Source organism: Pseudopodoces humilis, chromosome 12 (assembly GCF_049639895.1).
Source record: "Pseudopodoces humilis isolate 2021_Gansu_Grassland_sample_001 chromosome 12, ASM4963989v1, whole genome shotgun sequence".
Classification (NCBI taxonomy): Eukaryota; Metazoa; Chordata; class Aves; order Passeriformes; family Paridae; genus Pseudopodoces; species Pseudopodoces humilis.
The window spans coordinates 9283763-9355851 of record NC_142211.1 but is presented as its reverse complement, the minus strand read 5'-3'; the positions used below and the strand labels follow the sequence as shown (position 1 = coordinate 9355851).

Genomic DNA, 72089 nt, shown 5'->3' with positions numbered 1-72089 from the left:
GGAAAATGCCGCTGCTCAGGCTGGGCTCCCGGTAGTTTAAGGGTGCAAGCTCCCGGTGCTCACCTGAGTCCCCAGTCCAGAGCAGGTTCGATTCGTTTCAAAAAAGGGAAAGAAAACAGTCCAGGAAGACCTCTCTGCTCCGGCTAGTTGGAAAGCCAAGGCGATCTGTGCCTTGTTGTTTGTCTGTGCTGTAGTCAAAACTCCCGATGCGGGGGGAGCAAGTACAGTCTCTGATAACAGACTCGGTGCTTCTTTTCCACTCACTTTTACTCTGAGATGGAATTTTAAGAATACAAAACCTGTGTCTGGGTTAGGTGGACGAATGGGGATACAAGTTAACATCATAATCAACCCAGGACAGGGGGGTTGGAGGCAGTTCGGCACGGCCCGCTCCTGGCGCAGGGGGGAACCGGGGCGGCGGTAAAAGCACAGCCTGCGAAGCCACAGCACCGTCCTGCTCTACCGCCAGGGAACAACCCGGGCTCACAGGAGGGGAATCCGGCAGTAGGGGGCCGGCTGAACCCGCCCCCATGCCCCACGAATCCAGCGCGCGGGGGGCAGTGCTCGGAACTGCCCCTAACAGTGGTTCCTCAGGGGTGAAAGGTCCAAGAAGCGGTGCCGGCCGCTCCTGCACTGGAACAGCGTGCGCGGCTGCCAGCACGGAGCCCGGGCCCTGCCCGTCCCCCACCGCGGAGCAGGGCACGGCCCAGCCGCAGCAGGGACATGGGACCGACCAGGCATCCCCCAGGGCCGGCGCCGCCCCCCGTTCAAGCACCCCCCCATCGGTCTGCACCAGGAGGGCACACGAAGGAGGCAACCCCGCCCCGGGCTTACACCGCCGGGGCGCCGGCCGGGGCGGGCACACGCCCACCGGTCCTGCGGCACCCCCGTTCAACCCGCCGGGAGCCCCGGCGATCCCGGGAGGAGCCAACCTCGGGACCCGACCTCAGAACACCGCCGCACCTTCACCAGATCCCCAGCAGCCGGAGCACCCGGGGCTCATAACCGACCAGCAGAGACTCGATCAGGGAATCGCCTAAAGCGTCCCAAGCCAACTGCGAAAAAACCGCTTCAACCACAGGGAAAAACCCCTCAATTTTCCCATACTCACACAGTCGCTGAAAGTCAGCATATGAAACATCAATCCCTCTCTGATCAGACACTGCACGCCATATTTCCAATACCAGGCCCTCCGTAAGAGAAAGCCCAAAACCATCCATAGCCACAGGCTAGACAGTACCCTGTAACACACGTGCAAGACACGTCGGGGTCACCAGATGTTGCCGCTGAAGATGAATAGATCACATGGACACAGGTCGAGGTGTGGTGAAAGAAAGAGCAGAGTTTATTTTTCCTCCCAGGATTTATAGGCTTCTTACCACGGCCAGGGATTGGATGGTCAGGATAACACCTTCTCACTGCACTGGCCATGAGAGATGCCCATCACAAGACGTGTAACAGAAAGAATGTACACATCTCTATGTTTACAGTTACTCTCCTGGGAAAGTCCTTAGAAAACCATGTCAGCAAGCTCAGAAGCTGAGTTTTCAGGGCGACAATTCTCAAAAGTTATTACTGCATCAAATTTTGCCAATAAATCTCATCCTAAAAGTGGAATTGGACACTCAGGCATATATAAAAATTCACGTGTTAAAACTTTATTTCCAAAACGCAAATCCAGAAGTCACAAGAATGGCTGGGTTTCCTCCTTCTCTGTGGCCCCAACTATTGTTGTTTTGTCCTCAGTTTGCCCTTTCAGGTTATTTAATAAAGAATATGTAGCCCCTGTATCCTCCAAGAATTTTACTTCTTTTTCTCCTAATTGTATAGTTACTAAAGGTTCCTGTACTGACTTCTGTTCTGATTCTAGTCAGCTGCTGTACTCTCCCAATACCATAGCCTTGGCAACATCTTCCTGCTGGAACTGATTGCCCTTGGTTAAACCGGTTATTCAGGTTATTTGGGCATTCTTTTTTTTCAATGCCCCTCCTGTTTCCAATACGCACATTGGTTTAACCTTAATCTTGGCAAAACGGATCCCCCTTGTCCTCTGCCAAGTCCACCCCTCCCCAGTCCACGACCACCTCTGCCGTGTCCTCTGAAACCTGGATTCTCTCTTCCTTGTATCACTGCCGAAAGATTTTGCTATTGTTTTTTACTAGCTTCTTTTTCCTGTTATGTTGTAGTGCATCTAAAAATCTTGGTATCTCCCAAGGGTAAAACTCACCTCTGGTTTGTGTAATGTTAGTTCCTACCTGAAAACCTTCTTTCCCTTCCCCCTTCCCATTGGCTGTGACCTCCCTGTATCCCCTAATCACCCCTGCCCCCTGGTATAAGAGATAAGACCCAGGGCATTTCGGTCTCTCTCTTGCCCCGGATTGACGACAGACAATAAACCCAGGATTATTCCAGCAAGTTTGAGCCTCCTGTGTCTAGATACTTTGAGTCCGTGTTGTATCCACTCCAGGACCCCCTCCGCCGCCTGTGTTCTGAGACGAGCAGGGCTCTCACCACAGGGGGTGGGACAGAGGGGTCCCACCGGGAGGAGGATTGCAACAGATTGGCGCCTGGCCGTTGGGGCTGAACAAGCCCACGTTCAAAGGCTTATCAAAGCCAGGGTGAGCCGTTCTTTGGAGACTTTGGATGCCGTTTAAAAAATACAGCAAAAAAGTTTCTGAAAAGGAGTTGAAAATCCTCCAGCACCAAGGGACTGATTCCAGGGCAACGAGTATCTTTCCACCGCCAGAAAACGACAGAATAAGGTAAGATTTAACTCCGACACCGGGCTGGGAGGGGTGGAAACAGACCCTGGGGGACTGTGTTATGTTTAACTCCTTCCCAGCGGCAGCGCCCCAAGTGTGTGGGGTTCCCCCAGCCGTGGACAGAGACGGGGTGGGGGGAGAGAGAATTCTCCCTGCTGCCTGTACAGTGTGAGTTTAATTGTAACAATTGGGGTGCCAGTTTGTTTTCTGCGGTAGGGAAAATAGACAGATTGTGTGCAGAGCTGCTGTGACCTCCAAAATGGGATCCCGGATCTCCACACAAGAAAGGACTCATACAGAAAAAATACAGGATTTTTTTAAAACCACAAATGTAAAAATTTCAAAAAATAAGATAAAACAGTTTGTATCATATTTGACTCAGCAAAGTGAACAGATCGAATTGTTGAAATTAGATTCACTAACTGCCTGGGATGAAATTGGAAATTTATTAACCTTAAAAATAGAAGGAGGAGACAAATCGGCCCTGAAATTCCTCCCGGTTTTTCTTTTAATTCGAAAAGAATTAGTTAACAGAGAAATAAAAACAGAAGACAAACAAACACCGCAGTCTCCACCTAAATCCCCTAACTTTTCCCCCAAAACCTTTGCTCCCCCACTGGAAAAGATACCCAAGACAAACAATACAAGTTCTAGTCCCGTGTGTCTCTCTTAGTCACCCAGTCCTGCTTCACAAGCCATCAAGGCTCCCTCTCTATACCCTTCTTTTCCCAGTGTTAAAGAAAATGTATCTTCCTATCCCCACATGGCTGAGAGCCAAAATGGCTCTGGCCACGTGTTTCCCGGCCACATGGTGAATCCCCCTGTGTATCCCCTTTCTCCTACCCATAATCCCTTCCACCCACCGGTTTCCGCCCCTAACCCTTATCAAAATCCCTTTGTTCACCCTGACATTCCTCTACCCTGCTCTACCCCCCAGCCCTGCTTGGCCCCACCCTATGGCCCTGCCCCCCGAGGCTGTAACCCTATTCCCTATCCCTCCGCCCCCTGTCCCGCAGGGAGGAGGGGCGGGGAGGGAGAGAGTTACACCCCTTGCTCCTGCAGAGGGTCAGGGGGAGGGGTGTCCCGGCCCTGCCCCCCGATAGGGTGGTGCCAGCCTACCGAGCCTGGCGTGGGGGGGCATGGGCCCTCTCCCGGCTCCTGCGGGGGTGGGGCTGGGTCTCTCCCCAGGCCCGGTGAGGGAATGGAGCCCCCATGGCCTGGCATGGGGTGGTGCAGACCCCCGGGATCCGGCATGGTGGGGGGTGGACCCCCGGGGCCCGGCATGGGGGGGTGCAGACCCCCAGGACCCGGCATGGGGGGGGACAGAACCCCAGGACCTGGTGTGGGGGGGGGCGGCCCCCCGCCCGGCTCCTGCGGGGGAGGAGCTGTGTCTCTCCACAGGTGTGGGGAAGGAACGGGCACCCCGGGGCTCGGCATGGTGGGGGGCGGGCAAAGAAGCCCAGGGAATGCCAGCCCTGGAGAAGAAGTTATGCTAACAGCAGCTCCTGTAGTATGCAATAGCAGCAGAGGAGCAATGCGATTGCAACATCAGCCTTTCAATTACCAAGTAATACAAGATATTTGCAAAATTAAAAGTTATTTTGGTCATGATAGTGAAGTCTTGAGGGGAATAATAAGAACTACATTGAAATCACAGGATTTAATTCCTGCAGATATTAAAGATTAATTTTGGTGTCTGCTAACTCCCTCTGAATATGATCTTTGGGAAAGCTTATGGAAAAAATCGTTAACAAAACTCCTAGCTGAACTCAAACAAAGTAATCAAAATGCATATGATACAGAGAACAATGAAATCACTTTAGAACATTTATGTGGGGAAGGAAATTGGATTAATCCTGCTGATCAAGTGAGAGTATTAACAAAGTTTGTTGCAGATAAAGTTTGTGATGTGGCTGAAAACATTTTTAACCAATTACCAACAGTTGATATTCAAGTCAGTTATGTTAATATTAACCAGCTCCCATGTGAGAGTTTCTTACAGTTTGTAGATCGACTGAGACTACAGATACAGACACAAGTTAAAGAACCAGTGGCCCAGACGGAACTGCTTAAAGAAATGGCCCAAAGAAATGCCAACGAGGCTTGTCGTAGAGTAATTCTGAGTCTTCCTATCAATCCTCCACCCACCATAGCAGATATGATTGAAGCGTGTGCCCAGAAAGCAGACTTGTACAGTGTACATGACAAGAAACCAGGCAACCTAAGGACAGTAGCAGCAGTGACACCAGGAATGAACAAGCCACAGATGTCACCAGAACAGCTGCAGCACATCCTCTGTTTCCAGTGCAAGAGGCCAGGACATTTTGCAAGGAACTGTCCTCAAACCCAGCAACAAGGAAAACACCAGAAAGAAGCTATAGAAAATCAACCAAAAAACTAAAGTCTCAGCGCTTTTCTGTCAAGCGCAGAGACATAAAAATGACAGACCCGAAGCAGAAAAAAGACTGTTTTAATGGGAAAAGCGGAGGAAAGGGAGCAGGGTGGGAGACTGCAGAAATATAATTGTGAGGAACGTTTGCCTAATAAGGTCTGGCAACCGCAAAAGTGATTCAGACTTGTAACTTCTAAAGCTTTTTGTTTCAGATCTGATCGTTGGACGGTTGTTGGAGTAGACTTGCAGGATAATTCACAAGACCTGGCTGGACTGGATAGTAGGTATTTTGTTATTGGAGAGACAGCACACACACCAATAGAGATTGAGGTGGCTCCCATGACAATTAAGGGACACCTAACACACCTCATTCTCTTAGCTAGGTGCCCCCAACCACCTTACTATGTAGACAAAGGGCAGGTAATAGCCCAGGTGATCCCTGTTCCAGCAGAAGTCCCAGTAGATGACAAAGCACCAGGAGTCTACTGGGCAGAAGTAGTGGGTGAAGACAAGCCCATTATGGGATGTAATTTAACACATAAATCAGAACATCTCCATGTAGAAGGGTTAATTGATACTGGGGCAGATGTGACTATCATACCTGAAAAGGTGTGGCCCTCACATTGGGAACTACAACCGGTGGCAGGAAAAATACAGGGTGTTGGAGGGATGAAACTGGCAAAAATTGCTAAAGATATTGTCCAGATTGAAGGTCCGGATGGTAGGTTAGGTAGTGTCCGACCTTTTGTTATTGACTACAAGTGCCCGCTGTGGGGAAGAGACACCATGTCCCAGTGGGGTGTGAAATTAACAATTCCTGAGACACCTCAGGATTTTTATGGAGGCCACTGTAGAGCGTCTGGTCCAAAAGCTGTCTTGGCTAGATAATAATCCAATTTGGGTGAACCAGTGGCCTTTCAGCAAACAGAAACTCGGGGCGCTAGAAAAATTATTAGAAGAAGAATTGGCCAAAGGACACATAGTAGAAACAACCAGCCCTTGGAATTCCCCGGTGTTTGTAATAAAAAAGCCAGGGAAGGATAAGTGGTGTCTCCATAATTTGAGAGAAATAAACAAAAAAATAGAAGACATGGGGTCTCTTCAACCAGGTATGCCATCCCCGACTATGTTACCACAGAATTGGCTACTAGCAGTACTGGATATTAAAGACTGTTTTTTTCAAATCCCCCTGCACCCAGCTGATGCACCAATGTTTGCCTTTTCCATTCCCACAATTAATAGGGAAGCTCCAATGAAACGGTACCACTGGACAGTTCTACCTCAGGGGATGAAAGCAAGCCCCTTCATCTGCCAGTGGTATGTGGGGTCTTTGCTGTCCTCAGTGCATGCTGAAAAGAGAGATGCCATCATTTTGCATTACATGGACGATTATTTTAGTATGCTGTCCCAATAACAACATACTGAAAGACACCCTTGACCTAGTGGTTAAAGTTTTAACCTCTGCTGGATTCCAATTGCAGGAAGACAAAGTTCAAAGGATGCCACCTTGGAAATACCTGGGCCTGGAAATTACTGCACGGACTGTTGTTCCACAAAAATTGGAAATTATTGGTAATCCGAAAACTCTAGGAGATCTCCATTCCCTATGTGGGTCACTAAACTGGGTCAGACCCTGGCTAGGTCTCACTAATGAAGACCTGAATCCTCTACTCAATTTATTGAAAGGGGAGAGAGAGTTACTGTCTCCCAGGGAGCTGACTCCAGAATCAAAAACTGTAATTGAAAAGGCACAAAAGGCCTTGACAGAAAGACACTCACACCGCTTCAAACCTGAGCTGCCTTTCAAATTTATTGTCCTGGGGAAATTGCCACATCTACATGGGTTAATATTCCAGTGGGCCGAGGGGCAGAGATCCACTCTTAATAATAGAATGGATTTTCCTCTCCCATCAATGACCCAAAACTATCACCAAGCCACAAGAGCTGATGGCTCAGCTGATTAAAAAGGCCAGGGTAAGGCTGCGGAACTGGCAGATTGTGACTTTATGTGTATTCACCTCCCAGTCAGGCTCTCTGGAGAAGGCAAAAACTCGTCTGAGAGACTGACCAAAGAGATGTTTGAGCATCTGATGCAGCGCAATGCTAACCTCCAGTTAGCTCTGGACAGCTATAGAGGGCAAATTTCAGTTCATGCACCATCACACAAATTGTTTCATGAGGAATTCCACCTCGTTCCCCGAGAGAAAAGGAGCCGATGGCCACTCAGAGCTCTCACAGTGTTCACTGATGCATCTGGGACATCCCACAAATCGGTGATGACTTGGAGAAATCCACAGACTCAGCTTTGGGAAGCTGATGTTGAGTTTGTAGAAGGATCACCCCAGATAGCTGAACTGACTGTGGCCGTGAGAGCCTTTGAGAAGTTTACTGAACCAATTAATTTAGTTACTGACTCAGCCTATGTAGCAGGAGTGGTGTCCAGAGCGGAACAGGCAGTTCTCAAGGACATTGAGAACGAACATCTCTTTAGATTGCTTTCAAAACTGATTTATTTGGTTTCAAATCAAGAACAACCTTTCTATGTGATGCATATAATGTCGCATACCCCATTGCCAGGTGAAATCACTGAGGGAAACCGAGAGGCTGATTCCCTTGCTGCCCCAGCTGAAAAGGTACGTCTCCCAGATGTGTTCCAACAGTCAAAGTTAAGTCACCAGCAATACCATCAAAATGTGCCAGGACTGATCCGTCAGTTCCAGCTCACACGGGATCAGGCTAAAGCCATTGTGGCCACCTGTCCCAATTGCCAGCTCCAGGCAGTGCCATCATTAGGCCTGGGGGTTAACCCCCGAGGAATTGAAAGCTGTGAAGTGTGGCAAACAGATATCACTCACATCCCCAGTTTTGGTCGCCTTAAGTATGTACACGTGAGCATTGATACATACTCAGGAGCAGTGTCTGCCTCTGCTCATGCAGGAGAAAAATCTGTACATGCCAAACAACACTTAGTACAGGCCTTTTCCGTATTGGGAATCCCTAAAGAAATTAAAACTGATAATGGCCCAGCTTATCAATCCAAGGAGTTCCTGGAATTTGTCCAGCAGTGGGGAGTGGAACATAAAACTGGAATCCCCCACTCTCCCACAGGTCAGGCTGTAATCGAGCGTACACACCAGACGCTCAAACAAGTCCTAGACAGGCAAGGTAGCGAGGCAGTGTGGATGTCTCCACAACAGAAACTCTGTAAAGCTCTGTTTACCATTAACTTCCTAAATTGCTCATTTGAAAACATGAATCCTCCTGTGACTCGGCATTTTAACAGTGGTGATCAGTTTAAATTGTCACAGCGTCCACCGGTTTTAATCAGGGACCCTGAAACTTGGCAAACCAAGGGCCCCTATGAACTTGTCACCTGGGGGAGTGGTTACATGTGTGTATCCACCCCCCCAGGCCCCCGATGAATTCCTCAAGAATGGGTAAAACCTTTTGTCCCAAAGAATCCAGCACCAGCAAGAAGAGAAGAGAAGCAAGTGGCTGTTGCTTCCAAGAGAAGACTCCGCCGGAGAGAGTGTGAAGAAACCTTTCTAGCCTCTGACCTGCATACTTTGGCTGTGAATATGTTTTAAAAAATTTATGTTTCCTTTTTTTTAGAAATAACCTACCTCTTACGCAAATCCATGATGAGCCTTAACCCTGCTGTCATCCTGCTCACACTGAGCAGCCTGACAGCGGCCTGGATCGTCCCACAGCCATGCCAGAACATCTGGGTGACCCTGGCACAAACACTCCAGCAAGAAAACATATGTCTATCTACTGCAGCAGTGAAAAATCCTATGTCTACCTGCCTGGTAAGAATCCCTTTGCAGCATGATGAATTCACACACAGCTTTAATACACTGACTCCTGAAGCAGGTAATAAATTACACAGCACTTAAATAGAAGCAGAGTTAAGAAACCCCTTTGAAGTGTGGCTGCCACATTTTCCTAAGGCAACCCAGGAACCCCAGGAGTTAGAGCTACTGGGTTCCTCTCCAGCATTATACTGTGTACACTTTAGGGTCAGTCCTCCAATTCATAAAGAAACCCTCCACCATATAGTACAACATCGAGAAGAATTCTCAGCAAAAAGGTGGTGCCGTGTGCTAAGCTACATCAAAGTGCACTCCTCAGCTCAGACACATCCCAAAAACCTCCCCAAAGGAATGTTCCTCATTTGTGGGGATCGCACATGGGCAGGAATTCCATCCCGTCTTCTCGGAGGGCCGTGTACCATAGGGCGTCTATCACTGTTAGCACCCAATCAAACATTAATTGGCGAGTGGACCCATAAAAACAATTTGACCAGAAAAATTCAAAAGAGAAGTGTTACAAAATTAGATGAAAATTGTGATTCAGAGATTTTCCATTGGTCCAAATCAAAAAGAATTGCTGCATCCATTTTCCTTCCTTGGGTAGCTGCAGCCAAAGCCCTAGGTGAATTGGGACACCTAGAGTGCTGGGTGGTAAAACAAGCGAATTTAACATCTAATGCCATAAGTGCCCTCCTAGAAGATGAGGAAGTTACCAGGCAGGCGACACTCCAAAATCGTGCAGCAATAGACTTTCTCCTATTGCTCCACGGGCACTAGTGCCAGGAGTTCGAGGGTCTCTGCTGCATGAATCTGACATCGAAAGCTCCCAACGTCCACGGAGCCCTCCGAGTGATGAGAAACTTGATTGGACAAGTGAAACAAGAATCAGAGGACTGGTTTAGTGAGCTGTTCAAAAGCTGGGGACTCACAGGATGGTGGACTTCAATAATCAAAACAATCTTGTTTTTTGTTATTTTGTTTTCAATTGTGTTAGCATTTGGAATTGTCCGTTGTTTGATTTTAAAGGCCCTCAGTAGTGTAATTTTTACTACCTCAGAAGCTAACCACATGGAACTAGCTGACAGAAATGAACCTAATCGGCCCACCAATTGTGAATGGTGGGCAAGCTCACGGTAAAGGACAAAATGAGCTAGGGTTTTTCTTTCTCATTTTTATAACAGAAAAGGGTGAGGTGTTGTAGTACATCTAAAAATCTTGGTATCTCCCAAGGGTAAAACTCACCTCTGGTTTGTGTAATGTTAGTTCCTACCTGAAAACCTTCTTTCCCTTCCCCCTTCCCATTGGCTGTGACCTCCCTGTATCCCCTAATCACCCCTGCCCCCTGGTATAAGAGATAAGACCCAGGGCATTTCGGTCTCTGTCTTGCCCTGGATGGACGACAGACAATAAACCCAGGATTATTCCAGCAAGTTTGAGCCTCCTGTGTCTAGATACTTTGAGTCCGTGTTGTATCCACTCCAGGACCCCCTCCGCCGCCTGTGTTCTGAGACGAGCAGGGCTCTCACCACAGGGGGTGGGACAGAGGGGTCCCACCGGGAGGAGGATTGCAACACTGTTATTGTATACTTTCCAAGCCTCTTCAAGTAATTTATTCAAATTCTTTTAATCCTCTCCTTCTAACTTCTGCAATTTTCTCCTGATATCATCTTGCAACTGCCTAAGGAAAATAAAAACAAGCTGAACTTTTTCTTGTTCTGTTTCTATTTGGAGATCTGTATATTTTCTGACTGCTTCTTTGAGCCTTTCCAAAAACACAGTGGGGGATTCTTTCTTTTCCTGTCTTATCTCATACAGTTTAGACCAATTCATAGTTTTAGGCACAGCATTCTGAACCCCTATTTGGACCCACTCTTAATATCTCTTCAACGTCCGCATATCCCTAAATACATTCGGATCCCACCCTGGATCCTCGGTAGGAAAATTTTCATCTAAAGTCCCCATCACCAGCCCAGTTCTAAGATCTTCTCTCGCTCTCTCCTTGGCTGCCCTAAGCACCATCTCTTTCTCTGTAGAATCCATTAAAGTATCTAATATTACTTGTATATCATCCCAATCTGGATTCTGAGTTTTCATATTCATTTCTACCACCCTTGCCACTTTATCAGGATTCTCTCTATAAGTTCCAGCTGATTGTTTCCAAATTACCAAGTCTGCTGGGGAGAAAGGCACTTTTACAAACACCGGCCCCTCTACTCCTACTCCTTGTCTCAAGGGGGCAGTCACAGTCCGCTTTTGTCTTCCCAAGTCTTTTTCTGTTTTACATAGGACCGGGGCAAGCTTGGACCGTGTCCGATGAGATACCGGTGTCGCTGATTTATTATCATCACCCCCGCTACTGCTATCTTCCCCACTCGCATTTTTCACATTTCCTTATATCATGGTTAAATTTTGATCATCTCCCGGAGAAGAAGGATCTGGTGTAGGCGGGAGAGGAGGGTAAAGAAGGAAGTGTGAAGTAGGATTAGGTGTAATAGGATTAGGTGTAATAGGGTTAGGTGAAATAGGATTGGGTGAAGTAGGGGCAGATGAAACAGCGTCAGGTTTTTTTGGTTCTGTTAAAGCCACCTATAAATCAACATCCATATTGTTCCCCTGACAAACTTTCTTTCAGCCCTAGGTGTTTTAAACACTTCCCTTTTACTCAAACCTCACATTTATCACTCACACATGCCTTAACCACCATCAGTCCACACTCAGTCTGCCATTCTGGCTTATCTCGCAAATAGAAAAACAAGTCAACATACAGAACTTCATCCCACTTTTCCTCTCATTTACAGAACAACATCAACTGTAAAATAGTGTTATATTGCAAAGATCCATTCCTCGGCCACTTTCCCCCACTATCGAGGACATATCTTGGCCACTATGTATAACAATAATCAATTACCTTAGCCTCATGTAACTCTTCCCCAAAGTTACCCCGATTCAATGTGCTAACAAGCACCCCAAAGGAGAAGTACCTGGAACGGGAGCATTGCTGCCCAAAACCCCTTTAATCTTCTCCATATTACAACTGCAATACACCATAAATGCTGAACCTGCAACACTTTCACAGTCGTCTGACAGACGGCGCCTAAACAATACCACCAGGAATTCCTTTAGCCCAACCAAGCGTAGCTTTTGCTGCATCTTATTGGCAGGCACCCAAACCAAACCAAACCAAACCAAAGTAAAAGCATCTTACCTCTTCTCCCAGAGACGTTGTGAGCAGTGGAGATGGTTGTGGCTGATGGGCTCCCCAAGAATCCCTTGGTGCTGGCTGGAGTGTGATTGAGTCGTGAACTTGCTCAGCAGCACTCACAGGGTCCCATTTGGGTTTGCCAAAATGTTAGCATTCAGGAACACGTAATCACGGAATGATTATATGAAGGTGCTTTATTAAGAGCTCTGGGTGTCAGGGGTACATATACCGAAATCTGACCCGATTTGCTTTTGAGCTGAACATGTTTTTATACTCTGTCATTATATAACTTACATATTAATTATTAAACTTACATTGTTCTATTGAATGCATTGATTTTACCCAAGCATGGATTTCTCGTGATCTCCCCAAACCCCTAAGATAGTTTCTCATGATTCTTTAAACAATAATTATATCTAATCACATCTAACAATTATATAATTTATCATATACTGACTACGCAGGTGCAGTTTCACATGATCTTAGCAAGCATGAGGTCTAACATTTCCCCGGCCTACTTTTCCCAGGGCTTGCCAAGCCTAACTTCCTTCCTAACTCCCTGAATTTTCTATGATTTTAAAATCTTTTGCTATCACCGCCTGGACAAATTCTGAGACACCTTCAATACCTACCTTGGGGAGGAATTCTTCCACTTCAAACAGGAGGATCGATACTGTTTAGGTCAGGAGATCCTCATGTTCTGGCTTTAGCCTGTGACTTATTATAAAGAAGGGGAGGAATTACAACTTCCATCAGTGCCATACCATATAGCCTGTCTAAATCATCCTAATAGTGGACATGCTAGCTGGGTTAAATGTAAGTATTTAAATTGTGGAAAAAATTGGTATTGTAGCTCACACAATCGACACTCTAGTTGCATGAAATGTTGAGTGCAAAATCAATCCCCTCTCCAGACAGAATTAAGAACAACTGAAATAATAACTTTTCTTTGTGGATGGGAATTACTAATGCCTGTTGAATGGGAAATACCTGAGGAACGGTGGGAGACTACGGTTAAGAGGTGTCAAAAATTATTTACCTGGAAATTGCAAAAAAGGAAGTGACAAGGAAATAGAGGGCAAGATCGGGTTGGTCACAGTACTCTCCACCAAGATCATATACACCTGCTATGGGCTGCAACCCCATAGGCAGGGGAGGTGGGGGTATAAGCCGTACTGGACCTCTGTTATTCCTTCTTCTGTCACCTATCCTTTGCCTTTTCCCTTTTGAAACACTGGCAAGGCCATGTTACAAACACTATCAAAAGCTTTACATGGAAAGATATTGAGAAACCACCAGACTCTTCAGCCGAGTCTTCAGAGAAGTATGGCGAATGTCGTTTATTTCTATATTTAGCACACTTTCATAGGGTCTGACAGGGTCCGGGCTTAGCAAGCTACTATTGGTTAATACATATGGTTTACATTCTTCCTCCAATACACAAGGCTATTGTTTTTCATTCATTCTTGCTGCTTCAGGAGAGTTTCAAGGACACTACCTTTAATATCATCGCTTATACCAAAGGCTGGCTTGTGCAGACAGGCTTTTACTAAAATATCATGCCTTTACTCTGTTAAAATGTCTTACTACAATTCCTCGTTTCTCTTTTTGCACAAGCCAGGCTTTAGACACAATTAGTTTTACACTTTTACAGAGACAAGATAACATACAACTTAAAACTACTATCCTTATTAATACTATAAGTAAAATTTGTCTTCCCTTCAGCACAAGAAACTTCAACCATCCAGCAATGCCCCAGTTGGCTAACCAACTTGTAATGGGGTCACTATCTTCTTTCAGGGCATGTAACCCATTCTGTAGTTGTTTTAGTTGTTTGTGGATTGAAACTGAATGATCAGTAAGGTTCAAACAGCACATACCTTCAAACTCTTCACAACTATGCCCTTGTGCTAAGAGCAAGAGATCAATTGTAGCTTGATTTTGCAATATCGTGTGGTTTACACCACTCACATCAGCTGAAAGTTCACTTAACATTCTTGATGTTAAATTCAATTCCTTTCTGATCTAACAAGCTAGCTTTATTGGAGTTGACAAGCCTTTAGCAGCAGCTGCTCTTGGAGTAAAAAAAGGTTAAAGTAAAAATAGCTATATTATACCACGACTTTAAAAGTCTGGGTCTCTAACATCATCAAATTGTAATTTATTCAGGCTTCTCTTTGACCGTTTGATGTTTTATATTTTACCAGCTATATTCGGCAATTGGTGTAAGTTTGGATGGAACAAAGTAAGTTTCCCAAGGTAACAGGGTCCTCCGTGTGGGCTAGCAGGAATTCCATTCCATGCTCTATCTCTACAGGTTAAGAATATTGAACTAGGTAGTCGCCTTGGTGATCGTCCCGTGAGATTGCACCGTGAATAAAAAGCTTTACTTTTCGTGTTAGCAATGAGATCAACTACAGGGTTAACTGTAGCTCGGTGTTGCATCACTTTGTTGGAGTGGCTTTTTGTCGGGGTCTCAAACATCATCCATCCACCTGAGGTATTGGTGGAGCCTAGCAAGTCTAATTCTTCTGGGGGCCTTACGGTACTATTGAGAACTTCAGTAATTTTTGTTTGTCAGCAGTCTTCAAGTTGTCTTAACGTGAAGCCAACAGTGTGATTACACTATCATAACATTCATTGCTAACTAAACTTTTAAATGCTTAAGGATCCCATTCAGGGACTCCTATGAGACAGGTGCGAAAGGGATCTCCAGGTGTTGCTAGGCTTAAACACAGTGATTTTTGGCCTGTCAAATGTGTCAGAGTGACCCATATGTTCTGTTGCTTTTGGATGTTAGTTAGCAGACAGTTGGTCAGGACTATACACAGCACGATTACTATAAACAGTTTGTTCCACACAAATGACACCATGCTTTCCGAATCACAGTTAGGTTTTAAAGTTAAATGAACTTTCACATATGCTTACTTTAACTCTTGAAGGGGGAATACTTGTACTTTATACTAATATCTTTTCTAAACTTATCAATAGCCTACAAATAACAATTATCACACAAGCTAAACTCTATAATAAACTATTATCCAACTACTTTTAACACACGAGCTCTGGTATTTATGCAATCTAAGCGCGAAAGCAATTTGCTTAAAGGGTAAAAATACAGTTACAATTTGCTTTTATATAATTAGATGGAGTCTCTACACTCTTTTAGATCTTCTACAGAATTCTTCTCACAAACAAACTGTGATTTAACACGATTCAGTCGTAGAACATCTGCTGCTCTGGTGACGTCAGCTGGCAGCCGATCAGTGACTGACTGAGGGCATCAATATTCAAATTGTGATTCACATCCTTCCAAATCTTAAAACAAAGAATAACTGAAAAAAATTGGTAGAGACACAACATCATGATAACAACATAAAATTTCTGTTGGCAAGCTGTCCGTATAGTTTTCAGACAAAACTGTGTCCAGGCAGCTCCACTTCTGATCTCGTCTGGAATTCTAAGGTTGTATGGTGACTTCTCTGTTTACTGGGTCTTATGTTTTCAGAGGCAGACAGTCTGGTCAGATGAACAGGCGACCTTTTTGAACACGTCAACAAAACACAGGCACTTCTCTTAATGAAGTTAATGAATCATTTTGACTTAGCTGTGGTACACCCAATTATAAATTTAGATTATATAACCTTTCTAAATCTTCTATATAAATATTTCATTGTTGTGATCTAAATTTCTAATACACATATTACACTAATCAAATGCTTCTAGGGCATCAATTCCCCCTGTTTTTTTGGGTTTTTTTTTTAAATAAAAATGAGATGTACTTCCATCATGTACATCAATATCAACACAAAACTAGATACACACTGAATAAGAACTTATAGCAGTTAAAAATCAATAAAATAATAAACATTATTAACAGCATATGTGATATAAAACTACTATTAACTACTAAAACACTGCACTAGCATCCCATAGTCTGTAAGCAGACAAAAAATCAGTGCAGGATTGGATAACCACTTCCGGAAATGATTCTCTAAGCCCACTTCAAAATTGATCCAGCTGTCGTATTAATAGGGTAAAATTGCTAAGTCCAAAAGCGACTCATATATTGATTTGGTACAGAAAACATCTGGATCTGTTGGCAAACATTCTGTCCAGGTAAAGTCAAGGCTTGGCCAGGGCCTTAGGCATTAAACTGGAAAGATGCCTCTTAACTCATTTTTAAAACAAGGTTCTCAGTAGTAGCAGCTATGTGATGCTTAAAGCACAGCAAACTGTTGAAATTCATTTGTACAAAGCAAATGATCAGAAGCCTTAGGTAACAGACCAATTAAATCATTCAGCAGTTGGTTTAATCTGAAGCCTCTCCCATGGCAGCTGACCCTCAGCAATGGTACATTTTCTTGAAATTCTGGAAACACTGAAAAATAATAAAGCTATAAAAAACAAAAACTGCATAGATTGCGTTGCCGCTCAAGATTAATAGATCACATGGACACAGGTCGAGGTGTGGTGAAAAGAAGAGAAAGTTTATTTTTCCTCCCAGGATTTATAGGCTTCTGACCATGGCCAGGGATTGGATGGTCAGGATAACACCTTCTCACTGCACTGGCCATGAGAGATGCCCATCACAAGACGTGTAACAGAAAGAATGTACACATCTCTATGTTTACAGTTACTGTCCTGGGAAAGTCTTTAGAAAACCATGTCAGCAAGCTCAGAAGCTGAGTTTTCAGGGCGACATAGATTGCGACAAACAATAGAACTCCCGAATAAATCAAGGGCGTCACAGACTGCATTCACTTTTATCCACAAGCAGGTATTCATCAGTGTTCTATCACAACTGTTTCAGTTGTAGTCATCTTCATCATTTTAGGAAAATAACTATACTTTGCAGTTTAAACAAGTGTATTCAACAAAACATAAAACAATTTAAACAATATTTAAACCTGATAAAAATTAATTATGACAAAAGGAAATAACAAAACTTAACTTTAAAAGAATGTCCAAGTTATAAAATGTAACTTAAAAACCTTCAAGCCTAAACATAATAAAACTTAACTTTGCTTAATTCTATTAACACTTAATCTATATCAAATAAAAGCATAACTTAATCTTACTCTATTATTACAAAAAGGCAACTGAAAGTTTGGTATATACTTCTGAACATTACATAACAGTAACATGGATTCACTATAAAAATTATAAAATGTAACCAATACATCACAGTTGTATGTCATCTGGCTTTGAGAATAACTCACAATAACTGCAAATGTTACTAAAAATACTTATTCATAACAGGAATTTGCCTAGTATATGCTTAAGTTGGTTAGGATTTTAAAGTGCAGTTTTACTAGAGAAAAACCACAAATGTTGCTACTGGAGTCGAATAAGTCACACGAACACAGCTCGAGGTGTGGTGAAAGGAAGAGAGAGCTTTATTTCTTCTCTCAGAATTTATAGGTTTCTGACCACGGCCAGGGATTGTATAGTCAGCATAACACCTTCCCAACCGCACTGGCCGTGACAGATGTCCATCACAAGACGTGTATCAGAAAGAATGTATACATATCTATGTTTACAGTTACTGTCCTGGGAAAGTCTTTAGAAAACTATGTCAGCAAGCTCAGAAGCTGAGTTTTCAGGGTGACACACAACAGCACAGGATTTGGTAAGTTTCCATTCAGCTTTTGTAGCACTTTTCAGAAACATCAAGTCCAATTCTTAATTAAAATCTGAAGTCCAAATTGATATATATGCTGTTATACGTGTTTTTTTTATAACAAAAGGACTCAACTCACATGGAAATTACCTTATTAGAATTGTGGAAAAAACAAACAAATGGGTAATATATGCTCAACTTAACTTTGTCTTGTGCAGTGAAGTTTTCTTAGCTAGTTATTTTTAAACCATGAATATCTTTTGTAGATAACATTAACTGGAAGGTTGTTTCATTAGTAGCTGTAAGTCATTCAATATTTTAACATTAGGTTTTAAAACTAATTATTGCAAGGTAACTTTTACTTCTGTTACTATTCACCTTAAACACTTTTTTAAAAAGAGGCTTTTTAAACTTTCAAAGAATCACAGTAATTTCTCTAGTAAAACTCTAAAAAACTGCAACTGCATAAACTCATAATTACTTAAAACACAAAATTAACTCTAAAAGGGTATATAAAACATTTTAAAAAACCAATAAATCATGACTTTTTAACAAACTGGGTACTATCCTGGTGCTTCTTCTTGGAGAGGGAGAGCGGGGGTGAACTGCCTGGTCTGCTGCTGTTATCTCTAAAAGGTTTGAGTGAAGTCTTCATCATTTTCCACGTACTCTCGCAGAGGGGGAAAAATGGAGAGAAAGAAAAAACCACACAAAGTTAACTTTAACAAATGAAGTTCATTCTTTCAATATTTCTCTCGTAGTTCACAGATAGAGGGAAAAGGGCATGATTTTACAAAAACAGACGATGTTACATGAAAAGCCTCTCAGGGCCAGGTGGTAACAACAGTGATCATTGCAACTTATTAACCTTTAATTACAGTGATGAATTTCAAATTAGATACCATATAGTTAGCGATTTTTTGGCTATTTTGTCTCCCTTTGAAGCTGTCTGAGCCACCTGTTTCTCCTCAACTCTTTCTTAAATTGCTGATATTTGCCCAGCATGGCCTTGGAGCTTTTTTCTGCGCTGCCTCTGCCCTGGTGGTGCCTTTGTTCTCTGTGCACGCTTCAGTGCTTCCCCATGTCCCCCTGGTTCGGGTGGGAACCAATCTAAATCTGGCTTCTCTTCTTCCAGGGTAGTAAAGTTGGGACTTGAATCAGATTGTGGTGTTGAAAGTGTCTCCAAAGGTGGAGCAGATAGTTCAGGACACATCACGTCTTGCTGTTGCTGAACAGATTCTGTTTGTTGTTTCGGCGTTTGCTGCAGGGCTGCTTTCTCTTGATGATGCTGAGCTCCACTTCTTCTTAATGACTGCTCAATATGAGCATGTCGTTGTTACACAAGTTTCTCTATTTGTTGTTGCAACCCTAATAGATCATTTTTCAATGCATCATTACAATTCACTGTTTCTTCTCCTGCTGGTGGTTGCCTGTCTGCGGAATGCATCAACACAGCTGGAGGGGAGAGGGACGTCCTGCAGCTTTCTCCAGTGAACAGTAGATGGGGGCTGGCAATCTGGGACTCTGATTTCTGCTGACATGTGAGGCTCCGCCTGGCTGGGGCTGGCGCCGTCTCCTTCCGGAGACACGTCATTTCTATATCCATATACGGCGGAGTAACTTCCGGCTTGGGCTCCGCTGACACTGACTTTCCCACTTTGGTGCACCCTTGAGATTTTAAAAGTTCCGAGAGCAAGCCACATCGCTTCTCCGTGAGCCTTGTCACAGGCAGAACGTGCCCAACCCCAGAGAAAGCACCCAGATAGCCGATTTTCTCCATGATTACTTTTTTCTACAATAAATCTCCTATGTCTTTCCATTCTTCTGCTGCAAAAGGCAGCAGCGGTGGCACCAGAAGGCACCTGTTTTCTTTAGCCCATAAAACGAGCTTCTCCAGGTCATTTTGCCTGACTGCTTCACCTTGTTTAACGATAATACTCAGAAGCAGTTTCCTCGCTGACGCAAACTCAACTTCCATGTTGGCAGCACACGGGCGGGTGGAGGGGAGCGACCCCTCTTCACCTCTTCCGCCCTCAGTCTCCCCCAGTGGCCCGCCTCTGTTCTGCGTCTCCCCGTGCGCAGGCTCGCCTACCCAGTACCGATCCGCATCCACGTCTCCCCGCGCACGGATCTGCTCCAACGGCTCTACCACCGAATCCTTCTGCCCGCAGAAAGTTCCTGTTGGAGCGCCAGATATTGAGAAACCGCCAGACTATTCAGCCGAGTCTTCAGAGAAGTATCGCAAATGTAATTTATTTCTATCTTTAGCACACTTCTATAGGGTCTGACAGGGTCCGGGCTCAGCAAGCTACTATTGGTTAATACATATAGTTTACATTCTTTTTCCAGTACAAATGGCTATTGTTTTTCATTCATTCTCGCTGCTTCAGGAGAGTTTCAAGGACACTACCTTTAATATCATCGCTTATACCAAAGGCTGGCTTGTGCAAACAGGCTTTTACTAAAATATCATGCCTTTACTCTGTTAAAATATTTTACTACAGAAAGACACCGGGGTTCCTTTCTTATTACTCACACCCATGTCAACAGTCACTGTTATGACCCATCCTGTAAGAACTGACAGAGAGATGGGGACTTCAGATGGCTTTTCTTTCTAATGCTGTTTATTCCATAGATTAGGTTACAGCAGGGGGTCGTGGGTCAGCCGACAGCTGATTGCTATAGGCAAGCCATGTGTCCTGAAACCCCTTTGGTTCAGGTTACAATGCATTATATCTCTTTCTTTTTCTGTGTATATTATTACATAACAACCAATCAGCATCATACACAATATCTTTACATTTACATATATCCTATCAAAACTGCTAGAATTACCATACTATGTTAGTGACTAACTAATCATTTGAGTTAGCAATTACATGTTAAACTTTGAAACTTGTTTTGCAGTGGAAAATTCTTTTTGCTTTGGTAAAAAACATCTTTCTGCCTATGCTTTTTCACTTGGTAGCAAACATGCTGTTTGAAGACCACGTAACCTATTGGACTTTTAGCCATAAACCTCCTTCTAACTGACTAAACTTTTGCTCTAAACTTTCCCACTTGACTAAACCTTTGTTCTCTCAGATGTTTCAGCAACAACTATCCCTAAAAACATCTTTTTATATATCAAAGCTTGCTTTCATTTCTAGACAACCTTCTGCTAAGCATTCACATCCATAAAACTTTTCTGTTAAATTCTCATCCTTACCAACACATCCAAATTAGGTACTTGTATGCAAAATGGGAAAAAATATTGGATTACAGAAAATCTAGGAACAAGTGGTAACAGATTGGGAAACAAATGTCCAAAAGGAGAGAAATGGATTTGTTTCACATTTGCCATTAGGGGAAAAGCCCAAGATTTGGTAAAGGAACAACTGGTAAGCAAAAAGACAAAGCCAGCCCAGCAATCTAGTCCTGTATTAACTTCACATCAGGACCTGTATGCAAAGCTTAAGCAGCAGTTAAATGGGGAAATAGATATCTCAAGATTAGGAAAGAACCTGTTCATGGAATTAGGGGAAAGGATAAGTAAGGAACTTAACCAACTGTTGGGTCTGTGGAGGAGCTTTGATGACAGAGGAATGGCCATGGAAAGGTAGTAGCATAGGCCTGGTGGAACTCCTTAAGTGGAGCCGGACAAATATAAGAGGGGGGAACCGACCAGAAGGGTGTGTTCTAAGTTCAACAGTGATAGGGGAAGAATGTTTCTGGCGCACTGGGAAAAATTTTCATAATGAAGTAGGAAATACTCCCTGTAAGAAATATAAGGTTAGTAATGGAACTTGTACATGGTGTATCCCAGAGGAACCAACTCTGTATTGGACTCAGAGAAAGACAAAAGAAAAAAATTCTAAGTATGATAATGAAACCAGACTCTTCCAATGTAATGACACAGGGAAAAATCCTTATTTCAGAATCCCAGAAATATCCAAATTTTGGGAAAATATAAATCAAGAGAAAAATTATTATTGGAGAGCACCAGATGGCTTATTTTGGGTATGTGGGAAAAGGGCATACCCAAGACTCCCTTCATGGTGGAAAGGGAGTTGTACTCTGGGAATCATTCAGCCAGGATTTTTCCTTTTACCAGAACCAGATAGATATCAGTTAGGAGTACCAGTTTATGTGGACCTAAAAAGAAATAAAAGGGAATTGATTGGAGAATTTCAGAAATGGGGGGATGAGGAATGGCCCCCTGAACGCATACTGGAAACATATAGGCCAGCTACCTGGGCACAAGGTGGAAGTTTGGGGTATCAAACCCCAATTTATATGCTAAATCACATCATAAGACTCCAAAGAAACAGCCGGGGCCATGGAATTAATAGTCAGTCAGCAACGCCAAACCAGAGCTGCAATATATCAGAATAGGTTGGCTTTAGACTATTTATTGGCTGAAGAAAGGGGGTGTTTGTGGGAAGTTTAATACAACAGATTGTTGTTTAAAAATCAATGACAACGGGGATGCTGTTCTAGATATTGCCAAGAATATCAAAAAAATAGCCCATGTACCAGTCCAAAAATGGGAATCAATGCTGACCACTAGCTGGTGTGATAATGTATTGGGAATAAAATGGTGGAAAAAGCTAGGTTTCTTCCCCTTATGTGCTACAGCAGGTTTAATATTTCTTCCTTTCTTGATCCCCTGTTTAATTCATCTAATCACCAGCCTAGTCCAAGGCATGCAAGTGGTAACAATGCCTATAGACCCAAAATTGGCTACATCTGGAACATCACAAAAGATCATGGTATATAAAGAAACAAAATAATATGCAAGATCCTTTTAAAGAAGCTAAATTGATTTGTGAAAAAAATGAGTGAATAATAAAACCCAGAAAACAAGAATTATTGCTCAAGCCAAATGATTTATAAGACAGAAGAGGGGGAGATTGTTATAAATACATATTATAACATTGGCTTTTTGCAAGTATTAAGATGAATGTTATATGTATAATGTTAGAATGGCTTTGCTGTGTGAATGTATTTTTTTTTCTCCTGCTATTAGCAGAAATTTTGGCATAAGTGGTAATAATCAATATAGTATGTTTGAACTGCCTGCCAGTTAGAATAACCTCCAGTGAATAGATGATAAGGATCTGGCTGCTATCAACACTCACTGTCTGTGGAAAGAAGGAGCCAAAGCCCAAATTAAAAGTTGATAAGAAGAGGATTAAAACTGCAAGCCAAGAAACACGCATGCTCTAAAAAGGTGGATCCAAGGACTGGCCATGCAAAATAGCTCCTGGAAGATGTAAGCTAGTTAATGGAAAAGTTTGAATATGCATAATTGTTTACAAATATGCAACAGGCTGATGCAATGGAAATATTATATAAAGGGTGTTTCCAAAACAGCAGGTGTGCTCTTGTCAGAGCACCAAGCACCCGGTCATTATTCTTTGCTTTATTATCTGTGTCTCTTATAATCTTTATTAAACATTTTAAATTTTACTAGGAGAGTGAACCTCGTTTTTCACATCATCAAAGCTGTGGCTGCACAACTCTGCAAACAACAGAGCCTCAGCTACTGCCAGAGCAAACAGTGGGGCCATCTCCTCAATTGCAAACATCCCAGCCCAAGAATTCTCCCTAGCACAGCCCCATAGCAGAAGACCATGCTGCCCACTACAGTTCTGGGTACCTTCAGCACAACCCAAAATTAGTAGAAATAACACACGCATTCTATCTGTTCAGCAATTTCCCCCACCATTCCAAGCCTGGGATCATCAAATATATAAATACATGCCTGGACTGTCAATTGGTGGAACCTCCTGTTTCTATAGGAGCGGTCAATCCACGAGTATTGCAAAGCTTGCAGTTATGGCAAACACATATCACCAAATATCCATCCTTTGGGAAATATAAAAATATCCATCTGTCAGTGGATACTTTCTCAAATGCAGTTTTTGCTTCTGTACATACGGGAGAAACAGCAAACCATGTGTGTCAGCATTTCTTGCAAGCATTTGCGTCCCTAGGAGTACCTCAAGAAATAAAAACAGATAATGGTCCTGCATATACAGCTCAAGAATTGGCTAGGTTTTTAATGAATTGGGGTGTACACCATACTTTTGGGATTCCTTATTCTCCCACAAGTCAGGCAATTGTAGAAAGAACACATCATTTCCTGAAACGTATATTAGATCAGCAACAGGGAGATGTAGCACAGGCGACACTGCAAAAGCGGTTAAGTAAAGCTTAGTATGTTTATAATTTCTTGAACAGTTCTTTTGTGGAGCCTGATCCTCCAATTTTTAAGCATTTTTCTAATAGCACACATGTAAAATTAAAGGAGAATACTCCAGTTTTAATTAGAAATCCCGAAACAGGGAAAGTTGAAGGTCCATTTCCTCTAATAACTTGGGGCAAAGGGTTTGCTTGTGTTTCTACAGGTGCAGGGCCCAGATGGATTGCTGGTGAGAACGTGAAACCTTACAACGAGAAAAAGTCTACTAAAGACCCTATGACCAAAGAGGAAAGCACGCAGATGTGAACTACACTGAGATTGTCATTCAAATTCAAGACCTTCTGTTTTTATTACAGAAATTGCAAATCTTAAATTCTTTGTTGATGCTAGAAATGTAAGAAAAAAATTATAAGAGTATTGTAAAATTCCTTTGGCAAAAGAGTGATAAAATTCGTATTTCATCCTTAAATTTTACAGCAAAAAATTTATAGTCATAAATTTTAAGGAGAATATATATATATTAAAGATTTTATTTAAAGCTTGAAAAAAACAAAAAAAAACCAAACACTTTTGCCAAAAGAAAAAATTACCCTTGGTTAGAGATGAAGTTCTATCAAATGCTAAGTTTATTTTTTAATTTGTTCAATTTAGTTGCTTTTAGTAGTATAGCTTTGCCCATTAGCCAGCCTAGGACCAATGTTTGGGTGACCTTAGCTAATGCTTCAGGTTTAGATACCATATGTTTATCCTCCACCACTCCAGAAAATCCATTTTCAACTTGTCTAGTACCAATAAAGATTTGGCCGATACCAGAGGAAATTGATAAAGTGATGTGAGGTGCTTTTGCTGGAACAAATGTGTGGGAATTTTGGACTCGAACAAGTACTTGGGAATGGTGGGCTCCCCATCTTCCTGAAGCCTCCGTTGAACCTCAAGAATTAGAACTCCTTGGCTCTATAAAAGTAAAGTTTTGTGTTAAGTTTAATTAAACGGGGAAAAATCAATCAGTGGTGAAAGATGTTTCTCCACACCACCCCGTGTATAAGAATCAAGTCTTCTGGTGTAATGACACCTCCGTAATTCCATCTACATTCAGCTCAGTTCCTCTACAATTGCCGCAGGGGATATTTTTTGTTTGTGGAGACAGAGCGTGGTCTTTTATTCCATCTAACCTCGAGGGTAGCCCTTGTACCTTAGGAAGGCTTACTTTGTTGACTCCCAGTATGAAAGCAATTATTGACATGAGACATAGAGGAAAAAGGTCATTTATTCATCAATATGGACCAGAGTGTAAGGATGATTTTAATCCTTGGGGTTATGGAAAAAGACTCGCAGCATCCCTTCTTATGGCCACCTGTTGCATCTGCAGTAGCACTAAAGCAATTAGATTGGGATGTTGGCTGAGTTAACAATCTAATGCTACGTCCCTTGCACTGAGTGGTTTTTAGCAGATGTTAATGGTATTAGGCATGTGTAAGAGACAGTCCGAAGATTCCCTCATCTGTCTCACGACCGCAGCAAGGACACTAAGATTGTGAATATCACAAGGGACTTGGTACAGGGCTTCTGGCCTAGTTGAGGTGGATGTTTGCCAAGTGATTGTTTGCAGGTGGTTGCTGTGCTGTCACGGTACACTGCCCTCATTCCTGCTGGTGAGCAGAGACTTGTAAGAAGTGGTTTGCTCTGTACCTTGCACCTGCCCCCCTGAGCAATGGGTTTCACCACAATGATCATCAATCTCCTCTGTTTTTAGCCCTGTGCCCCTCGCTTTGTAAAAGACTATAAAAATACACCCCAAACTTACCTTCCCTTGAGATCTCCCCAATGGACAGAAGACTCTGTGTTGACGGATGGCTGAGCGAACTTCGGCATTGGTAGCTATAATCCCCTTATCTTCTCTTTCTCCTATACTTTGCTTTCTTTTCTTTTCCCTCTATCACATATTAGTGCTGATGAGCACTCAATAAAGTGTGTTTTGCTGTTTGAGTTCCTGGTTTTCTGATTACCTTTTGTACTCTAAGATCAAATAAAAGAACCTCATCACGAATCCCACCTTGTGGATCGTGGCATAAATTGGCGTCACGGACAGGATTCTGAGAGACAGAAGGGGCTGCAGGTTTGTTGTGCAGTCTGTATCAGGGGAAGGACATTTTGCTTCATCCGCACCTAGCCTGCCACACTGGTGAGCAGTGTCTAGAAAGCAAGAGAGGAGATTCGAATTTCCCTCAAACTGCACATGCCTAGGTGAAAAGCACCCCCACACTCATTTGAGGGCTCTGTCTTCAGAATTTCACAATGGATCTTTGAGTGCAAAAGGTGGGACTGGTTTATTTTTTATATTTTGACTGCTTGGTGTAGCAGAGAGACCACCAGATATTTTAAACTGAAAGAGTACCTCCCAAATAGATTTGGTCTCTCCACTCATGGCAGGGAAGCGAAGGGAAATGCAGCATGGGCTGTGTAGTGTAACTAAGTTTTACCTCCCTGTAGTGGTATTGGTCCCTTCACACACAAAGATGAATGAAAACTCTGAAAACTCTAGTGCAAAAGATAAAGCAGCATTTTATGCTTTGTTAGCAAAACACAATGCTAGGCCCTCTCCAGCCAGGGAAGAATGGGCTCAAAATAATTGGTTCAACCTGGAAAATGTAAATGATAGAATTTGCTTCCTGCAACATGAAGCAAAGTTAAAATTTGGCCAAAATAAAACCATAATTTGTTCTGTATTGGGAGCTTGCCTTACATCAGCTGTAGAGGCTCGCATGAAATGAAGGCAGGAAGAAAATGCTATTATTCAATCCCTACAAAATTTAGTTGAAAGTATGCAAAATGAAAATCATTTGTTCCGAACTGTCCTGAGTGAGGAGTGTGCCAAAACTGAACGGTATGCTGACTCCTTGAAGGAGTTGTTGGAAAAGGAAACACCTCAGATAAATCACACATATCCTCAAGCAGAATTACATTTGGTAAAAAATTGCAGTGAAAATTGTTGCTCCCAAATGAGACCTTTGATTAAAACAGAATATAATTATATCAATGAAGATCTTGATCCACATATAACCACTAAAGAAATCCCGTACACTGCTACTAAATTGACTAAGTTAAAAAAGGAGTACAGGCATCTCCCTCATGAATCTGAGACAGAATTCGTATTTCGAGTGTCACTAACGGGGGGAGATCAAATTCAATTATCTGAACAAGAAGCAAGTGGTTTTTGGGGACATGGTGTTTTCTTAACAACAGGAGATAAACACAACCCATGGTCCCTAACCTAGCGAGCTGCATATTGGGCAGGGGGACTTAACCCCCTGGAAAGGGGAGATCCTGTAGCTCTGACCAGCTCCCCGGACCAACTTCTAGAAAATATTCATAAGGCAGTGTCAGTGTCAGAGACAAAATGATTTACACAGACACCGCTCGATATGTGGTAGAGGAAGAAAAGATTTATTCTATCATTTCAGTATTTATAGATTCTCGACAACGACCAGGGATTGGATAGTTAGGTTACCACCTTCCCAACCACACTGGTAGTAAGAAACGTCCATCAAAAGACATATCTTTAATGGAATATAGAAACATCTATGTTTATAGTTACTTTCCCGGGAAAGTGTTTAGAAACTATGAAAACAATGTCAGAAAGCTTGATTTTCAGGGCGACATCTCACCCTTTTTGTCTTTAAAAAAAAAAAAAAAAATGAACAGAGGAAACAAACAATATCTTAAACAATCAAAAAGAAAATAACAGAGAAAACAAACAATGTTTCAAACAACCAGAAGGCTTTTAGTTTCAGGGTGATATCTCACCCTTTCTCCATTACAAAAATAAAAATGAAAACGTGTTCAGCATTAGCGTCTACTTGTGGATGGGCCATCGGGGTGAGTACTCATGTCATCTGCATCTGAGTCATCATCCAATGGCCCATCCATTCGATGACTTTCAATTTGGTCACAGTCTCCAACCCGCTCGTTGGCTGGATGCTGCCTTTGCGGCTGCAGGTCACAACAAACGCATTTTGCAGGTACACAGCGTACCCCAGTATCAATGGATACACACGCATACCCATGCCCTGAAGAGATAAGGTCAAAGGGACCTTCCCACTGCTTGGTGACTAAACTCCTCACTTGAACCTTCGCTAGAGGCTGATGCGGCTCATCCGAAGCCCACAAGGAAAGGTCATGGTTCAACGCGACTGGGTTATCAGAGTCCTGTGGCACCGTGAGGTGACTGAGGGTATATAAAGCTTTTTCCAACTGACCGTGCAGGGTTTCACCCTGCATTCCCCGTTTCTGCTTCTGTAGAACTTGCTTTAGCATACCATGAGCACTTTCCCTGTCAGAGAATGAGGGATACCAAGCTTGTGCGACACACCCCACAAATGCAGGAACTGCCACACCTTCTGAGAGGCGAAAGCAGGACCATTATTGGTCTTCACAGCAGAAGGTATGCCTAAAATAGCAAAGCTTGCCTCCAATGGGCAATGACATCACTGGTCTTTTTTCCTGTGTGAGCGGAAGCCCACATGGCAGAGGAGAAAGTGTCCACACTGATGTGCACATACCGGAGCCAACCGAATTCGGCAACTTGGGTGACATCCATCTGCCAAAGCTCCAAGACCCTAAGGCCCCTGGGGTTTATCCCTGCCGGCAAAGGCGCAGCAAGCACGTGACAGTCGTCACAAAACTTGACAATGTCATGGGCCTCAGCTGACATCAACAAGAACTGCTTCTGCAAAGTATGTGCATTCTGGTAGAAAAACCCATGTGCTGCTTTGGCCTACTTGAGCGTGTCAGGGTGAGGTGCAATGTTGCTCCTGGACACAAAATGAGTTACACAGACACAGCTCCAGGTGAGGTGAAAGGAAGAGCAAACTTTATTTCTTTCAGATTTTTTAGGTTTCTGAACACGGCCAGGGATTGGATAGTCAGGATAACACCATCCCAACCACACTGGCCATGAGAGATGTCCATCAAAGGACTTGTATCAGAAAGAATGTATACATATCTATGTTTACAGTTACTGTCCTGGGAAAGTCTTTAGAAACTATGTCAGCAAGCTCAAAAAGCTGAGTTTTCAGGGCGACAGTGCAACCCATGAGGTGTTAGCCAACTTGTCAGCCCTCGCGTTACCTTCTGCAATGCACCCTGGCAAATTGGTATGACTCCCCACAAGCAGAACATAGTACGGATGCACCCGGGCCCATATGGCACACCACAGGGCCTTCAGTAAATGAAACAAGGCAGGATTACTGACCTCCTTCAAAAGTGAATTACCCAACTGCTGAGCTATGTTGGCCACATAGGCAGAATCCGTGACCAGATTGAAAGGTTGCTGGGAAAACTTCTGAAATGCCATGACAGCAGCCCATAGTTCCACCAATTGGGCTGAACCATCTTCATGACTCTCCAAAACCTGCCACTCAGATCCATCCGTCCAGGTAGCAATGGCCTTCCCAGTCCTCCCCGAACCATCAGTAAAGATGGTGGGGCCTTGCACAGGCTCCTGACTATTCTAGGGCCACAAAGACATTTCAGCGAATTTTGCCACCTGCAGAAGCTGATGGCTGGGCAGATGATAAGTGATCTGTCCAGAAAAGTTCCCCAGTGCACTATGCAGAGAAATACTGTTTGCAAAACTCCAGTCAAAATCCTCCCGCGGTACCGGGAGCACAATCTTTGCGGGATCTGCACCCATCAATTCCAAACACCGTTGCCAGCATTTGACAATCAAGTGAGCTATCAGCTCAAACAATGCAGTTGCCATTTTCTGCGGCTGATGGGGCAGAAAGACCCATTCCAGGACATGCAAGGGATTGGACCATTCATCATTCCATTGGTCAATGATACCTGTGGGATGCAAATCTGGAGTGGTAATGAAAACAGTGACATCAATGGAAGTATCAATGCAGTAAACCTGACGAGCAGAAACTGCCTGCTGAATCTCCTCCAGCACCTGCTGTGACTCCGGTGTCAGCATCCGAGACTACTTCAGAGTCCCCCTTCAACAGATCAAACAACGGAGACAGCTGTGCTGTGGTCAGTCCCAAATAGGGACGCAACCGTGTGACGACACCCACCAACTTTTGGACATCATTCAGTGTCCTCACCGAATGCACAAACTGCACCTCTTGATGTTGGACTGTCGGCTCCAAAATTTTCACCCCCAAATACTTCTAAGGAGGCTGGCACTGAACCTTTTCTAGAGCCACTTGCAGCCCATGAGAATGCAGGGCACTGAGCAGTCGAGGCTGAATCACCAGCAGTTCATCCTGGGTGGGCGCAGCCACCAAGATGTCATCCATATAATGATAGAGATGAGCATCAGGAAACTGCTAGCGAACTCCAGACAGGGCTCAAGCCACATACCACTGGCAAATGGCAGGTAAATTCCGCAAGCCTTGTGGCAAAACCTTCCATTGATATCTTTGTGCGGGCTCAGCATTACTGACAGCTGGCACTGAAAAGGTAAATTTCGGTCTGTCATCGGGATGCAAAGGAATTGTAAAGAAACAATCCTTCAGATCCATGATGAGGACTGGCCAATCAGCAGGAAGCATGGTGGGTGACAGCATGCCAACCTGCAACGTGCCCATGCTTTCCATCACAGTGTTAACCTTCCAGAGGGCTTGCAGCAACCTCCACTTCCCAGACTTCTTCTTGATACAGAAAATAGGAGTGGTCCAGGGACTGGTCGAAGGCTCCAGATGACCGTAGTCCAACTGTTCTTGAACCATTTCACGGAGGGCAACTAGTTTATCATGAGGGAGGGGCCACTGATTCTTCTAAATGGGTTTTTCCACCAGCCAGTGTGTGCGAGGTGTAGGACAGTCTGCACCCTCCAACACAGTGGCCCCTACCAAAAATCTGTCCCAATACGCACACCCCATGCAGCCAGAACATCCCTCCCCCAGAGAGTTATCCGTGAGTCCTTCCTAACGTACGGCCAAACCATGACTGTGTCTCCCTCAGGGGTCGTCATGAACATGGGCCTCCGGCTCACATAGCACTGCGCTGCTCCTGCCAATCCCACGACACACGTCCGCTCCGGTTCCAAGGGCCACTCCGGGAGCCAGTCAGCAAACCTGACAATCATGACATCCACACCAGTGTCAAGAAGCCTGCTGAGGCTAACCTCTGGCAGTGTCTCGCCAGGGATGGACAGGGTGCAGACCCATTCAGGACCAACCTTGGCCATCAGAACAGCAGTCCAGTGAACCTGAGGCAGCCCAGTGGACCTGAAGCCGCCATCTCCCTGCAGTCGGTCCTCAGTTCTGCAAACACAAGACTTAAAAGGCACAAGTTGAGCAAGCCTGGTTCCTGCAGGGATGGTAACAGGGGGGGTGAGCATGGAAACCATGGCATAAATCTGCCCTGTGAAGTCCAAATCAATGATTACTAGGTGCACAATGATGCCCTGAGCAGTGGTACTTGACCTCCTCACAAGAAGAGCACTCATGCCCTCACCCACCGGACCAAAAGCATCCAAAGGAACCCTGTACATCCTGCAAGAGTCCAAGACAACTCTGTCCACTGTGCAGACATCAAGGCCTGCTGAGCCGCAGGTGCTGGCTATGAGCTGGCCAAGCAGACCTCCATCGGCTCTGGGGTGTGAAGAGAGGCTTGTGTCTGAGCGTGTCTCCCCGTAGCGCTCAGCTTCTTGTTTCTCGAGCCAAACAGAGGCTGACCATTAGCAAGGACTGTCACCTTGCACACATTCGCCCCATGATTCAGCCTACCACACCAGGCACAGAAAAACAAGGGAGTTGAGACCCCCTGCGCTTTCTTTTTCTGCTCTCGCTGACCTGAGCAGTCCCCTGTTGCCGCTGCCCTCCCTGCGGCTTCACCCAAGTCGGCCGCAGAATGGCAGCCACCATAGGCGGCTCCTCAGCAGTGATACCTGCCTCTACACAAGCCCATGCCATCTGCGGCAGCGAGGGATCACCAGGAAGCATCCCAATGATCCTCCAGCACATGACATTAAAATCAGACCTCACGAGGTTCTTGAGCACAAGCTGCCTCGCCACACTATCTTGCACTTGCCGCTCCACAGAAGCAGTCAGCCGATTCGAAAATCGCAGAAAAGACTCGTCAGCTTGCTGGACAACAGTTGCAAAAGACTCTTTAGGGGCATCCTATTTTATGGCTCGCACTAACACTACCATGCCCGTCTCCTTGCATTGCTCAAGCATGTTGCCGCTGGAGATGAATAGATCACACGGACACAGCTCGAGGTGTGGTGAAAGGAAGAGCAAGTTTATTTTTCCTCCCAGGGTTTATAGGTTTCTGACCACGGCCAGGGATTGGATGGTCAGGATAAGACTTTCCCACTCCACTGGCCATGAGAGATGTCCATCACAATATGTGAAATAGAAGGAATGTATACCTATCTCTATGTTTACAGTTACTGTCCTGGGAAAGTCTTAGAAAACTATGTCAGCAAGCTCATAAGCTGAGTTTTCAGGGCGACACAAGCACAATAGGGTCAAGGCCAACTTGCCTACCAATGTCAGCAAAGCCGTTCTTACCCAGCAGAGCATCAGAGCCGATCACCCGCCTGGGATCCCACTGGCCCAAGGCAGTATTCTGCTGCACCACTTGACAGGCTATCTGAGCCCATTCCGCCTTAAAATGCTGTACTCCACTGTCTGAAAAAGAACATGGGCTATACTCTGGATATCATAAGGTACTAGTACACCACCCACAAGACCCCAAAGAGCCTGCATAACCTCATTCGACCCTAACCCATGTTTTTCAGCCGTCTCCCGGAGATCCGCCAAGGCCTTCCAGGATAACGGCTGATTAGTCCTCTGAGCCGCATCATGGAGCACAAGAAATGCCTGATAACCCTCCAGAGGAATGGTCTAGCCTGCCATGTCCTGTCTCACAGAGTCCCCCGAGACAGGGTCAGGCACCTGGTGGAAAGACATCGCAGCAGCGCTCGGCATCGCAGCCATCGTAACACCAGTAGAATCAGAGGAGCCATCCCCGATATCCAGGGGGCTATGTTCAGAAGCACGACCAGCCACCTCATCAACCTTAGCCCTCACCACCTCCCAAAACTGCACCTGGTCCCATGGTCGCATGGTTGTCTGGCAGGGAGGCTAAGTCCACAGGCCAGCCGAAGAAGCCCGACTAGCCTGGGGACCTTTGCCTCTGGGGGCCACCAGCTTCGTGATGGCTGTATCACCGCCTGTGCCAAGAGTAAACAACGCAGGGCATGAATCCACCACAGCCCCGTCCCGGCTGCAGGAGACAGAAGGGGCGACACCGCTCCAGCTGTGGGCTCAGGCATTGCCCAGGAACCCGAGGCAAGGCGGAATAGAGCCAGCTCGGAACGGCCTGCCTCCAGCGCAGGGCAGGACCAAGGTGCAGGGAGAGGCACGGCCCGTGGAGCTGCTACACCACCACGTCCCGCTGCCAGGGGTTGTCCCGGGCTCGCGGGAGGGAAAACAAGCATTACGAGGCCTGCAGCAGCCAGCCCAGCGTCCGTGCCAAACGCGGCATTCCACCCCCCCCCCCCCCAAGACAAATGAGTTCGGCGCAGGCGGAGAAGCGGCCGGGATTGCACCCAACAGAGTCTCACTGAGGACGCAAGGCTCAAAATCTGGCAGCAGCCACTCTACGCAGAGCAGCACGGGCACCCCACCCACTGGGACAGGGGCCGAGAGAGAGTCCCCAAAACCCCCGCCCTCCGGGATGGCGCCCGCTTGCACATGCGCAGCAGTCGGCGCGGAGCCTGAGCCCCCCCCCATTAACTCCCATGGGGTACGGCACAGCCCAGCCGCAACAAGGGCACGGGACCGTCCCCTGCGCCTCTTCCAGGGGCTGTGCGGACCCCTGTTCAGGTAGCTCCACGGTGCTCTGTGCTGGAAATGCACACAGAGAAGTTGACCCCGCCCCGAGCTTTTGCCGCCTGGGTGCCGGGCGAGGCAGGGCCACGCCCATCTTCTCGGCGGAACTATTACAGTAAGAGTTGTTAGAATATTATTAAGTTAGTTTATGTTAGTAGTTGATAGCTTGGAATGTACTCTTCCCCCTCTCCGAGTCGCGGCTTTTCCCTTCCCCCCCCGCCTCTTATGTGAGCTCACTCCTACACCTCTGTAGGCATTTGAAGAAGTCTGTGTCTGTTATTTCTTATCTTAGCGTGTTTAGCCTTGATTTGTAGAAAGTTTGTAAATGTGCTAGCTGTGAAAAATAATTGGTTCTCTCTGATGTTCCCACCCTCTGAAGAAACCCTGTTAAAAGAAACCCCCAGACCCCAAACCCTTTGTCTTGCTCTCTGGATTTCCCTTCACAGAAATAAACTGTGAACTATAATTCAGCAGAGGAGTTCACCCCTTATTTCTTTACACATTCGAGAGACTTGAATTCCAGAAGTGGATCAGTGTTATAAATTTGTATTGTGATATTGGCTTTCGCAGATGAATATTATATATTAAATACTTTTTAGCTATGTATGTACTTTTTTTCTTGCTAACAAGTCTTAAGTTTAAAAGAATTTCCTAAGTACAAGGCAAGGAAACCCCAGAGGGCAAGGACACTGGGGCCCAAGCTCTTATCAGGAGAACAATAGAGCCCAAACTGTTATCAGCGGAAGATATGAAACCTAGCTGCCCTCAGGGGAAGGATGACGGGCCGGACTGTTATCTGCCCTGACCATTTGCAAAAAGAAAAGAAACCAAACTCCAAAATAATGATGACCAGCAAGAATAATGATGACCAGCAAAAATAAATGCTGACCAGCAGAAAATAAAAATTGTACAAAAGCATGATCTAAGAAGGCGCAACCAGGGAGGGGACGCTTTGAATATGCATTAAACCTTCACAGTAGGGGGGGATAAAAAGAGCGTTCCTGAGATACCAGGGGTGTTCCTGGCAACCCGCCAGGGCACCCGGCCGTTTTAACCCTTTGCTTTATTTCTTTTGTCTCCTAATTGTCTTTTTATTTATATCAAATTCTTTTTATAATTTATTAAGTGAATCTCGTTTTTAATATCAGTGAGCCCCAAATCCAATTCTCTGCTGGCTTGGAGCCAGAATGATCTCTGAGCTAGCTGAAACACTCTAGGGGTTTAAGTGAGATGGCACCCAAGATGTGGGGCTGGCCTTCCCCCCAATAAAGGGGACAGAAGAACCACGGAAGGTGGGATTCGGACCACCGTTGGGACGACACCTACCCCAGAAGCGACGCTTCACTGTTTTAAGTGGAAGATGTTTTGGGGAAGAAAGCAAGAATCCCTAAGCACCAAGGGACTGCTTTTGAGAATGAGACAAGGGCATGAGCAGTCAGAAGACTGAATTCCCCAAAGGGGGGAAGTGGTGAAGAGGGAGTGAGTGAGAGAAGAGTCCCATCCTGAAACAGAGAAATTAAGAATTAGGAAGTAAACATAAAGAAATGCTTGACTAAAAGGGGGGTTTGACAAAAACCATACCCTGACACCCTGATCCACAAGAACAGGAATAGGGTCAGACTGCAAGATAAGATAAGAAGCTAGAATACATAAACAAGATGTAAAGACAAGGGCACCACAGGATAAAGGGGATTCCTCGGACCCTAAGCTGGAAGGAACGGATTTAAAGTCCCAAAAGGTGGCCAAAGGACGGAAAGGGGCATGGAGCTAATTGTAATATGAAGTGAGGACAGGCGGGGTTAGGAAATGAATATGTATTAAGCGTATCCTGTAAACCTAGTCTGTAAAAGATAAAAAGGGAAAACAAAATCAAAAAGGTATGCATGCTTTTTGGAGGAGATATCCCCCATGCACCTCAGCACTGAATAAATTCATACCTACTCTTATAACTATTTTGCGAGTTATAGAGTTCCTTTTATTCCGCATATCAATCCCAGGTGAAACTTCTGGATGCAGAGCAGTTTTGGGCCGTTGGTGAAATAGCTGCCACAGACAGGTGAGATCACAGAATGGGTGTGTTATAAATCTGTATTGTGATATTGGCTTTCGCAAGTATTAAGATGAATATTATATGTTAAATACTTTTTGGCTATGTATGTACTTTTCCTCTTGCTAACAAGTTTTAAGCTTAAAGGAATTTCATAGTACAAGGCAAGATAACTCCAACAGGCAAGACAGTGGGAGGACCAAGCTGTTTTCAGCAGAAGGACAGTGGAAACCAGGCTGTTATCAGCAGCAGGAAATAGAGACCAAGCTGTTATCAGCAGCCAGGACCAGGCCGTTGGCAGCGGGGGAAGGATATGAAGCCCAGCTGCCCTCAGCAGAAGGATGAGAGGCCCGGACTGTTATCAACACTGACCATTTGCAGAAGAAAGGAAACCAAACTCAAAAGTAATGATGATCAGCAAAAATAAAAACCATACAGAGCATGTTCTAAATAGGCAGAACCAGGGAGGGGACATGCTAAATACTTCTCGAAAAAGTTTGAATATGCATTAAACCCTCACAGCAGGATGGGATAAAAAGGGTGTTCCCAAGATACCAGGTGTATTCCTGGCAAGGCGCCAGGGCACCCGGCCATTTTAACCCTTTGCTTTATTTCCTTTGTCTCCTAATTGTCTTTTTGTTTATATTAAACTTTTTATAATTTATTAAGTGAATCTCGTTTTTCACAGGTGCAAGGCTGTCTGTAGCACAAAGGGGGATTTTTAATCAAGTGATTGGCATTTTGCAAATTGAAGAGAAACCGTTTTCTAAGAAAAAAGTGAAAAAATTAGTGCATTGGGATTTTTTAAATTTTCCTCAAGTGTCCCCTGCAGATGTAACTTCTGTTTCCTTTTGGAACAGAGTTGGAACAAAATTGACTGAATCTGTGAATGCTGGAGATAGTTCAGCAGAGAAAGTAATCCATTTGTTTGTTTTAATTAGACTAACCCTTATTGAAAAAGAAGAAAAGGAAAAAAGCTTACCCAATCCTAACCCTGATAACCCTGTTTCTTTACTCCAACCCTGTTATCCTAAGCTGGGGGAGTCTTCTCAGCACCCTTCTTCCAGTAGCTCTGGACAAGCTGTTGGAGACCTTTCCCTAAAATCCATCCCAGCTCCATCTCCTACCCCTCATTATACTCAATATCCCTCTCCTTTTGTTCCTGGTAGTCCTGTGGGTACACAAAATGGAGGAGAGCACATGGTCGGCCCCTCCCCAAGTGTTACACAAAGGGCCCAAGGGTCCCAAAATGGTGGCGAGCACATGGTCGACTATCAGCCTGTTGCTTCTTCTTCCCACAATCTCTTTGTTCCCCCACCCCCCTCCAACCCTTTCCTCCCTAAAGACCTTCCCCCTCCTGGTCCTCCAGACCCTCCCTCCTCCGCCTCTGCCCCACCTCCCAGGGATGTCTCCCTCCCAAGTCACCCTGCCCCTGACCCCTCCTACCCCCTCTGCAACCCTGCCTACCCTCTCTCTGCTGCTGGTTCCCAGGCCACTCCCTCCAGCTCACACAGTGTGGAGAAGGGAGGGGGTGAAGGGAGAAACCAGGAACAAACAGAGAGTCCTCCCTTCTTTGCAGCACCTGTAACTTATAATGGGAGGGGAAAAACATTACCAGAAAGGAATGCAATGTCATTTAGATTAAAAATGGAATTATGCAAGTTAGCAAAGGAGTTCGGAAAGGAGAGCCAGTTCTTTAAAAGTCTTTTAAAGGCAAACCTCTCCTCCAGTCAATTGGTTCCACATGACTTAAAGGATTTGTTTTCCTACCTTCTATCCCCAGGAGAATATCTGCTCTGGGAAGGGGCTTTGAAAAGATTGTTGAGAACCCTTTTGGGAAAATTAATGAGCAGTGATTTTGAGGCTTTAGATGAAAATGGAAAAATAATTACCATGGATCATTTGTGTGGAGAAGGGGATTGGAGCCAAGCTATCGATCAGGCCCAAATTTTACCAAAGAGAGTTAGAGAGAAAATACAGGAGGCTGCAGAAAAAGTGTTTATCAGTATTCCTCTTTCTGAATCTGTTGTTCCCTATGCTCAAATTAAACAGCATCCTGATGAAAGATTTGTAGATTTTGTGAATAGATTAAAGGTACAGATTGAAAGACAAGTGCAAAATACCACCCTGCATTCCAACCTCCTGTTGGAAGTGGCGCAAGTGAATGCTAATGAAGCCTGCCAAGCACTGAGTGCAGCCGAAGGATCCGACACCTACCTTAACAACTTTGATTGAGATGTGTACAGGTGTATTCAGCACTTCAATGCCCAAGACTGAGGACTCCCAGAAAACCCCGGGAAGGATTGCAGACACAACTGTATTCACCCTGCCATCGCCAGCCAAGCTGAAAGGACCGCTTACCTGTCATCGGTGTGGACAGCCAGGACATTTTGCAAAGTTCTGCCAAATGCCATATCCTAACAAGCAAGGGCAGGGAAACAGGGAAAAGGGAGGGGGTCCTCAAAACCAAAAAAAATAGATACACAGCGTGAATCTATTCTGCGCCGAGACAAGTGAAATAGAAGTCACAGGGGGAGGGAAAATTGAATGTGATAACACTCTTAAATGTGACATTTCTCACAAGACCAACTTCTGCCATCGAAATAACACCAAGGGTTATGAGGAATGGAAGCCAAAATTACCTCTCAAATTGTTTACTGTGAAAGATCATTTTTTCAGGTCTCGCCACTGGACGGTTGTTTCCGTTGACCCACTGAGGGAAAAATTGAATCTGGACCTGAACTGTAAGTTCCTTGTCATTGGGGACACAAAAAACACACCCCCAGAAACTGAAATTTCTCCTGTCACTCTTTCAGCTGACTTGGATGCACTCATCCTTCTAGCACGATGCATCAACCAACCATTCTACCTAGCACAAGGGCAGGTAATTGCTCAAGCTATTCCCATTCCATCAGGGATCCCAGTAGGCGATGTAGCACCGCAGATCTACTGGGCTCAAGCTGTGGGAGAAAACAAACCCATCATCTCATGCCATTTGGAAAAGGGTAGTGAAGGCATGGGAATGACAGGCATGATAGACACAGGAGCAGATGTGACTGTCATCCCTGAAAGGAGATGGCCACCACAATGGGAACTGCAACCAATGGTTAGCCACATCCAAGGTATAGGGGAAGCCCAATTGGCCAAAATATCAAAGAGCCCGTACAGATTAGAGGACCTGATGGGCAAGTAGCATCTCTTCGCCCCATTGTCACTGATTTCCAGGTTCCCCTGTGGGGAAGAGATGTCATGTTCCAATGGGGAGTCTGCATTGAAATTCCGAAAACACCTCGGGATTTTTGATTGCGACCACTGAGAAGTGCCAGACCCAAAAACTAGAATGGACCACGAATTACCCAATTTGGATACCACAGTGGCCACTGAGTAAAGAGAAATTAAAGGCGCTTAACAACTTAGTAGACAAGCAATTGGCACAAGGTAATATTGAACCCACTTTTAGCCCTTGGAACTCCCCGGTGTTTGTTATAAAAAAGACGGGGAAAGACAAGTGGAAATTGGTTCATGATCTGAGAGAAATTAACAAAGTCATTGTGGACATGGGACTTCTTCAACCAGGAATGCCTTCCCGTGCAATGCTCCCTCAAGACTGGGAATTGGCTGTGATTGACAGCAAAGACTGCTTTTTCAAAATTCCTCTTAACCCTGTAGGTGCCCCCAGGTTTGCTTTTTCTATGCCTTCCCTCAACAGAAAAGCCCCAATGAGAAGGTTTCATTGGAAATCCCTCCCCCAACGGGATGAAAAATTCACCTGTGATTTGCCAATGGTATGTTGCCACTTTGTTATCCCCTGTGTGGGCTGAGGTGGGGGAAGCCATCATTCTGCATTATACAGATGATGTGCTAGTGTGTGCCCCACATGAGAAATTGCTACAGTCCATGCTTGACCGGGTGACCGAAGTTTTAACAACTGCAGGACTCACCCTTCAGGAGGAAAAAGTACAAAAGATGCCTCCTTGGAAATACTTGGGTCTGGAAATCACTGCAAGAACAGTTGTTCCTCAAAAATTGGCTTTTAACAGCAATCCCAAAACCTTAGCAGACTTGCACTCTCTGTGTGGAACATTGAATTGGATTAGGCCTTGGCTAGGCATTGCCACTGATGACCTAGCCCCTCTTTTCAATTTATTAAAAGGGGGAGATGAGCTGAGTGCTCCAAGGACTCTGAGTCCAGAAGCCAGGAATGCGTTAGAGAAGGTAAGCAGCATGATGGAGAAGAGACAGGCACATAGATGCCATCTAGAGCTGCCTTTCAAATTTATTGTAATGGGAAAATGGCCGCACCTTCAGGGGTTGATTTTTCAGTGGGACAAGGACCAGAAAGATCATCTGATAATCATAGAGTGGGTTTTTCTCAGTCACCATCGGTCCAAAAATATTACAAGGCCCCAGGAATTGATGGCCCGGCTGGTTGGAAAGGCCCGGCTGAGATTAAGAGATCCTGTTGGTTGCGATTTTTTGTGCATACATTTGCCCCTAAGCCTCTCTGAGGAAGAAACCTCCTCAGTGAAGATGACCAGGGAAATGTTTGAGCACCTCTTGAGGAATCAAGAGGCCTTGCAAATTGCTCTGGAGAGTTTTACTGGGCAGATTTCAGTTCATGCCCCTGCACACAAATTGTTTAATTCAAAATTTAATTTTGTACCAAAAGATAAGAGGAGTCAGAAGCCCCTTGAGGCTTTGACTGTTTTTACTGATGCTTCTGGAGCATCCCGAAGGTCAGTAATGACCTGGAAGGATCCTCAGACGCAACAGTGAGAAACATATGTTGAGTATGTGGAAGGATCCCCTCAAATTGCTGAGTTAGCAGCAGTGGTTAGAGCATTTGAGACATTTTCAGAACCATTCAATTTGGTCACTGGTTCAGCTTATGTAGCAGGAGTGGTTTCCAGAGGATAGAATGCAGTCCTCAAGGAGATCTCAAACAGAACTTTGTTTGAATTGCTCTCAAAATTGATTTATGCAGTTTCCCATCAAGAACATCCCTATTTTTTATTTATGAATACCCGTTCACATACGATATTACCTGGTTTCATAGCAGAAGGGAATAGCAGAGCTGATTCCCTGGCTGCTGCCCCTGTTGGGCTGGCCAGACTCCCTGACCTGTTCCAACAGGCAAAACTGAGCCACCAAATGTTTCATCAAAATGTGCTGAGTTTGATTCGACAGTTTAATCTGAAACGAGATCAAGCCAAAGCCATTGTGGCCACATGTCCCCACTGCCAGCGCACCATTCTGCCATCCCTGGGTGCTGGAGTCAATCCAAGGGGACTTGAACACTGTGAAGTGTGGCAAACGGATGTAACACATATCCCTGAATTTGGACAAGTAAAATATGTACATGTATCCATTGATACCTTCTCTGGAGGAATTTTTTCCTCGGCCCATGCAGGAGAAAAAGGTGTGCATGCCACAAAGCACCTGTTGCAAGCTTTTTCTGTGCTAGGAATCCCTAAAGAAATTAAAACAGATAATGGACCAGCATACATTTCTAAAGTGTTTAAGGAATTCTTGCAGGAATGGGGAGTGAGGCACAAGACAGGAATCCCCCACTCTCCAACAGGTCAAGCAGTGGTAGAGAGAGTACACCAATCACTCAAAAGAGTTTTGAAAAATCAATGGGAAAACGAAGTAAAGTTAACACCACGGGGAAGATTATGCAAAGCCCTGTTCAAGCTCAGTTTTTTAAACTGTTCTATGGAAGATCAAAACCCCCCAGTGGTTAAGCATTTCTCCCCTCATGGCAAACACAAGCTCAAGGAGCATCCACCAGTGTTGATAAGAGACCCTGAAAGTGGAAGAATTTAAGGCCCCTACAAATTAGTGACATGGGGAAGAGGATGTGCTTGTGTATCAACACCCCTGGGTTTACGATGGGTCCGACAGAGGTGGGTAAAACCGTACATTGGAAAACATCCCACAAGACCCCCCAATATTTCAGTGGCAGAAGTTCAAAGAACAGTCAGGTATTTGGGTGGAGAAGGAAATTCAGATTCTCCAGTCTACCCTGACTTTCCTCTGTTGAATCTGTTTATTGATGAATTCAGCTAATGTTTTTTGCTCCTTGTTTACCTGTATTTTAGGAAGAAACCATCCCCAGCATGACAGTTTTGTGGATCATTTTCATTCTCCCAGTGCTGATGCCAGCCTCAGAGGCTTGGGTTGTCCCACAGCCCAGAAAAAACGTATGGGTTACGCTGGCAGAAACCCTCAAACAAGACCACATCTGTTTGTCTACAGCAGCAGCAGAAAATCCAATGTCAACATGCCTGGTGGGTATCCCAGCAAAGTTCGATGAACTCCCATGTAGTTTAAAAGCCCTATTTTGCAAGGTTAATTCCCACCCCCCCAATACCAAAGTTGAAGTTATAAACAGGCAAAGTGGTCGGGTTCTTGAATTCTTTTCCCCTGTAGATAACCCATTTACCCTCTGGCAAGGGTGGGCTCAAGAACTGCCCATTTTCTCAGCAGAACCACAGGAGTTTGAAGTCCTGGGTTCATCCCCTGCCATTTATTGTGTGCATTTTAATTTTGAACCTCTGCACCCTAAAGGATACATGTTTCTCTGGCAGCACAAAACAGAATTTCAGGATGCCAGCTGGTGTTAATCCCTTGTTACCATTAACTCAGATTCCACCCCTGTCGGACGCCCCCATATCCTTGAAAAAGATGTGGTTTTTATTTGTGGTGATCGAGCTTGGGCTGGCATCCCCTCTTACCTGGTAGGAGGACCTTGTACCATTGGGAGACTTTCCTTGTTTACTCCCAACAAAACCCATATTGCAAATTGGCAAAACAGAATTGTAAATTTGACCCGAATACAGAAACGCAGTTTGGCAAATTTGACGAACACTGCAATGAAGAAATTATTCATTGGGCAAAAGGGAAAAGAGTTGCCGTCTCAGTGTTTTTGCCCTGGGTAGCAGCAGCAGCAGAAGCCTTAGGTGAATTAGGCCATCTTGAATGTTGGATTTTAAAACAGGCTAATTTAACCTCTACTTCCATCAGTAACCTCCTAGCAGATGAGGAAATAACCAGGCGAGCCACCTTTCAGAACAGGGCAGCTATCGACTTTTTGCTGTTGCTGCACAATCATGACTGCTCAGAGTTCAAAGGACTTTGTTGTCTTAACCTAAGTTCAAGACGTGAAAATGTCCGTTCCACCCTGGACAAGATGCAAAAGTTAATAGGAAACATCAAGCAGCAATCTGAAGACTGGTTTACAAACGTCTTTTCAGGGTGGGGAATCTCCAGGTGGCTGTCTTCTGTTTTCCGGACTGTTATAGGGTTTTTTGTAATTGTTGTTGTTGTTTTGTGTGATATATAAATGTATAATTCAGGTTCTTTTATGTGTATATAAGTAAATAAAAACTGGATACATATACCAAGCAAGCAAGGGTTGCAGCAGCAACAGCTCGGAGCCAGAGGAAAAGGACAATTTGCAAAAGAACAAAGTGGCACCAGAGAAATCAAGGCCCACCCAGGCGAGGTACTAACGACACAGTGATTCGCACCTGATAGACTGATCTGGTTGTCCAGGACCATGAATCTCAATACTCATTTCCTGTAACTCCCCTTCTCCCTCGGAACTTCGGAACCTCGTTCACAAACCAAATAGAAAATATCTCCACATCATGCATCTCAGAAACTCAGTTCCTGTAAAGCCACTCAAACCTTTTCCTCCCTTCTCGGAAATCTAGTTAACAAACTTACAATAAATATGAATATGCAACAGACTCGGAGAGGAAGAACTGTGCAGCCTCAGGCTATAGAAACTGTATAAAAACCCACTCCTACAGAAGACTGACGGTGAACTTGGGGGAGTCAGGGCAGTAAAGACTGATTCAAAGTTCACCCAGCGTCGACCCCAGGCTCGACGCTTTAGCCTTAACTGTGATTGTGGTTGTTCCTTTTTTTGACAAATTTTCACAAATTTTTAATAAATTTATTATTAATAATTTTGGCTCTATTTCATTTATAGCATTTTGATTATGTTTTCTGTATTGCAACGTTGGTGTATTACCACCACTACCAAGTTAACCTCTCCTGCACCCCATATAAATGCTGTGGAATTCCCAAATCTTAGAAAACCCCAAACCCCTTCCCCTTCGTTTGAAGAGATAAAACTGAGTTCCCTTCCTTCTTTTAGAAAAAATTAGGGGGAGATGTTACAGTAAGAGTTGTTAGAATATTAAGTTAGTTTATGTTAGTAGTTGATAGCTTGGAATGTACTCTTCCCCCTCTCCAAGTCGCGGCTTTTCCCCTCCCCCCCCCCCGCCTCTTCTGTGAGCTCACTCCTACACCTCTGTAGGCATTTGAAGAAGTCTGTGTCTGTTATTTCTTATCTTAGCATGTTTAGCCTTGATTTGTAGAAAGTTTGTAAATGTGCTAGCTGTGAAAAATAATTGGTTCTCTCTGATGTTCCCACCCTCTGAAGAAACCCTGTTAAAAGAAACCCCCAGACCCCAAACCCTTTGTCTTGCTCTCTGGATTTCCCTTCACAGAAATAAACTGTGGAATATAATTCAGCAGAGGAGTTCACCCCTTATTTCTTTACACATTCGAGAGACTTGAATTCCAGAAGTGGATCAGTGAGCCCCAAATTCAATCCTCTGCTGGCTTGGAGCCAGAGTGATCACTGAGCTAGCTGAAACACTCTGGGGGTTCGAGTCAGGCAACAACAAATATTGTTTAATCTAGCGTGGTCTCTCAAACAAGTCAAACTGCTAATGCAAAACAATATCTCAGAAATTCAGCCAGCTTGTTCAACTTGTGAAGTTCTTTTGAAGGGTAGACAGCCTGGTTATGAAAGCGTAACCCTTTTAAGAGATGACTGACAAGAGACACAACTGGTCTTGTGGGAATGGGATTGGGAATTTTGAATAGAATTGATTCAGAAGTGCTGCTGAATAAATTGTCTACCACAACTGGGGATTGTGAAAAACGAAGTTCACTCCTGTAAAATTTTAGAAAGGTTTAATAAAGACAATAAGAGACATAAAGTAAAGCAAAGAGTTACGGCCGGGTGCCTTGGCGCTCTGCCAAGAGCACACCTGGTATCTCAGGGATACCCCTTTTATCCCATCCTTGCTGTGAGGGGTTAATGCATATTCAAGCATGTCCCCTCCCTGGTTTCGCCTTCTTGGATCATGCTCTTCACAATTTTATTTTCTGCTGGTCAGCATATATTTTTGCTGGTCATCATTATTCTAGCTGGTCAGCATTATTTTGGAGTTTTTGGTTTCCTTTTTTTTTTTTTCTGCAGATGGTCACTTGTTGATAAGAGTCCGGGCCCCTCATCCTTCCTCTGAGAGCAGATGGGCTTCATATCTTCCCCCCCCCCCCGCCAACATCCTGGTACTGGCTTTTTGATAACAGTTTGCTCTCCATTTCCTGCTGCTGATAACAGCCTGTTTTCCACAGCTTGATCCTCCCATTGTCGTGCCTGTTGGAGTTATCTTGCCTTGTCCAGATGAAACACATCCTTACCATTCAGAATTCCTATCTAATCCTATAACTTGCTAAGAGAGAAAAGAATATAGTGAAAGCATATAATATATATTTATCAGAATAATTGTGAAAAGCCAATATTTACAACATGAATTCACAACAGGATTTAACCAAATTACAGCAACCATTGCAGTCATCCTTATCGGCTTTGTGAACCCAATAGTGGTTGTGTCAAACATATTACCAAATTGGGAAATGGTAAATGTAAATGATCACAAATTAATAATTGACGCACTCAGTGCTACACAGAATAACATCTCTCTGGCTCTTAGCTGCATTCAGGCTCAATTGTGGATGCAGTCAGTTACTGCCTCAATTATCAGAGAGGGCAAAGAAGGCACCTTTCCCACTGAGATTTGGAAAATAGTTTGGGACAATGCCAATGATTTTGAAAAAGAATTTCAATCTTGGTGGAATTCGGTGAATTTTACCTACGATCCCACCACAAACACAGCCACAGCTTTTGTGTTGACAATACGTAATGCTTCAGTACATTCAATTTTTCCTATCATTGCATTGGGGCTGAATCATGACGGAGCTGTTCTTTATCCTTTAGAGCATAGGGAATGGGCCCGTCAGATTGGTGGGAAATGGCAAACTGTTGGTTTAGACAATTGTATTGTCCGGGAACAACAAGGGTTTATCTGTGAAAGTAATGTAATCAAAACTCAAGACATTTGTCTAGACACAGAACAAAATATCTGTCATTTTGAAATCCATCCTAATGAGACTTCTGAAACAGTGCTTGTGTATATAGTCAATGGATGTGTATGCTTGAGAACTGCTTGTGATAGTACGCTTGTGGAAAGCATAATAGTAGATACTAAGAATCATTCAAATTTTTGTGTATGCAATTTTACTGAGATTATTGGATGTGACTTTTCTTATTTAGCTCCAGTTACTTCGTACTATCTTTTGCAGTTTAATTATACTTTGATTCATCATTCAGTGCCTGCTCCAATTGGAATGAACCTCACTCTGGTAAGGCAATTGTTGCTTCACCAGGATTTAATTTTGGAAAAGATCAAAAAGGATGTGTAGTAGTGCATATTTCTGGGAGTTACTTAGTTTCTGTGTAAACCCTCCCTGCACCTGTGACGTGTTTTTCCCCTCCCCTCCCTGTCTCTGAAATGTTATCCCCTTGGTTGGTGTTATATGTCTCCCCGCCCCTCTCCCGAGGTTTCAAAGAGTCTGGGAAATGTATCCCCTGTCTCTTCTCCCCCCTGGACGCCAGCCAGAATAAACATCCTCTGTTACCCCCGAGGGAGAAGCTGCCCTTTGGTCTTTTTTCTTGGTCGTGAAGAGACTTCCTGACCCCCCCCCCCCCCCCCCCCCGTCTACAGAGCAAGCCAGGATTACTTCGGGGGGCAAAGGGAGGTTACTTCAAGGATGGACAAAAGACCTTAGTTACCGTTCATCACAATGTAAAAGAAATACATAGTGTCTTGGAAAGAGTAAGGAAAGATGCTGAACATAAGTGGTGGGACACTCTTTTTGGGTGGTCACCAACTGCTACAGGTGTTTTGAACAAATTGTGTCATCCTATCATCGTCCTCTTGGTTTTGGTTTTACTTGGTTTTGTTCTATCAGCAATCTTATACATCATGAATTGTAGGATGATGAGGCGGTTGACACAATTGACTTCCATAATGAGTGCACACAATATGGTTGGTGCTTTACATGTTGCCGATACCCTTAATGTTATTGACACTTGACAAACTACGCAGGCACTACAATAAGTAATTGGCCATTGTGACCATGAAGTTAATAATTTTTATTGTGTTGTATTTTAAAATGAAATTGATTGTTTGTTTTATGATAAGAAAGCAGTGTGCAAGCCTTAATTGAAATTATATATATTGATTAGTTTTTCTTTTTAAATTGCATATATTAATTTTTTGGTTGTTTTTTTTTCTTTTCCTTTTTCCTGTCCCTTATCTTTTCCCTAATGCTTCTGTTTTTCCAGGATATACTACCAACTGTAACGAGTCCTGAAGACTTCAAAAGAATACTGTAGAGGAATTTCGCAGCAGCACTACGACATTGTGCAGAAAGACCTTGCTTGACGACGATCATGAGCCACGGGGTGGTGTAAGAGATGGTCTGAAGATTCCCTCATCTGTCTCATGACCGCCACAAGGACACTAAGACCTACTATTTTCAGGTCCTTCACTATAACTGGCAGGATAGGAGTGTTATAGGGGGACATACATGGTTTCAAAAGACTAACCTTTAATTCAGCATCAGGCTGCAACCCCTTCCTTCCTTCCTTCCTGCCTTCCTTCCCTTGAAAGAGGGTATTGCTTTTTAAACACCAGTTGTCCAGGTCTCCTCAAAGTAATGTGGAAAGGCTCCATATCCAGTTTTCCATATTCCCCTGGGACTTCCCACGCCTCTGGGTTCACTCCAGCATTCACACAGTGTTAGCCTCCCCATTACTCCCACAACAGCAACTTGCATTTTCAACTCCAGCTATCAAATCCCCTCCCAGCAAATCAGTCACAACAAGGAATAATCAGAAACGCATGCTTTTCAAACCCATCTCACACATTCAGCAAACTCATGGGTGTCCCTGTGTTACTTTTATTTGCCGGCAAAACTCAACAAACACATCTTTCCCACTTATGAAAAGAACATTTGAACAACTGTTCCCCTTTTGGCATAAAATTCAAATTACGATAGCAGATCCCAAAACAATTTGATCTGACTTTGCCACAAGCACGGGATGTAGTGAATACTTGCTCACAATGTCAGCAGACTCTTTCTTTGCCACAAACATTAGGTACAAACCCATGAGGGTTAAAACCTAATGACATTTGGAAAACAGATGTAACACACATATCAAGCTTTGGGACTTTTAAATATGTCCATGTTTCTATTGATGCCTTTTCAGGATTCATAGTAGCAACAGCACACAAGGGTGAGAAATCGAAAGATCCCACCTGGCATTGGCTCCATGCCTTCAGCACTGTCGCAGTATTGTCACAGTACAGCTGGCCTGGACTGGACAAAGTAAATCTGACCATAACACAAATCCAATTCAGCTAGCCTAGTTCATGCCTGAACATGTCTCTGGATAAGTTATAGGGGACCCTTGGCCAGCCTCATTCAAGCTGAGAGGAAAGTACACGACTGGCCAGGGAGCTGGGCAGGGAGATATCAGCCAATGCCTGTCTAGCCCAGGAAATTTGAATTGAGTATTTAAGTGAGCTCTGAATAATAAACAAGGCTGTTGTCTCATGAGCACCTGGAGCACGAGTTGTGGATTTTCATCTCTTGACCCACGACTGTCACGTTACACAGCACCATGGGTGCCCCTTGTCTTGGTTCTAGAAGACAGGTGTCTGCTAGGGAGAGCAGGAGCCTCCCTTGGGATGAAAGAATGTAGACCCCCTCCCTCCGAATTATTATAAATTTGAAATCAAGGGGCTTTCAGGCAGAGATCTGGGGATAAGAATAACAGTTCTTTACTAGTATAACCAGGCAAACAAACAAACAATAACTACAGCAATAACAAGAACACAGAACCAGGGACCCCGGGACAGCTTTCTCGGCTGAGATGGGATGGAGGAGAGGTTTTGTTTTCACAAACCCCCTCGGGCGGGCAGTCCCGGTGCTCCTGCAGGGCTCCGAGGAACAGTCGTCTGGAAACAGCAGGGACGAGCTGAGATCCTGGGCTGGTGGATGAGGTGTATCAGCAGCTCCGCGGCGGTGGCTGCCACACGTCCCGGCAGGACAGGGGGTGAGAGGCGACCAGCAAAGAGGGGAGAAGGAGAAGAAGCAGCCGCTCCGTCTGGGTGATGACGAAATTCCCTTCTTTCCACCGCAGCAGCTCTGCGACCCAGCACACAAACGTCCTTCCCCGAAGCCGAAGAAAAACAGCTAAAAAACTGTCCCCACCCTCCTTTTCTGCCCCCTTCCCCCCCCCCGCTGCCACCCCCCCCAGCCCCCCGGGCCCGGCTACTCTTTGTCCGTTGTGAGCACCCCTAAGTACCGGTAGTTAGGTTGTCCCAGCACATAATGGGTAAAAATTCCCTGGGCAGGCCAGAAGGACAAAACAAAAAAAAGACACCTAACCCTCAACACCCCTCAACAGGTAAAAACAGATAATGGACCCACATATACATCTCATATAACACAAGAATTCTTCCACAGTTGGGGTATCAAACACATCACAGATATTGTCCACTCCCCAACAGGGCAAGCAATAGTCGAAAGGGCACATTTCACATTGAAAAACATGCTACAAAAAGAAGAGAGGGAATCCAATAGGCATGCTCCCTCAAGAGCAGCTTGTTGTGAATTCATGTTGTAAATATTGGCTTTTCACAATTATTCTGATAAATATATATTATATGCTTTCACTATATTCTTTTCTCTCTTAGCAAGTTATAGGCTTAGATAGGAATTCTGAATGGTAAGGATGTGTTTCATCCGGACAAGGCAAGACAATGGGAGGATCAAGCTGTGGAAAACAGGCTGTTATCAGCAGCAGGAAATGGAGAGCAAACTGTTATCAAAAAGCCGGTACCAGGACGTGGGCAGGGGGGAAAGATAAGCTCAGCTGCCCTCAGAAGAAGGATGAGGGGCCCAGACCCTTATCAACAACTGACCATCTGCAGAAAAAAGGAAACCAGACTCCAAAAGAATGCTGACCAGCTAGAATAATGATGACCAGCAAAAGAATTATGCTGACCAGCAGAAAATGAGACTGTGCAAGAGCATGATCCAAGAAGGCGAAACCAGGGAGGGGACATGCTTGAATATGCATTAACCCCTCACAGCAAGGATGGGATAAAAGGAGTATCCCTAAGATACCAGGTGTGCTCTTGGCAACGCGCCAAGGCACCCGGCCGTAACTCTTTGCTTTACTTTATGTCTCTTATTGTCTTTATTAAACTTTTTAAAATTTACAGGAGTGAACTTCGTTTTTCACAAAAATTGGGGGCTCGTCTCGGATGAAGCATCTCGCCCCGGGGAAACCAGGAGATTCCAGGCGGGGGAAGGCGCCTCCCTGCCAGCTTTGGTAATCCACTTTGGCTCTTCTTGTGTCATCGGTGGTAGCAGGACAACACCAGGAGGACAAGAGAGAGACAAGTAAAGCAAAGAAAAATAAAAAAAGCAAAGTAATAAAGCGCTCCTTCAAAACCCCATAATCTTTCAGGACCTGAACAGGAATTGGTAAGTACTGATCAGTGGGGTGGAAACGGGGGGATGAATGTGTGTGAATGAGACGCAAGCTGGTTACCCCAGACCTGCGGAGCAAGAGCGGAGTCCATACTACCGAGGTTCCTATCTTTCGCGAGAAAATAGGCCGGGAATTGGACGAAGCGAATGAAAAAGGAGTGAAAGAATCCCCCCGGGGTTACTGGGACTGGGGTCTCAGGGAGGGGTTGGACCCCTGGAAAGGAAGGAGTCGGGAGTTCTTCTAAGTTCAGTGTACTAGGAGACGGGACAAAAAGGGGATAAAAATTAATAAATCCCCGGGAATATTGCCAGGTTGAGGGTGCAAACCACGGGAAGTGTGGGATACAGTACCCAAGAAAATCTGGGGGGGTTGGCCAACAACATTGAAGGTACCTTATTATTGTATTGTCTTGGTGTGAGTGAAAGTGAGTGTGGAAAGTTAATTAAAGAAATGAGAATGCATGTGTGAATGAGAGATCGTGTATAACTGTATCTTGAGGGGGGAAGGTGGACTGTAACAAGAACACTGAGAGAGGGATTTGGGGTTTGTTGGTTTTGTTGGTGGTGTTGTGAAGGGTGATTAGTGCTTTAAAGAAGTGAACTTGTGTTTTGTTTTTTTTTTTTTAAGGGAGTTAACATAGGCGTTTTAAAGAAGTAAACTGGTGTTTTAAAGGAGTGGAATTGGTATTCTAAAATAGTACAATTGGTGTTCTAAATAGTGGTACTTAAAAGGAGTAGGGTGAAACAGAGAACACTTGAAAAAAAAAAAAAAAAAAAATGGGACAGAGAACCAGTAAACTGTCCTTAAGAGAAAAAAGAATTAATAAAATACCAGAGGATATACCTCAAGATAGTCCCCTTGGGGTCAAACTAGCAAATTGGGATACAGATCCCAATACAAAGGGGAAAGACAAAGTAAAAATGATCCAATTCTGCATGAAGGAGTGGGTAAAAAAGGAAATTAGACCTGATCATGTTTACTGGCCAAAATACGGGTCCTCGGAGGCTTGGACCTGCCAGGCTCTGAATATATTTGTGAATTCAAAAGAGCCATACAATCTAGAAGAAAGAGAATATGCCTCTTGCTGGTTAGGAAACACAGAACCTCTGGGAGCCAGAGTTTTTAAAGTATCTAAAACTCCAGAGGTTGAGCAAACAGAAAATAAAAAAAAATGGGACCCCCTTGATGTCTTACCTCCACCACTAGCACAGGGAGCCCTCCCGCTGCAGCCAGCCGCAGGGGTTCCCCAGCCTCCGGGAATTCCTCCGCCTCCAATGGCGCTGGGAATCCTCCCACCCCTGCTGATGCTGGGAATTCCACCCATCCCGGGAACTCCTGCCCCCCCCCTTCGAACCGGGGAGAGCGCTGCGTGTCCCGACTCTGGCCTCTGCTCCACCCACCCTGGCGCCCCCGGCTTCACTGCCGGACACCAGCACTCCGGCTGCAGCAGCTCCGGCTTCAATGCCGGACCCCAGCAACTCTGCACAGGCGGCCCTGGCTTCACTGCCAGGCCCCGCTCTCACTCCTTCTGCACTAGGGATCCCAGCTTCCCTGCCGGACTCTGTTTCTGCCTCTTTTCCTTTGGAGAGTTCAGCGCCTGCTGCCCAGATAACATCTCTTCTTAATGAAGGGGCACCATATCAGAACACAAGGGGAGCAATTAAAGCTCAAAAGCAGCCTGATAACCTCTGTGTTACCAACACTAATACAAAACAAGGGAAGGGGGGTGTAAAAACAGATAGACAGGGAGAGTGGAACCAAGAAATCAATTTATTCCCATTACGAGAAGTACCTATGGGAGGAGTCCAGGGGGGAATGGGATTTGTGAATGCTCCTTTAACTTCTACAGAAGTTAGGAATTTCAAAAAGGAGATTAAAGGGCTATTAGAAGACCCTATAGGTACGGCTGAACAATTAGATCAATTCCTAGGGCCCAATATTTTCACTTGGGAAGAAATGCAATCAATAATGAAAATAATATTTTCCCAAGAGGAAAGAGATATGATTAGAACTGCTGGGATAAAAATATGGGAAAGAGAAAACCAACAAGGCCCACCGGGAGAACAGAAATTGCCAACTGCACCTCCTAATTGGAACCAGAATGATGAAGTTGGGAGGGGAAGTATGAATGATTATCGTAATTTGATAATCAAAGGGATAAAGGAGGGGGCGCCCCGAGGGCAAAATGTTAGAAAAGCCTTTGAGGGACAACAGGGAAAAGAGGAAACTCCAACTGAATGGCTGGAAAGGCTCCGAAAAAATATGAAACAATACTCTGAAATAGAACCTGAGTCCCTAGCAGGACAAGCCCTGCTAAGGGCCAATTTTGTCACGCGGGCATGGCCAGACATTAGGAAAAAACTAGAAAAATTGGAGGACTGGCACGATAAACCGTTAAATGACTTATTAAGAGAAGCTCAAAGGGTTTATGTACGGAGAGATGAAGAAAAAGCTAAAGTGGAAGCAAAAATCATGATAGCCACTATGAGGGAAAACACTTTCCAGAAAAATCTGAATCAAAAACCCTCAGGAATTCCTCCTAAACACTCAGGGGCTAGAAGTGGGGAAAAGGGAAGAAATAAAAATCCAGCACAATCAAAATTCCCGGGACAACACAGGAATACCTGTTTTTATTGCAAAAAGGAAGGGCATTTTAAACGAGAATGCCCTCACTTAAGGAGGGATCTAAAGATATTTCAAGAGACACCCTCAGAGGAAGAATAGGGGAGTCACGGGCTCTATTTTTTGGGGGACAAATACCATCTGGAGCCTTTGATAACTTTAAAAGTGGGCCCCCAAGAGGAGACATTAGAATTTATAGTTGATACTGAGGCAGAAAGGACTTGTGTTGTTAATATTCCAAAGGGATGTGATATAAGTAATGATACTGTAAAAGTAACAGGGGCAAAAGGGGAAGGGTTTAAAGTTCCTGTCATTAAAAATGTGGTCATAGAAGGAGAAACAAAAATAGGAATAGGAGATGTTTTACTAGTTCCTGGGGCTGGCAGCAACTTATTGGGAAGGGATTTACAGATACAATTAGGAATTGGGGTTATCCCAGTAGAAGGGAAAATTACAGCCAAAGTGTTAAAACTTGACCAAGAAGATGAAGAGAAAATTATCAAAGAAGTTTGGGCTGGAAAAGGAAATAGGGGTGGATTGAATATTGACCCCATAAGGGTCACTATTGAAAGGGAAGAACGTCCCATACGTGTACGTCAGTATCCTATTTCTTTGGAGGGGAGAGAAGGCTCAAAGCCAGTAATAGAAGAATTGATAAAGGATGGGACATTGGAACCTTGTAAATCTCCTCATAACACCCCTATACTCCCAGTAAAGAAACCTGATGGAAATTACAGATTAGTGCAAGATTTAAGGGAGGTAAATAAAAGAACACGAGCCCGTTACCCTGTGGTTCCTAATCCTTATACTCTTTTAAGTAAAGTCCCACCTCAACATCAGTGGTTCAGTGTGGTGGATCTTAAAGATGCTTTCTGGGCCTGCCCACTGGCAGAAGAAAGCCGAGATATTTTTGCCTTTGAATGGGAAGATCCAAATACTGGGAGAAAGCAACAATTAAGATGGACAAAATTGCCACAAGGATTCACAGAGTCCCCAAATCTATTCGGGCAAGCCTTAGAAGAGATACTACAAACTTTCCCCACTCCTGTAGGAATACAAATTATCCAATATGTGGATGATCTCCTAATATCAGGAGAAATAGAAGCTGAAGTTAGAGAAGCTACTATAAAACTTCTGAATTTTCTTGGGGAAAAGGGACTCAGAGTATCAAAAGGAAAGTTACAGTTTGTGGAATCAGAGGTAAAATATCTTGGTCACCTGATAAGCAAAGGTAGCAGGAAATTAAATCCTGAAAGAATTGCAGGGATCCTATCCCTTCCTCCTCCCTCTTCAAAGAAAGAGGTTAGGAAACTGCTAGGAGTGCTGGGATATTGCAGACTGTGGATGAAAAGATACACACAAGCAGTAAAATTTTTGTATGAGAAATTGACAGGGGGAGACCATATAAGATGGACTAAAGATGATGATGATAAATTAGAACAATTGAAATTGAAACTAGCCTCAGTACCAGCCCTAAGCCTACCCTCCTTAGAAAAACCCTTTCATTTATACGTTAATGTGGAAAACGGAGTAGCTCACGGGGTTTTAGTTCAAGAATGGGGGGGGGGTGAAGAAACCAATAGCCTTTTTATCCAAATTATTGGATCCAGTGAGCCATGGCTGGCCAGTATGTATTCAGGCAATAGCAGCTACTGCTATTTTGGTGGAGGAAAGCCGTAAGCTCACCTTTGGAAGTAAATTATTTGTATGCACACCCCATGCTGTCCGAAATGTGCTAAATCAAAAAGCTGAAAAATGGTTAACAGACTCCAGGATGTTAAAATATGAAGCAATCTTAATTGACAATAATGATTTGACAATAGAAACAAGCAGGAGTCTCAATCCAGCCCAATTTCTGTATGGGGAGCCAAAAGATGATTTGGCACATAATTGTCTGGAAATCATACAATGCCAAACTAAAGTTCGGGAAGATTTAGCAGAACAAGCCCTTTTGGAGGGAAAAAAAATATATGTTGATGGTTCATCCAGATGCTTGCAAGGAAAAAGAATGTCGGGATATGCTGTAGTTGATGGGGAAAATATGCAGACCATCGAAAAAGGAAGTCTACCTTCAAACTGGTCTGCTCAATCTTGTGAATTATATGCTCTAAAAAGAGCACTGGAGCATTTAGCACATAAAAAGGGGACCATCTATACTGACTCAAAGTATGCCTTTGGAATAATTCATACCTTTGGGAAAATTTGGGAGGAAAGGGGGTTACTAAACTCAAAAGGGAAGGGACTAGTACATGAGGGACTTATTTTAGAAGTTTTAGAAGCATTAAAACTGCCTGAGGAGATAGCTGTAGTACATATCAAAGGACACCAAAAGGGAATGACACCTGAAATAAGAGGGAATAACTTGGCGGATCAGTAGGCTAAAGAAGCGGCAGAAAATGGGGACAAACGAGTAATGTTAATTTTAACCCCAGACAGGGAAGAATTGGAAATCCCTAAATTTAGTGAGAAAGAAGAAAAAGAATTGCCTAAGATAGGGGGAGAACGGGATCAGTCTGGAAAGTGGAAACTCCCTGGTGGGAGACAGTTACTTAATAAGCCACTCACCAGAAAAATATTAGAAGATATGCATCAGAAAACTCATTGGGGTACTCAGGCTTTGTGTGATCACTTTCTAAGGGATTTTGGATGCATTGGAATTTTTGGGGTAGCAAAACAAATAACTGAAAACTGCATAACTTGCCAAAAGGTAAATAGAAAAATAATGAGAAAAACACCATTAGGTGGCTGTGAATTAGCCTTACGGCCATTTCAAAGTATTCAAGTGGATTTCACTGAACTTCCCCAAGTCCAAAAATGGAAGTTGCTATTGGTAATAGTAGACCACTTAACTCACTGGGTGGAAGCTATTCCCGCTGCCAGGGCCACAGCTAATGTGGTGTGTAAAACTCTTTTGGAACAGATTATTCCCAGGTATGGAATGATTAATAAAATAGACTCAGATAGAGGAACACATTTTACATCTAAAGTCTTACAGCAAATAACCCAAACCTTGGGAATAAAATGGGAATTGCATACCCCCTGGCACCCACAAAGTTCAGGCCGGGTGGAAAGAATGAATCAAACTTTAAAGAAGACCTTAACAAAATTAATGATTGAAACCCAGATGTCCTGGGTAAAATGTTTACCTCTGGCTCTATTAAGGGTTCGAACACAACCCAGGTCAGACCTGGGAGTGTCACCCTATGAAATGATGTTTGGACTACCCTTCCTTACCACCCGACATGAAACTGCCACTTATGAAGTAGGGGAAATAAGTGTCAGAAAATATGTCACCACAATTGCTAAAACACTTGAAAACCTAAGGCTAAAAGGAATGATCCCTCCAACCACCCCTTTGGAGTTCAAAATTCATAATATTCATCCAGGAGAATGGGTACTGGTAAAGACATGGAAGGAACAATCTTTAACTCCTCAATGGGAAGGTCCTTTTCAGGTACTGCTGACAACGGAGGCTGCAATCCGGACCAGGGAGCGAGGTTGGATCTACGCCAGTAGAATCAAGGGACCTGTGAAAAGACCTGAGGAGTGGATTATAACTTCTGAACCGGGTGATACCAAATTGACTCTAAAGCGGGGGCTGGGTGGTAATGAACTGGGACAATCCACAGGATCCAAGGGATGAGCAAAGAATCACGCCTAATTGGGAAGTGAGACCAAGCCTGTATCAGTGGTTTCAAGTCCTGCCTGGACAAGTTCTGAGACACCTTCGATATCCACCTTGGGGAGGAATACTCCCTCTCCAAACAGGAGGATCGGGGCTGTTTCGGTCGGGAAATCCTCATATTTTTGCTTTGGCCTGTGATCTGTATAAAGAAGGGGGAGAATCACAACTTCCATCAGTGCCACACCATATACCTTGTCTAAATCATCCCAATACGGGACATGCTAGCTGGGTTAAATATAAGTGTTTAAGTTGTGGGAAAAATTGGTATTGCAGCTCACACAATCGGCGTTCTTGTTGTAGGGAGTGTCGAGCACATAATAGATCCTCTATCCAAATAGAATTGCAGGCAACTGAAATAATAACTCTGTTCTGTGGATGGGAATTACTGGTGCCTGTTGAGTGGGAAATACCTGAAGAACGGTGGGATACTACTGTTAGAAGGTGTCAAAAGAGATTTGCTTGGAAATTACAAAAGAGGAAGTGACAAGGAAATAGGGGGCAAGACCAGATTGGCCTCTATAACTCGCCACCAAGAAGAATATAAAACACCTGCTGTGAGCCGCAACCTCATAGGCAGGATGGGTGGGGGTGTAAGCCATACTGGACCCCTATTATTCCTTCTTCTGTCACTTATCCTTTTCCCTTTTGGGACCCCAGCAAAGCCATGTTACAAATGCTATCGAAAACTTTACATGGAAAAACGCCGGGGTTTCTTTCTTATTACCCACACCAATATCAATAGTCACTGCTATAACCCATCCAAGTTAAGTACCTGTATACATAAAGGAGAAAAATATTGGATCACAGAAAACTTAGGAGTCAGTGGTACTAGATTGGGAAGCACTTGCCCAAAAGGGGAAAAATGGATTTGCTTCTCAGGGGCGGTCAAGGGAAAGACCCAAGATTTGATAAAAGAGCAAGTGATATGAAAAAAGATAAAACCAACACAGCAACCTAAACCTAACTTAACCTCACGTCAGGACCTGTATGCAAGGCTCAAACAGCAATTAAAAGGGGAAATAGATATCTCAAGACTAGGGAAAAACCTGTTTGTGGATTTAGGGGAGAGGATAAGTAAAGAACTTAACATAACGAACTGCTGGGTCTGTGGAGGAGCCTTGATGACGGAGGAATGGCCATGGAAAGGTAGTAGCATAGGCCCGGTGGAACTCCTTAAGTGGAACCGGACCAATATAAGAGGGGGGACTCGACCAGAAGGATGGATTCTAAGTTCAACAGTGATAGGGGAAGAATGTTTATGGCGAACTGGTAAGGAATTTATTAAAGAAATAGGGAAAACTCCCTGTAAAAGGTATAAGGTTAGCAATGGAACTTCTACATGGTGGATCCCAGAGGAACCAACTCTGTATTGGACTCAAGGAAAAGTAAAAGAAAAGAATTGTGTGTATGATAATCGAACCAGACTCTTCAGATGTAATGGTAAAGGGAAAAATCCTTACTCTGGAATCCCAGAAATATCTAAATTTTGGGAAAATATAAATCAACAGAAAAATGACTATTGGAAGGCACCAGATGACTTATTTTGGATATGTGGGAAAAGGGCATACCCAAAGCTCCCTTCACAATGGAAAGGGAGTTGTACTCTGGGAATCATTCAACCAGGATTCTTCCTTTTGCCAGGACCAGATGGAGATCAATTGGGAGTGCCGGTTTATGAGGACCTAAAAAGAAATAAAAGGGAATTGTTTGGAGGACCTCAAAAATGGGGAGATGAGGAATGGCCCCCTGAACGCATACTAGAAACATATGGGCCAGCTACTTGGGCACAAGATGGAAGTTGGGGATATCGAACCCCAATTTACATGCTAAATCGCATTATAAGACTCCAAGCTGTAGTAGAAATCATAACCAATGAAACAGCTGGGGCTATGGAATTAATAGTCAGTCAGCAACGCCAAGCCAGAGCTGCAATATATCAGAATAGACTGGCTTTGGATTATCTATTGGCTGAAGAGGGGGGTGTTTGCGGGAAATTTAATACATCAGATTGTTGTTTGCAAATTGATGACAATGGAAATGCCGTTCTAGATATCGCCAAAAACATCAGAAAAATAGCCCATGTGCCAGTCCAAAAATGGGAGTCAATGATGACCACCAATTGGTGGAATAACCTGTTGGGGACAGAATGGTGGAAGAAGCTAGGTTTCTTCCTCCTATGCGCTACAGCTGGTTTAATATTCCTTCCTTGTCTAATCCCCTGTTTCATCCAACTAATCACCAAAGTGGTGCAGGGCATGCAAATAGTAGCAATGCCTACAGACCCAAAATTGGCTACATCTGGAACGGCACAAAAAATCATGATATTAAGAAAACAAAATAATGTGAAAGTTCTGCTAGAAGAAGCTAAATTGATATGTGAGAAAAATGAACGAGTGCTAGAAGCTAGGAAACAAGAATTATTGCTCAAGCCAAATGATTTATAAAAAAAATAAAAGGAGCAGCTTGTTGTGAATTCATGTTGTAAATATTGGCTTTTCACAATTATTCTGATAAATATATATTATATGCTTTCACTATATTCTTTTTTCTCTTAGCAAGTTATAGGCTTAGATAGGAATTCTGAATGGTAAGGATGTGTTTCATCTGGACAAGGCAAGACAATGGGAGGATCAAGCTGTGGAAAACAGGCTGTTATCAGCAGCAGGAAAGGGAGAGCAAACTGTTATCAAAAAACCGGTACCAGGACGTGGGCAGGGGGGAAAGATAAGCTCAGCTGCCCTCAGAAGAAGGATGAGGGGCCCAGACCCTTATCAACAGCTGACCATCTGCAGAAAAAAGGAAACCAGACTCCAAAAGAATGCTGACCAGCTAGAATAATGATGACCAGCAAAAAAATTATGCTGACCAGCAGAAAACAGACTGTGCAAGAGCATGATCCATGAAGGCGGAACCAGGGAGGGGACATGCTTGAATATGCATTAACCCCTCACAGCAAGGATGGGATAAAAGGAGTATCCCTAAGATACCAGGTGTGCTCTTGGCAGCGCGCCAAGGCACCCGGCCGTAACTCTTTGCTTTACTTTATGTCTCTTATTGTCTTTATTAAACTTTTTAAAATTTACAGGAGTGAACTTCATTTTTCACAAGCTTGACAAAGCAACCTCTTAAAAACGAGATTCACTTAATAAATTATAAAAAGAATTTAATATAAATAAAAGACAATTAGGAGACAAAAGAAATAAAGCAAAGGGTTAAAACGGCCGGGTGCCCTGGCGCCTTGCCAGGAACACCCCTGGTATCTCAGGGATACCCTTTTTATCCCCTCCTTGCTGTGAGGGGTTAATGCATATTCAAGCATGTCCCCTCCCTGGTTCAGCCTTCTTGGATCATGCTCTTCACAGTTTTATTTTCTGCTGGTCAACATATATTTTTTGCTGGTCATCATTATTCTTGCTGGTCAGCATTATTCTGGAGTTTGGTTTCCGTTCTTTTTGCAAATGGTCAGGGCAGATAACAGTCCGGGGCCGTCATCCTTCCCCTGAGGACAGCTGGGTTTCATATCTTCCGCTGATAACAGTTTGGCCTCTATTGTTCTCTTGATAAGAGCTTGGGCCCCAGTGTCCTTGCCCTCTGGGGTTTCCTTGCCTTGTACCTAGGAAATTCTTTTAAGCTTAAGACTTGTTAGCAAGAAAAAAAAGTACATACATAGCTAAAAAGTATTTAACCATATAATATTCATCTGCGAAAGCCAATATCACAATACAAGTTTATAACAAACCTATGTTTTAAATTTTTTTAATCTCTCCAGTAGATATGACTTAACTGCACATAAAAGGCTCCTGGGTCAGACTGCTGATGGAGAAAGAGTTCACTCACAAGTTAGATACAAGGATGTACATAGTGGTCAGTGGAAAGGTCCAGTTCCACTGTTAGCTTGGGGAAGAGGCTATGGGTGTGTCTCTTTACCTACAGGACCATATCGACTCCCAGCAAAATACATCAAACCCATCCAAGGATGACAACAATGAAACCTGTTGTCTTTCTTCTGCTGTACTGCTATCAAATGGTGGGAGAATCTACTGGGCCCACATCATACAACCTCCGCTGTTTCAGCCTCTGATCTGGTGGGATCTAGAGCCTACCCTCAACAGCAATGGAACAGAATGGGTAGAAGGAACTTGGCTTCGTCCCCTGGATCAGGACATTGTAGATACATATAGTAATAACACTACTTTTGTTACTGATCTACTGCCTGTATGCTTAACATGGAATCGAACAAGTACCTCTACCTTTACCTTGTGCTAACTTTTTTATACAATTTCATTTAATGTATGTACACTTAGAAAATGCAAGAAAATTGACTGCTATTACATTGCTAGCCATTCTGTCTACCTCCAACAAATCTGTGGATGCTACTCCACTGTTGGAGCTTTTGCAGGTGTGCTTGGCTTGTAGCCTCTTTATAAAAGGATGTTGTCTTAATGTAGTGCCAAATAAAGAATGTGGATCAAAAGTGTAATTTCTCTCTCCTTGCCTCCTTTGGGCTGAATTCTCTGTGGATATAACTTTTCCCTAGTCTCTCAGCCTCCTTTGGGCTGAATTCCTCTGGGATCCTCCCTCATGGGGGGTCCCACTTATCTCAGTCCGTATTATTCGATGAAAACTCCTGAGCTCATTAGAATCTTGTTTCTCGTGTTTATTAACAGGTGGTCACAAAACTTAACAGGTCTCTTCAGGCTGGTCACAAGATTAATCTTTGCAATTTGGCACATTTCTTTCTTCTGATGGTACAAACAAGGCCTTGTGGCACACTTCATGTCTAATGCACAAAATGGCCCCGAAATACGCAGTTCTTTTATCTTTATACCTATTTTTACCCAATTAACAATAGACACGTATATTATTTTTCTTAATGACCCAATGATCCATCACCTCTGTGATGCACTGCGGTATTTTCTATCCAATCACTTACTATTACCCAAAAACCTCTAGGAGAAGAACATGAAGAAGAAAGAAGAAGGGACAAGGGACAACACCCTAAATCCTCCATCTTGTCTCCTGTTCTCTAAACTAACTTTTTCACCCAGTGATTTAAAAAACTTTCTAATCTACACACTTACACTTTTAGCTTTTTTCATCTAACTTCAACATTTGTTTTCATGTATCACTATGAAAACATGCTCATGAATTTCATATTATATGAAATTCAGTGTTTTTCTAGATCTTATAACTAAGTATCAGAAACAAGGGCACACACTGTATTCCAGACTCCAACAAAAAGAATATATGCCTTGACCCACATCTGAACTACAGAGCATGCTGACCCTAACAGTAGACTGCCAAAGAAAACAAGACCATAAAATTTTCCTGCTTGTTGAGCAAAAACAAGGATCAAACAAAGGTCTGCAAACATCTGGTGGCTTCTTTAAGATAAAGGCATCATTGAACGTTGGCATCAAGATCTTAAGCGTCTTTTGTCTGTTTTGAAAAAAGAGGGGGAGGTCATATCTCCTTTGGAAACACTACATAAAGCTCTCTATGTATTAAATTGGAAGAATCCTGTAAGTGACCATACAAATCAGAAACAATATTTGCTTCCAATAAATTTTCATTTTTCTCCTCCTTCAGATGCCTTGGTTAGGCATGAAGTGTCTGTACAGATTTGGGATCAAAAAACAAACAGCTGGCAAGGGCCAGCCAGGTTGTTAACTTGGGGTCATGGATATGCTTGTGTTTCCACAGGTGATAATACCTTTTGATTGCCTGCTAAGTGGGTGAAGCCCTGGATACTGAAGCAGAAACCCGAAGTTGCTGGCGGTGGAGACAACGACTTGCCCCAATAATTGATCTAGAACAACTCATAGGAAGAGAGAATCTGGGCACACCATCTACAATCAACTGTCAAGAGCTAGTTGCTGCATTCCTAGAAAGGAGGCGCACAGAAATTATTCAGCCAAATTGTGGTTGTAGTGGTTGGCTGACATCTTATGTATATTGTGGGAATTGTTATCAAACATTTTATTCTGAAGATAGTGTAGAACTTTTTTTAGGGTGCAATAGGTGTAGAAGACAGCTTCGATATAGCTATTTGAGTTTGTTAAGACAGTGGCTAAATAATTTTGAATTAACTTTTGATCAAGCAGAAGAATTATTTGAAAGTGAAGAAGAATGTAGATTCGCACAAGCCTATGTAAATTTAACACAATTAGTAAAAAGAGCAAAATTTATTGCATTTACTAAAATAGCTGATTCCAAATATCATAGTTTGTGTATGAAGCATTATGAAGAGTATTATGGCGATAATAATAATGAACTTTCGTGTTTTGATGCCGTTTATAACGAATCAAGAACTAGAAACTCGAGCTAATTTTTGGGTTACATGGGCCAATCGAACTAACAATCCTGCCTTTTGTTTGCACCTGACAGCAGCTATTGATCCTTTTCGCACCTGTTTAGTTGGAGCTCCTGGGTATAACCTTGGCTTTTTTAATGGTTGGGCCACCAACAATTGTTCTACTGCTAAAAACACTAGTCATTGTACTGTCATGTTATTAGCAAGTTTAACTAAATCTTTGCCATGAGATCCTCAAGAAATAAATTTACTTAGTAGCAAACAATTCCACCCCAATGAGACTGGATGTGTGAAATTTGGACATTGGAACCTTACTGGTCGTAAAATGCTTTGGCTTACCCCAAAACAGCCCAAATTAGCAGATGCAACGTTTTTGTGTCGACATCAATCCTATGGCTAGGATAATTCTCATGTTCATATTTTCATAGACGACTCTGCAAAAGCTTTACCCCCGAGAGTTTACCTTATTTGTGAGATCGTGCATGGCAAGGTATTCCGAGATATGCTCAAGGAGGTCCATGTTATTTAGGTACTTTAGCAATGTTAACACCTAATGCCAATACTTTGAGATCTCTAAAAGCAAATAAAGTTAAAAGAGATATATCTACTTTGTCTCCTGATTGTGATGATGATGTACCATTATGAAGTCATACCGCACGATTTTTTGGAGCCCTTGTTCCTATGTTTGGTACCACACATGCTATGTCAGTAGTAGAAAAACTTGCTTGTTGGGCTGTAAAACAATCAAATGTGACCTCTGAAGTGTTGTATCAATTATCTCAAGACATGTCAAGTCTTAGACAAGCAATGATTCAAAACCGAGCAGCCATAGATTATTTGTTGTTAGCACAAGGAAATGTGAGGAGATTGAGGGAATGTGTTGTTTCAATTTATCTGATCATAGCGAATCTATACATCAAAAATTACAGTGGTTGAAGGATCATGCTGAAAAAATTACTGTTAATCATAGTCCTTTAGATGAATGGCTGGAATCTTGGGGAATTACCTCCTGGATAAAAGAGATCATTAAAACAATTGGTTGGATTTTATTGATTGTTATAATTGTGTTACTTGTAGGCCCATGTTTGATCCGTTGTTTGTCTGGTCGTATATCAGCCATAGCTGATTCTGTTTTTGAAAAAAGAGGGGGAAGTGCTGGAGCTTTTGCAGGTGTGCTTGGATTGCAGCCTCTTTATAAAAGGATGTCGTCTTAATGTAGTGTCAAATAAAGAATGTGGATCAAAAGAATATATGCCTTGACCCACATCTGAACTACAGAGCATGCTGACCCTAACAGTAGACTGCCAAAGAAAACAAGGCCATAAAATTTTCCTGCTTGTTGAGCAAGAACAAGGATCAAACAAAGGTCTGCAAACATCTGGTGGCTACTTTAAGATAAAGATAGTAGCGTGTATAGAAAAGAACGCAAACAATATTATAAATCAGAGCTATAAGGTTGTATGCTATTTTTAGATGCTTGGCTTAAACTATATAAGTAATGCAAGAGCAAGAAATAAAGGTCTCAGTTCCACATCTCATTGGTGTGCTGTCTGATTCCTGCCTTAAGATTGGACTTCAACACTCCACCTCATTTCCCGAAATGTCGTTTTACACCATCTCCAACATACGGCGTTTGGAATGGACATCATGTATAGGACAACGGCCATAACAACAATTCTTATACTATGGGAGGGTAACTGACTGGGCACCACATGGTATCTTTAAAGAAAGTGGGACAAATACAACAATTCTCCCATCCCAAAAGGTAAACCACAGTATTTTTTGGCATGATGGTGGAATGGCTGGATCATGAATTCAGTATTATTTAGGTAATAATCAGTCCTATGTGCACAAAAAGTTGTGGAAAATGTTGTTACCTGCTTTTGGCAATAGGATATACCAAGTAAAATTAGATAAGAATGCTACAGTTGCTAATTTAACACTGCAAGAGGAACAATTACTAATGACTTATACTTCACACCCATATGTTTTTGCTTTAGCTAATGATTTTTCAATTGATTATAGAAATGGTTTGTATTTTTTATCCACTGATTCTTTTGTTTTCAAATAATGTATAACCTATGGAGATATGTGTAACTACTCTGTCCTTCCATTTAAAAGAAGATCTGAAATTTGGGTACCTGTAAACCTTACTCAGGCCTGGGAAGGACAGGATGGTCTCTTGCAATTGGCTCAAATAGTCCAAGAGGAAATCCAAACGAGTAAGAACTGAGTTCACAAATTTCTGGGTTGGTTAATCTTTGCTAATGTTTCTGCCATAATTATATTAACCACAGCTTCTGCGGCTGTTGCTGCCTTAACTCATTCCATTCAAACTGCCCATACTGTGGGACATGCTTTAACTAATATAACTGTTGTGAATTCATATTGTAAATATTGGCTTTTCGCAAGTATTATGATAAATGTTATATTCTATATGCTTTTTGCTATATTCTTCTCTCTCTTAGCAAGTTATAGGCTTAGAAAGGTGTTGGTTTTCAAGCAAGGCAAGCACCCTGGTTCAGAGCCAGCACGGTGGCCCCCTTTGGCCACTCGGACCATAACCCACAGCATCAATGTGATGGATGGCGAATATGGTGTTTATTGCAGGGGAATTTAACATTTTATAACCTAGGGTCATTGTGTTACTCCCATCTGCTTTCGTCACAGTTAGGTGCTATTGGCTAATTGCAGGAGGCCTTACTATCCTAACAGAGAGGGGGGTTTACTAACTTTCCGTAACATCCCGAAATCTTCAGATCGCCAGGCCTTAAACTACAGCATATTCCCCTCTCTCTATGAATAACTAATTTGCTAAAATATAAGGTGTATTAGTCTTAAAAAATTCTAATGTTATTTTCTATATACGTATCTCTAAACACTTTGTCTAACTTATCTATATTATAAAAGTTTTAAAAATTAATAATATAAAACTGAGTAAAATATAGGATACACTATACTTAACTAAAAAGCTAAAAGCTTAAAAAATGGATTCTACACTTTTCATTAGTAAATATGAGGCACATGCGGTGACTAAGTGTATTTTTAGAGCATCTGTTGCCTTTCTATAAACAGAATGTTAACTTTTTCTAGTCGGCTCTTAACAAAGGACACAAGCTTATTTAAAATACATGGTCCAAAGATTAACACAAGTAAAATCATCACAACTGGTCCAATCAGGGTAGACACCAGGGTGGTCAGCCACGGAGATTGGTTGAACTAAGATTGGAACCAGCTTTGCTGAGCTTCTCTCTCCGCCTTCCGTTGAGACAGCCTGTCTCGTAGCTCTGCCATGGTGTCTCTCACTACTCCGGTGTGGTCTGCGTAGAAGCAGCACTCTTTTTTCAGGGTGATACAGAGGCCTCCTTGCTGCATGAATAGAAGGTCGAGATCTCGCCTGTTCTGCAAAACAACTTCAGAGAGTGAGGAGACTGACTTTTCTAGAAAGGATATGGATTTCTCAATTCTCTGTAGATCTTCATCTACAGTCATCTGTAGCTGAGAGAGACTCTGACTCTGGGTTACCAGGGCGGAGACACCAGTGGCTGCACCGGTTGCTCCCAAGCCGAGCAGCATTGCTATTGACAGTCCTGTCAACAGCTCCCTTTTCTGAAGGCAGACTGCTCGCTCAAGGTACTGGTTCATTTCTTCTTTGGAGTGATATAGGACTCTGGGGATGATAACAGATAATACACAAAAGTCAACAGAGGAGTTAAAGCTTTGGGTATAAATACAAGGACTAGACTATTAAAACACTTGCCCTATGGAGTTGAAACTGGGACGCATACCGCCTGCCGGACCCCAGGTTACTTGCAGAAACTCGTCTGCTTTTGGTGGTGCCTACCTGTTACTCAGGACTATTGTTTCGCACCCCCAATAGCCACAAAACCAATACCCTAGTTGACGGCAGTAATCTTTGCCTGGGTTGGTGGCTGGGCTCAAACACATTGACCTTTGGCCAGTTCAATGTACCAGAGTGACCCATCTGTCACTTTTGGATGTTAGTTAGCAGACAGTTAGTCATGACTATAAATGGCACAATTACTATAAGCAGTTTGCCATGTAAATGGCACCATACTTGCAAACTTAAAGCTAAAACTTTAACATTAAATGAACTTTCAAAGATGCTTACACTACCCCTTGAAGGGGAAATACCTATACTTTATACTAACATAACAATTACTACACAAGCTAAACACTTTATCTTAAACTATTATCTAACTACTTTTAACACACGTGCTCTGGTATATACGTAGTCTAAGCGTAAAAACAATTTGCTAAAAGGGTAAACACACAACTACAATTTGCTTTATATACAGTTAAATGGAGTCTCTACACTTCTTAGATCTTCTACAGAATTTCTTTAACACGATTCAGTCCTGGAATGTTCACTGCTCCCGTGATGTCAGCTGGCAGCTGATCGGTGACTGAAGGCTTTGATGTTCAAGTTGTTCTTCACATCCTTCTAAATCTTAAAACAAAGGATAACTGGAAAATTGGTAGAGACACAACATCATAATAACAACATAAAATTTCTGTTGGCAACTCTCTGTGTAGTGTTCAGACACAACTGTGTCCTGACAGGTCCACTTTTGATCCATGTCTAGAGTACCAAGGCTGTGTGGTGACTTCTCTGTTCACTGGATCTCATGTGTTCAGAGGCAGACAGTCTGGTCAGATGGACAGGTGACCTTTCTGAACCTGCCAACAAAACACAGACACTTCTCTCCTTGAAGTTAATGAATTACACTAATCAAATGCTTTTAGGGCATCAATCTCCCCCGTTTTCTTTAAAAAAAATAAAAATGAGATGTACTTCTGTTATAAACATCAACATCAACACAAAACCATATACACAATTAATAAGAACTTATACCAGTTAAAAATCAATTAAATCATAAACATTATTAATAACATATGTTATATAAAACTACTATTAATTACTAAAACATTGCACCAGCATCCCATAGTTAGCAAACAAACAGAAACAAAAAAATCAGTGAAGGATTGGATAATCACCTCCAGAAATGATTGTCCAAGCCCACTTCAAAATTGATCCAGCTGTCATATCAATAGGGTCAAATTGCTGAGTCAAAAAGTGACTCAAATACTCTTTTGGTACAGAAAACATCTGCATCTGTTGGCAAACATTTCATCCAGGTAAAGGCAAGGCTTGGCCAGGGCCTGGCTTTAAACTGGAAAGATGCCTCTTTGTCGCCCTGAAAACTCAGCTTCTGAGCTTGCTAACATAGTTTTCTAAGGACTTTCCCAGGACAGTAACTATAAACATAGATATGTGTACATTCTTTCTGTTCCACGTCTTGTGATGGGCATCTCTCATGGCCAGTGCAGTGAGAAAGTGTTATCCTGACCATCCAATCCCTGGCCGTGGTAGGAAGCTGATAAATCCTGGAAGGAAAAATAAAATCTGCTCTTTCTTCACCACACCTCAACCTGTGCTCACGTGATCTATTGATCTTCAGCGGTAACACCTCTTAACATATTTCTAGAACAAGGTTCTCAATAGTAGCAGCTAAGAGATGCTTACAGCACAGCAAACTGTTAAAATGCATCTGTACAAATCAAATGATCAGGAGCCTTAGGTACAAGACCAATTAAACCATGCAGCAGTTGGTTTAATCTGAAGCCTCCCCCATGGCAGCTGATCCTCAGCAATGGTACATCTTATAATTCTGGAAACACTGAAAAATAAGAAAGCTATAACAAACAAAACTGCAGAGATTGCAACAACTCAGAAGAACTCCCAATGAAGTCACGGGTGTCACAGACTGTATTCACTTCTATCCACAAGCAGGTGTTCATCAGTGTTCTATCACAGTTGTTTCAGTTGTAGCTGTCTTCATATCTCTAGGAAAATAACTATACTTTGCAGTTTAAACAAGTGTCTCCAACAAAACATAAAACAATTTAAATTAAACAATATTTAAAACTAACAATAATTATTTATGACAAAAAGAAATAACAAACTTAACCTTAAAAGAATATCTAAGTTAGAAAACTTAAAAACATTCTAGCCTAAACATAATAAAACTTGACTATCCTTAATTCTATTAACACTTAATCTATATTAAATAAAAACATAACTTAATCTTATTCTGTTACTACAAAAAAGCAACTAAAAGTTTGATATATACCTTTTAAACACAAAATAACAATAACATGGATTCACTATAAAAATCATAAAAATGTAACAAGTACATCACAATTCTATGTCGTCTAGCTTTGAGAATAACCCACAATAACTGCAAATGTTACTAAAAATACTTATTCATAACAGGAATTTGCCTAGTATATGTTTAAATTGGTTAGGATTTTAAAGTGCATTTTTTCTAGAGAAAAACCACAACAACACAGGATTTGGCGAGTTGCCATCCAGCTTTTGTAGCACTTTTCAGAAGCATCAAGTCCAATTTTTAAACTAAAATCCAAAATACAAATTGGTATATATGCAGCTATATGTGTTTTATATAACAAAAGGACTCACATTGAAATTACCTTATTAAAATTGTGGAAAAAACAAGCAAATAGATAATATATGCTCTAACTTAACTTTGTCTTGTACAGTAAAGTTCTCTTAACTAATTATTTTTTTAAACCACAAATCCCTTCTGTAGATAACATTAATTGGAAGGTTTTCCTAGAAGCTGTAAATCATACCATGTTTTAACCTTAGGTTCTAAAACCAATTATTGCAAGGCAACTTCTGTTAAACAGTTTTTTTCTCTCTCTTTTTTTTTTTTTTTTTAACTTCCAAAGAACCACAATAATTTCTCCAGTAAAACTCTAAAAACTGCAATTGCATAAACTCATAATTACTTAAAACACAAAATTAACTCTACAATGGTATATAAAAACATTTTGAAAACCCAATAAATCATGACTTTTTAACAAACTGGGTATTATCCCGGTGCTTTTTCTTAGCGAGGGAGCGGGGGGGTGAACTGCCCGCCCTGCTGCTGCTGCAGCTCTGCTCTTATCTTTCTTCACATTCTCTACATACTCTCGCAGCGAGGAAAAACGGAGAGAAAGAAAAAAAACCTCACCAAGTTAACTTTAACAAATGCAGTTTTTTCTCTCAATCTCTCTTGTTGTTCGCAGATAGAGGAAAAAAGGGCACGATTTTACAGAAGCAGGCGGTGTTAGACGAAAAGTCTCTCACGGCCAGGTGCTAACAACGGCGATCATTGCAGCTTATCAGCGTAGCCTTGGAACTTTTCTTGCACTGCTTCTACCCCAAGGGTACCTTTGTTCTCTGCGCACACCTCAGTGCTCCCCCATGTCCCCCTGGTTCAGGTGGAAACCAGTCTAAATTTGGCTTCTTTTCTTCCAGGGTGGTAAAGATAGAACTTAAATAAGATTGTAGTTTTAAAAGTGACTCCAAAAATGAAGCAAATATTTCTGGATGTATCACATCCTGCCATAACTGAACAGATTCTGTTCGTTGTTTCAGCGTTCGCTGTGGAACTTTTTTTTCTTATTATTTTCTTCTCTTTGACTCTCCCTCCCTCTCTCCATGGGCAGCATAGATAGGAGTGAGTGCTTTTCCAGCAGTGGGAGGTAAAGGCATCTGCCGCTGTGATGCAGGTAGAATTACGGGGCTCACAGCCTCAGCATATCTCGCTTTTCTGTTTTTTAAGGTATTAATTACAATCTGCCAAGTTCAACCGAGAGACACAGTGTCCTTGCTCTTTTCCGTAATTGCTGTTTCCCGTATCAGAACCGATATATCAGTCCATTCTTTCACTGCAAAGAGCAGTGTGAGCACTGCAAATGCCCATGACAATTAGCCCATATAATGAGCATATTCAGGTCCTTTTACCTGGCTGCTCCGCCTAGTTTAACGAGGATGCAGAGAAGCAGTTTATCCGCCGCCGCAAATTCCACATCCATGCTAACGGCCCCCAGCGGGGGGAAGGTTGCAAGCCTTCTACAATGCCCCTGCCTTCGGACTCCCCCAGCGACTCGCCCCCGTTGATTCGCAAGCCGCCTATCTGGTACCGATCCAAGGCAGCATCTATCTGCACTCAGATCCGCTCCACCAACCTCGGTCCAAGGCTCCGTCCCACTGTGCGTGGATCCACCGAAGCCCCCCTGCCCGCAGAGTGTCCCGTTCAGAGCATCAAATATTGAGAGACCGCCAGCTATTCACCAGTCTTCACAGAAGTAATTGTGAACTCCTTTTATTTCTATCTTTAGCACACCTTTTATAGGGTTTTACAGGGTCTGCGGGCAGAGTAAGCTACTATTGGCTAACACACACAGTTTACATTTTTTCTGCTACACACAAGGATATTGTTTTGCTTTACTCTCTCTTCTGCATGAAGGTTTCAAGGACTTTAGCCTTTAATATCACAACTTATTTCAAAGGCTGGTTTGTGCATACAGGCCTTTACTAATATCTAAAATATATCAACAGTTTTTCACCTTAGTTCATTTTTAGTCACTAAGACGTGAATGTTTTAAAAATATTATCTTGATTTCTTCAGACACTTACTGATGACATATTCATTGTATAATGTAAATTTATAGATTTCTATGATGAGCATTAACTATAAAGTGTCGTATTTACAGCCAGCTTTATACATATTTTGACATATCTTTGTGTAATTACCTTTCAGACACATGTCATTTGAATTTTTTTTATTTTCTAAGTACAGATGCATCTTGGTAAATAAGTTATGCAGCTGCTTCTATACAAGGTTTTTTTTTGGCATTGGTTTTTACTCTTTTCCTTGTTTAAGAAGATTTCCATTTGCCTAATCCAATGTAGCTTTGTTATTTTAGCTTCCAAGATTCTAAGAAAACGTGTCATGGTTAAAATTTAAGTGTTATAAAAGAAACTTCAGATTAAATTAACTG

At 43.2% G+C, this 72089-nt stretch overlaps 1 protein-coding gene and 2 pseudogenes across 1 annotated transcript; all 3 read left to right on the top strand.

Moving 5' to 3' along the window:
- Positions 1-37520: 37520 nt before the first annotated feature.
- On the top strand, positions 37521-38108 carry LOC148183351 (endogenous retrovirus group K member 5 Gag polyprotein-like). The gene has a single exon (XM_088061362.1). The coding sequence runs from the start codon at positions 37521-37523 to the stop codon at positions 38106-38108; it is 588 nt and encodes a 195-aa protein (XP_087917488.1).
- Positions 38109-41764: 3656 nt separating this feature from the next.
- On the top strand, positions 41765-45964 carry LOC148183350 (uncharacterized; annotated as a pseudogene).
- A 403-nt stretch (positions 45965-46367) lies between these two features.
- Positions 46368-64423, top strand: LOC148183349 (syncytin-2-like; annotated as a pseudogene).
- Positions 64424-72089: the final 7666 nt, after the last annotated feature.

What these genes read in the sequence shown, in the direction of transcription:
- LOC148183351 (XM_088061362.1), top strand. Translation starts at nt 37,521, where the DNA reads ATGGAATTATGCAAGTTAGCAAAGGAGTTCGGAAAGGAGAGCCAGTTC.